This window comes from Liolophura sinensis, chromosome 7 (assembly GCF_032854445.1).
Source record: "Liolophura sinensis isolate JHLJ2023 chromosome 7, CUHK_Ljap_v2, whole genome shotgun sequence".
Classification (NCBI taxonomy): Eukaryota; Metazoa; Mollusca; class Polyplacophora; order Chitonida; family Chitonidae; genus Liolophura; species Liolophura sinensis.
The window spans coordinates 6,748,056-6,820,144 of record NC_088301.1 but is presented as its reverse complement, the minus strand read 5'-3'; the positions used below and the strand labels follow the sequence as shown (position 1 = coordinate 6,820,144).

The 72,089-nt window shown below is 39.5% G+C and overlaps 3 protein-coding genes across 5 annotated transcripts in view; 2 read left to right on the top strand and 1 right to left on the bottom strand.

The window, feature by feature from the left end:
* Positions 1–17,324, bottom strand: part of LOC135471408 (regulator of telomere elongation helicase 1-like) — a 63,916-nt gene extending 46,592 nt beyond the window's left edge. Inside the window, 5 exon segments of the mRNA XM_064750638.1 lie at positions 13,716–13,797; positions 14,104–14,188; positions 14,775–15,003; positions 15,525–15,672; positions 17,257–17,324. Coding sequence (XP_064606708.1) covers positions 13,716–13,797; positions 14,104–14,188; positions 14,775–15,003; positions 15,525–15,626 — 498 coding nt within the window. The 5' untranslated portion in view covers positions 15,627–15,672; positions 17,257–17,324.
* Positions 17,325–17,570: 246 nt separating this feature from the next.
* LOC135470362 (capping protein inhibiting regulator of actin dynamics-like) lies at positions 17,571–37,820 on the top strand. 3 transcript variants are annotated; one of them, XM_064749249.1, is made up of 8 exons: positions 17,571–17,699; positions 27,545–27,676; positions 28,829–28,939; positions 32,012–32,172; positions 32,762–32,953; positions 33,719–33,859; positions 35,248–35,388; positions 35,781–37,820. In XM_064749249.1, exons 2-8 carry the CDS (start codon positions 27,667–27,669, stop codon positions 35,859–35,861), a joined length of 837 nt encoding a protein of 278 aa, XP_064605319.1. In that variant the 5' UTR covers positions 17,571–17,699; positions 27,545–27,666; the 3' UTR covers positions 35,862–37,820. The 3 variants fall into 3 exon arrangements, with proteins under 3 accessions (XP_064605319.1, XP_064605321.1, XP_064605320.1); XM_064749250.1 differs by lacking the exon at positions 17,571–17,699 and adding an exon at positions 27,245–27,347; XM_064749251.1 differs by lacking the exon at positions 28,829–28,939.
* A 6,532-nt stretch (positions 37,821–44,352) lies between these two features.
* Positions 44,353–51,625, top strand: LOC135471289 (adenosine 5'-monophosphoramidase HINT3-like). Its single transcript, XM_064750457.1, has 5 exons — positions 44,353–44,622; positions 45,051–45,168; positions 47,554–47,620; positions 49,979–50,105; positions 50,325–51,625. The coding sequence occupies exons 1-5, from the start codon at positions 44,551–44,553 to the stop codon at positions 50,367–50,369; spliced, it is 429 nt and encodes a 142-aa protein (XP_064606527.1). The 5' UTR covers positions 44,353–44,550; the 3' UTR covers positions 50,370–51,625.
* The last annotated feature ends 20,464 nt before the right edge of the window (positions 51,626–72,089 follow it).

Genomic DNA, 72,089 nt, shown 5'->3' with positions numbered 1-72,089 from the left:
TAAAGTCCTGATGATGAGCCAGAAAAGGAACGTTTGAAATCAATACAATACATCCTGTCAGGCATTTGATAGTTCTCACATTAATTATGCTTATTTTTTACTTACATGGCGTGACCAGCATTGTGGTGCGAGAAAACCAAGTGTCTGGGAGAAACCCTTGACCATCTGCAACTTGCTGGCTAGCCATTAATTATATCTTCTACCAAATAATAGGACATGATTCAATTTTAAAAAAATTAAGTGAATGCAATCTCATGACAGCAGTCTGTTGAGTCATGGATGACTACCCTCAGGATTGAACCCATGCTCATTGTGGTCTGAATAACACAATGCTAGCCAGCATGAGTCAGCTAGAGATAATACACACATCACCGATTCCAAATGATTACAATCAGTGAACCAAACACCTTTCCTTATACCATTCCAATAGCCAACAACCTATAAGCAGGGAGCTGATAAACAGCTATAGTATGAGTCATCGCTTGTTTGCTGAAGTCTCCACATTATTACAGCAACCAACCTACATCAATAATGTAACCCCAGGTATGTTCCCTCTACCCGGCCAAGGCTATCATTTCTAAACCCAGCCTTCCTGACGCCGACTTTAGGCAGAATAAATGCTGTGTCTACTTAACATACCCTTCCTCTTTAACGCAAGATCCCCATATTCTTTGAGGCCAAAGACTTACGCATCTTTAATTATGTATTATAGGCAAGATAAATTGAGATTGATCTTCTATTATTAAGAAAGATTAAAGCCTATGACTATTTACATAGCAAAAGATGTAGAACCTACATTTCTGATTTCAGCCTGCTAAGTCTAAATTGATCAAAATGTCCATGGTGATCGACACTCAATATTGTCAGACAAATCCTATCATAGTTAAACACTTTACATCACGCTAGCACACAGAATAAACACGAAGCTAGTTTTGGCTGAACTGCTGAATTAAAACTACTTGGTTATTATGGTCGTAGGTGTCAATTTCCTCTTCCAAGGTAATTGACCCAGAAGCCTCTCACCAATGCGGTCGTTGTGAGTTCAAGTCCTGTTCATGCTGGCTTCGTCTGTACGTGGGAAGGTCTGGCAGCAACCTGCGGATGGTCCTGGGTTTCCCCTAGGCTCTGCACGGTTTCCTCCCACCATAATGCTGGCCGCCGTAGTATAAGTGAATATTCTTCAGTACGGCACAAAATAAAAAAAAATAAAAAAATCTTCCAAGGTATATTTGCTTATCTATTTATTTCATTGCAATACTCAAGAACATTCACTTTCATGACAGTGGCCAGCCTGTGATGGGAGGGAACTGGGCTCTGAGAAACCCACGACCATCCGCAGGTTGCTGCAGACCTTTCCACGTACAACCGGTGAGGAAGCCAGCATGATCTGGACATAAAATCTGCATTGGTGAAACACAGTGCCAACATGTAACCACCAGACCATGGAGGCCCCTTCTGCCAAGATATTATTGGATACAATGCAAAAGGGAAAATGAGTTTCACACAATGTATATCCATACACATACATGTATGTATATGACATATTAGTTGTAATCATCAATAATGAACTTAAATAATAATGAATTTAATAGGGCAAGTGAACTTTTTTCATATTCCATTTTCACTTGGATGTCTGCAGCACCTTGTTCTAAAATTTCAACTCTTCCAGGTTTTTAAAGGTTTTAACATATTGACTAGAGAGAGAGAGTCATAATTTCTATTCTATTATACTTACTTTAAACTTTTGCATATTTACTAGACATTAAAAGGAAGATAACGAAGCACAAATTAAACAACCTTTTTCCCCTCCACCGCTACATTCATCATCACCAAATCAGGGTGACCTCCTGAGAGCTCTAAGCAGGGGTGTGAAGCATGTTTGCAACAAATCAGTTTTGCTTACTGATTTCCCAAATTTCTTATTAGTTTTTGCATAAACTTCTCTGTGTATGCGACCATTATTTGCGTGACTTTATTGCCACCTGTTAATGAATTTGTGGGATGAACTTGTGAGAATGCCACGAGTTTGAAATGGCATCGGCCAAGGTCGAATGTTGTGGCAAGGCCGGGTCATGGAGCTAGTATGTTCTGAAGGATACATCTTTGATTTTAGGCCCACTGGCGTTCAACATTGCATGTATTAGGAAAATTAAAAGCATATTATAGAATTATGAGTTTAACTTTTGTTTCAGGCTATTAGCCTTAAATTTCTTGTGATATGGGTCTCTGGCCATGATGTGCTCTGAAAATACTGTTATTTCACCTAAAATTTCTCATTTTTCAAAATATTGTGACTGATTCATATACCCTTAAATATGGTCACTTAGGAGCTTTTTGTGAAGTCTGAACAACATATTTCACCTGAAGTTTGGTACATAAAAACACATTTTCAAAAGCACATAAAGGTCTTAACAGTATATTTTTGATGCCAAGACTTAAATTTTTCTGATAAGAAATTGATCAAACTTCCCACACACACACAAAAAAACAACTCTCAAGTGGCCCAATAATGTTGATGAATCAAGTGAAAGATGTCACTTGGAACTGAATGCCAACCTTTAGGTGAAATACAGTCACTTATGTAAATCTTGTGTAAAAACAAAACTCAACCAAATGTACATGCATGTACTTGTTTGCATTGATAAAAGTATCCCGCAGGAAGTTCAGAAAGTATAACTTTTTACTTTTGTGATGTTATACAACTGAGATATTGCAGTTCAAAGTAAGCAAAATCACACACAATGAGGAAACGGAATTTCTGAATAATTGATCCACAGTTTCCAAGCAAATGTCTGAGGCCCCTAGGTCTGTATTCTCTCCTCTTAGCTATTAAATATTATTTGTTGTCTTTTCTTTAATGCGTCTGCACCACTTTAAGTGCTTCTGAAGGTACATTTTCATACCCTCCAAATTTTAGTTGAAATACAGTAGTTATGTACAGGTAGCTTAAAAAGGCAAGACACAAGTTCATTGGACAGCTACAATAGTGTACATGTATGACTGATAATGACAAAGACAGGCAAATGCTGCTGGTGCTTAACTCTGACATGTATGTGAGTAGGCATGTTCTAAGCTAGGGCAATGTGACACGTGTAACAATTATATCTGCCTGGCTAGCGCATGCAGTGTACAAATGTGCATTCACCCTAGAGGGCAATGTTAGTGCTATATTTGTGTTTATAGGGGCTACGTGTTTAAGAACGTCCTGGTACACTTAGACAACACAACATTGTTCATGGACAGCTTCTTCTGACACTCTGGATGAGGTCCATCTAGGCTCAAATCAAAAACATTTTAACATTTAAGAAGAGGGGAGGGGGTGGGGAGAGGATTCAATAAATACGGTGGAAAACAGGTCATTCCACTAAAATACCAAAGTGAGACCATGTTTTGAAACTGCAGTAAAAGGATGAGAAAATTTACTGCCAATGACTCCAGGAACAAAGTGAAGAAAACAAATTGTGTGTTCTTATCGGAAGCCTCGATTTTTCAAATGAATACCAACAATGCGTTACGATCCACCATTATTTGGACTTTTACTTCGACGTAAAACGACCTTTGAAGAATGAAATGCTTCCAGGTTGTACACTACAAGATAGAATTTAGTTTTTAAGTTTTAACCACAGTTTAGCTTTGTCACCATCATTATGCTGGTTAAAGCAATTAAAAATCCATACCCAAATGTGACCAAAAAAAACCAAACAAAAACAAGCCAAAAATCAAAAAACACAAAAAACATGAACAGACAGACAAAAGCCATACATTTACAGTCTTTTTGGCTATAGAAAAAATAAAACTTAACTTTATACCAGAATTATTTTAATTCTATAGATGAAATTACATATTACTCTTCTGGTACCTGTTCCGAAAATTTTGTAGGTTGTCTGTCATATGTGAAAGCAGACCCAGTATTTTCAAGTCATGTAGCATGATTATAGCCTATAGTAAATAGCAATCAAACAACTAAATAAATGCAGCCAATAGTTACAGTATGCAGAAAATTTAAATGGGAAGACCGCCATTAAATAAATTAGGCAACATCTGAAAAATCAGACGAAGTTTTGAAGATTCTAAATACTGTTTGGACCGAGCTTCATGAATGACTCTGGTCATCCTCTGACTAACACATGACTGAGTCATACTAACAAGTTATAGTCGTATATTAAGTGTGGGAACAATGCCAAAATTGGGTGTTATCGAATGTGTGTGGGTTGTTGGTTGATCGATAGCTAAAGCCAGTTTTGAATCCATAGATTAGAACTTGACAGGTCCTAATAGATACAGATGCTTCTGACAAGCAGGGAGAGCACGTACTTCGACGCTGTCTCTCTGCCCCATCCAGGCCACGGAGAGGTCCTATAGGCCAACAGGGTCCAGATCTGGTGGGGATGGCTCATACAGGGATGCGTCCCTAACAATGCCATGTGGGACCAGCATGGGCTCTGAATTTGGCACCCTGACAAAATCAATGCTCGACCACATTGTCATGTGACGTCGTGGAATGAACCTAGCAACTGCATATATACATTGTATACAGAATAAAAGCCACATATTTCTGCTGATCTTAACACTATCATCTAACCATGACCTAATTTTCAGAATTAACATACATGTTAATGCACATGTACTAGTACGCCAGTACCAAGAGGCTCAGTGATGGAAATTCTATACTTCCATGTTTACACTCTTCGTTTGCTAATAATGATGCCATAAATGGAGGCTTGTAATGTATCCTGATCTATTTATTTGCTTGTCTGTGGGGGGCAGAGTGGGCTAGCACGCCAGCGCGGCATAATGACCCAGGAGCCTCTAACCAATGCGGTGGCTCAGAGTTCAAGTCTAGCTCATGCTGGTTTCCTCTCCGTTCGTATGTGAGAAGGTCTTGCAGCAACCTGCAAATGGTCGTGTGTTTCCCAGTGGTTCTGCCTGGTTCACTCCCAACATAATACTGGTACAAGTGAAATATTCTTGAGTTCGGCGTGAAACAGCAATCCAAAAAATAAATACATAAAACAAAAAATTAAAGTGGTGTACCATTAGTATACATAAAAATGTCTCAGCAGAAAAAAAAGGTACAAAGGCAGAAGCTTTTCAACAACCAGCAGATTTCTGCAGATCAAAAAAAAAAAAAAAAAAAGACATCTGTCTGCTAACAATGGTTGGGTTGGAGCAGCCATGAATTCGTAGACTAGAACATGATGCCGAGGCACTTCCAATATTCCACGCAGTAAGATTTTGTGTAAGCATCTTCTAGCTGCGGTCCCTGTAGGCATACGATGTAGGATTGATGTCTGCCAGGAGCAAGAGTAGTAGTAGCTAATTAGCTCAGACTTGCTGGGGACACAGAGCATCCCCTCCTGCTGTACTACACTGTACCCACACATCTAAGCCATGTTAGTCCTGAATATTCTGTCTATTCACAATGCGCCCAATCATCAATACTTCATGAGCTGATTCCCGCAGCATTAGAACCGCAGAGGCAAGCTGGTTTTATTGCTTTCCTTTTTCAAACATACAGTTTTTAGACGGAACACTTTGTACTGTACTTCCTCTCTAATGTCCACATCTTCACATCTCCTGTTACTCGAACGGGTCTGTACCATTAAGCCTCTGAAAAAAGCACTTAATTCAAGAACAGGTATCCGATACAATGCATCCAGACCCTAAATCAAGCAGAACCAGCAAGCATACAGCCACTACTTGTGTAAAACTATCAGATAGATGAATACACAGAACCAAGCTGAAAGTATTGTATTAAAGCAGGAATTCAATGGTCTTATAGAAAGAAAGGAACACTCTTGCAACAAAATTGACATTAATACTTTTACAAGTAAGTAGACAAAATGTTAAGTTAAAATTTCACTCGACAAGTGAATTAAAATTCTGATGATGTCTTGTTCTCATCTGCCTCATCCTAAAAGTTCTTACATGTAAAAAGGTGTTTTGAGGACTGTTTGGAAAGCATGATAACATTCAACAAGTGAATTAAAATTCAGATGATGTCTTGTTACATACAAAATGTGGACATAGGATCATAAATACTGTATCTGATCTAAACCATGAATAAGTTTCTCATCTGCCTCATCCTAAAAGTTCTTACATGTAAAAAGGTGTTTGGAAAGCATGATAAAATTTTCAGCACCAAAGTAAGATTTTGTTAACTTAATCTGCCTCTAAAACTCCTGTTTTTTGTCACCTGGATTTCCATGACTGTACACCATGCCCAGTACTCACACACTTATTTTAGCCTAATTTACTACATGCTTGTTTCATACTTCGTTCATGATTTCATGATTTACACTACCTTACAAAATGTCATTTCTCAACTTACTGTAAACTTACTTTCTGACCACTATCATGAAAATTACCAAAAATGATTTCTTTTTGTCACTAAAGATGCAAGCTTCATAAAACCGCGCAGACTATTTCTCTACACCGCATAGTTCTCTCAGAATGTGGCTGAAGAATTAGAGTTGAAGTCAGTTTAAAGGCTGAAGAATTAGAGTGAAAGTCAGTTTAAAGGCTAAAGAATTAGAGTGAAAGTCAGTTTAAAGGCTGAAGAATTAGAGTTGAAGTCAGTTTAAAGGCTGAAGAATTAGAGTGAAAGTCAGTTTAAAGGCTGAAGAATTAGAGTGAAAGTCAGTTTAAAGGCTGAAGAATTAGAGTGAAAGTCAGTTTAAAGGCTGAAGAATTAGAGTGAAAGTCAGTTTAAAGGCTGAAGAATTAGCCTTGAAGTCACTTTAAAGGCTGAATAATTAGAGTGAAAGTCAGTTTAAAGGCTGAAGAATTAGACTTGAAGTCAGTTTAAAGGCTGAAGAATTAGAGTTGAAGTCAGTTTAAAGGCTGAAGAATTAGCCTTGAAGTCACTTTAAAGGCTGAAGAATTAGAGTTGAAGTCAGTTTAAAGGCTGAACAAATCTGGATTCAGAACACCTTGCTTGGAATCTAATAATGATCACACTTCCAACAAACAGGTGTAGCTGCAGTCAAAACCATTAAAGGTAGCACCTGCATGTCTTAATCCAACTAGATCAAAAAGTCCTATAAAAAGAAAACTTTAATATCCCTTTGGCTCTCAACTATTAAAACAGGTGTAAATTGCTATTGGTGATATTGATGATATCTGCTCAGGTCGTTTAAATTATAAACATAAAGTGTTGCTTTTTTTTCTCTTTGGTCAAGGGTTTATTTCCCACCACATCTAAATTGTAACTGGGGAATCTGTTTCTGTTGTGTATGACTCCAGATAAAAAAAAGACAACGTTAATAGTTGGCCTGATTTGGAAAGAAATTGCTCCTGATCAAAAACAAGAGGGTGATCCTAAGGGAGCGGAATGTAAACCTAAACGTATCAAGATCATAAAAACCTGGACCAGTGTGAGTTGAAAAGTTCAGCAATTGTCAGACAGGCTCTTACTGGAGAGGCAAGTCTGGAATACATGTAGTACTCAGGCCACAGATTTCTTACTGGCTAACTAAAAAAGACATACCAGATAATTACAGGAGACATGCAATACTGGTGAGTCAAGCAAAGAGGATTTAATGGCCTGCCTGCTGGCTTGATGTGTGCTAAGTACTACAATATTGAGAAGCTGTCTGGCTACAGCACAGAATGCCACAATACTTGAAAGTTGTCAGGCTGCGGCACAGAATGCCACAATACTGGGAAGCTGTCTGGCTACAGCACAGAATGCCACAATACTGGGGAGTTGTCAGGCTGCGGCACAGAATGCCACAATACTGGGGAGTTGTCTGGCTACAGCACAGAATGCCACAATACTTGAAAGTTGTCAGGCTGCAGCACAGAATGACACAATACTGGGAAGCTGTCTGGTTGCGGCACAGAATGCCACAATACCTGGAAGCTGTCTGGCTACAGCACAGAATGCCACATTACTTGAAAGTTGTCAGGCTGCAGCACAGAATGACACAATACTGGGAAGCTGTCTGGTTGCGGCACAGAATGCCACAATACCTGGAAGCTGTCTGGCTACAGCACAGAATGCCACATTACTTGAAAGTTGTCAGGCTGCGGCACAGAATGACACAATACTGGGGAGTTGTCAACCTGCGGCACAGAATGACACAATACTGGGGAGTTGTCAACCTGTGGCACAGAATGACACAATACTGGGGAGTTGTCAGGCTGCGGCAAAGAATGCCACAATACTGGGGAGTTGTCAGGCTGCGGCAAAGAATGCCACAATACTGGGGAGTTGTCAGGCTGCGGCAAAGAATGCCACAATACTGGCGAGTTGTCTGGCTGGGGCACAGAATAACACAATACTGGGAAGCTGTCTGGTTGCGGCAAAGAATGCCACAATACTGGGGAGTTGTCAGGCTGCGGCACAGAATGACACAACACTGGGAAGCTGTCTGGGGCTCAGTATGTCACAATACTGGGAAGATGGCTGGGGCTCAGTATGCCACAATACTGGGAAGCTGTCTGGGACTCAGTATACCACAATCCTGGGAAGCTGTCTGGGGCTCAGTATGCCACAATACTGGGAAGCTGTCTGAGGCTCAGTATGTCACAATCCTGGGAAGCTGTCTGGGGCTCAGTATGCCACAATACTGGGAAGCTGTCTGGGGATCAGTATGCCACAATACTGGGAAGATGGCTGGGGCTCAGTATGTCACAATACTGGGAAGCTGTCTGGGGCTCAGTATGTCACAATACTGGGAAGCTGTCTGGGGCTCAGTATGCCACAATACTGGGAAGCTGTCTGGGGCTCAGTATGCCACAATACTGGGAAGCTGTCTGGGGCTCAGTATGCCACAATACCGGGAAGCTGTCTGGGGCTCAGTATGCCACAATCCTGGGAAGCTGTCTGGGGCTCAGTATGTCACAATACTGGGAAGCTGTGTGGGGCTCAGTATGCCACAATCCTGGCAAGCTGTCTGGGGCTCAGTATGCCACAATACTGGGAAGCTGTCTGGGGCTCAGTATGCCACAATACTGGGAAGCTGTCTGGGGCTCAGTATGTCACAATACTGGGAAGCTGTCTGGGCCTCAGTATGTTACAATACTGGGAAGATGGCTGGGGCTCACTATATCACAATCCTGGGAAGCTGTCTGGGGCTCAGTATGTCACAATCCTGGGAAGCTGTCTGGGCCTCAGTATGTCACAATACTGGGAAGCTGTCTGGGGCTCAGTATGCCACAATACTGGGAAGCTGTCTGGGGCTCAGTATGTCACAATACTGGGAAGCTGTCTGGGCCTCAGTATGTCACAATACTGGGAAGCTGTCTGGGGCTCAGTATGTCACAATACTGGGAAGCTGTCTGGGGCTCAGTATGCCACAATAATGGGAAGCTGTCTGGGGCTCAGTATGCCACAATACTGGGAAGCTGTCTGGGGCTCAGTATGTCACAATACTGGGAAGCTGTCTGGGCCTCAGTATGTTACAATACTGGGAAGATGGCTGGGGCTCACTATATCACAATCCTGGGAAGCTGTCTGGGGCTCAGTATGTCACAATCCTGGGAAGCTGTCTGGGCCTCAGTATGTCACAATACTGGGAAGCTGTCTGGGGCTCAGTATGCCACAATACTGGGAAGCTGTCTGGGGCTCAGTATGTCACAATCCTGGGAAGCTGTCTGGGCCTCAGTATGTCACAATACTGGGAAGCTGTCTGGGGCTCAGTATGTCACAATACTGGGAAGCTGTCTGGTGCTTAGCATGCCACAATACTGGAATGCTGGCTTGGGCCCAGTGCAATAATAATGGGGTCCAGCATGCCATGGTACTCAGAAGCTGATTTCTGAGGCGCATTTGACAAAGCTGTGGCAATGTTGCATCGACCACATTTGCCATGGTGACATTCAGGGGTGAAAATGTCATTCAGTCATTTTTAATAGCTCAAGATAAAATTGATGACCTCAAATTGATCCCAGGTCATCAAACAGATGACTTTGTGCCATGTAAACAGTCATAATTTCAGACACAAAAATAATTGCTGTGTTTTACCCACTTCCATGTTAACCACATTGTTAAAAATGGAACGTAACACATTGCACATATTTAAATTGTATTGGATAAGTGGGGGGGGGGGGGGGGGGGGGGGGGAGAGATCCGTGGCCGAGTGTGGCTCAATTGGCCCAGGAGCCTCTCACCAATGCAGTCAATGTGAGTTCAAGTCGAGGACATGATGGCTTCCTCTCATGCTGAACGTGGAAGGCCTGTCCCGCAACCTGCGGATGGTTGTGGGTTTCCCGCGGGCTCTGCCTGGTTTTCTACAACCATAATGTTGGCTGCCGTCGTGTAAGTGAAAAATTCTTAAGTACGGCATAAAACATCATTCAAATAAATAATTCTGGCATGTCTGTGAAATATGTGCTACACAGAGAATAGAGAAAACGACTGCGTATGTTTGGACCTTATATGCTGTGAATTTTTTCATGCAACCCAACACTGTTGTTGAAGAGTAACATCATAGCAGGGTTGTTCCACGCGCAGGAAAAATAGGCTGATACAGCACACAGTTTAAACGTATGAAAACAAATTATATCAACGTCATCAACATGAAGACGTGCAATATATATGCATGTTAACAAGTGGAGGGCAGATTACTTACACCCATTGACAGACCTATGTACATTTAGCAACTAAGAAGTATAAACAATGAAAAGCAAAAGCAATTCAATGTACACATGTTAATTTATTTATTTTAAATTTCTATTGAAATTCTGACCATCAAGTCCAGTCAAAAACGTCTTTTTATAAAGTCCATAATTTTATGATGCAAATAAAAGTCTTTTCCAGCACCCACACAAACACCCTACTGCTTTTTCCAACGTTTGTATGGTACGCTGGGTTCGCGAATATCTGGTGACACTGGCAAGTATATGTCGGAAATATCCAAGCCTGCAGGTCTTCATCTGCGGGTTTCATGTTGTGACTGCACAAAGCTGTTGAGCTGGCCGTGAGTCTGCAGCTGGTAACATCCGGCGTATGTCTAGACAGCTTATCGAGTGCATTAACTGTTACTGACTGCCATAGCTTCATGTGTAGTACTTGTCACCTTGTTAGATAAATATCCCATCCAGGACTACCATCTGTCAATCTCTTCTTGGTTTTATTTCCACATCTCAAGGCTCCGCCTAAAATCTTTGCGCGAAGAATTATCCAACAACCAGTGCGGACATACCACGTGCGAAATGCGGTATTCTTATTGCTTGTCTACCCTGGGGCTGTTTGAAGTGGACTCTTCCATGGAGCGGTCCATGCAAGAGAAGTGTAATCAGAATACAGAGGTGAATACGTATCAGTTTGAAAATCGAAAGGGAGTAAAAATTGAAAACTAGTGTAAGTACATGTGCCGCCTCATCAAAATGCAATGGACACTTCCTTTTTTTACGGCAGCTGTCACAGCGTATACGCAGTGAATTAAGCCATTATTTCACAAATAAATCATATTGAATACCTGTTGATGTCATCAATATGAAGAGCTCAAAATACTGAACATTTTGAAGTTTTACCATAGACAAGAAGCCAATCTGAATTTCGTACTGCTTTGTAATGTACATGTACAGTGGTGTAACTTAATTTTTTTTGGTGCCTGCCATCAGGGCAGTCTGCACCTCAAGTCAGCCTGCCATCAGGGCAGGTAACAGCCTTAATCTAGCTGCCCACAGCCAATGTTCGACAGAATCAAATATTACCAACTAAAATGCCTTTGACGAAATGTACGACACAATGAAGCACAAGCATAACGTATATTATATAAATTGATCATTCTCCTCTCATACTAGTTCAATTAAATCAAACGCTGAGGTCTATAGGTTTCGACAGTTTCTAATATTTAGCTGCCTCAAGATTTAATCATTGAATTAAAAAGCCTAGTAGGTCCATTCCGCAAGGCACTTTGCGAAACAAAGTGGGTACTTAAATCCACTTTGAAACGGCTACACACGCCAATTGCTGGTGTGCATTAAAGACAATAGGACCTTTATTACCACCCCTGCGAGAATAAATCCAAATGTCGAAATGTTGCTGAAATTCACAGAAATATTTTCTTCTCCCTCGTCAAATAACTTTGTGCTGGCATGGCAAGTCGTGGGGTACTTAAATCTCAGAACCGCATGCCAAAAACTACGGAAATCCACCTAACAAAACAAGACCACAAAAACAGTCTTAAATAACAACTAGAGATGATTTCATCAGTCATCATGAACTCAGAATAGACAGAACGTCCCTTTGTGACATATCGTCGTCGCTTTACGGCACAGTAGGGCCAGTCTGGTAATTTTAACATGAGGTGGTATATAGAATATAGAGTACTAATTAAAAAAGGTTTGGACTGATCTTCTGAATCATGTTCTTGGATGGATTTGGGTTCTCAATATTGCAAAACTAATGATGTTATCCCGATGCTTTGATCTAAACACAATCAGTGCCATGTTATAAGATAGGCTGTTAGCCCTACCGTGCCGTAAAGTGGCGACGTCATTTTGCAATAGGACGTCACTCTGTTGTCGTAATGACGTAACTCAAAAACTGCGTTTTTGAGGAACTCTTGTGTGGCAGAGGCATGTTGTGCCAAGTCAAAGGAAGAGAAAATTTAAATATCCATCAAATACCACTGAAAAGAGTATGCATTTCCTCGCAGGTGCAAGCCATAAACAAAATTCCAATATGTACCTCATGTTGATAAATTACAAATAAAGTCAGCGCCAAAATCTGCTGTGGGCAACTCCATTTTGCCTAAGAGCTTGTCCTGAAGTCTTCTGTGTTATGAGGAGAATTGCCGTTGGAAACCACCGAAGTGCTGTTCGTACATTCCCGTTAGAACTCTTCTTCCTAGAAGGTAGTGAACAGTACAGTTCGTTTTCCTCTTGACGATCGGGAAACCAGAATACTGGAAGTTGGTTCCGAGTTTACACGAACAAGCCGGCAGTTTTAACGACTCTCATTGGCTGAGAAGCACCAAACCCCCAGCATAAATTACTGGGTGTTAAAGATGGAGGACGCGACGGATTCAGCGATTTATGCCAGCTGTGCTGTTTTCAGGCTTTATGTGTATGGCAAGGAAAAATTGTACAATTATGCAGCAGACACCACCAAATAGAAAAAAATGTGCTCTTTTCATCCTATAGTGTCATTTTTTTTAAGGTTTTCTTCTCCTTTAACAACAATAACAGGAGAGTAAAACAGTAACGCGTGACATCCATCGGACATTAAGAGTTGAATTTATTTGTAAAGGGGAAAATGGGTATCGAGAAATAGTGGCTGCCTGATCGGGCAGGCTACACGAGCCAATAACATGCCAGCAGCGATTTCTGCCCGCATGTCAGGCGTTAAGTTACACGAGTGATGTATTTAAACGAACCCCTGCTCACTCAGTGTGCCATAATGCCCGAAAGCTTGCTGGGGCTCAGGTTAAATCTATCAATGTGTCTGTACTGTGGCTGTGAATGCATAATATATATACATGTATCAGCTTTTTGCAACATGAATATCTTTAAAGTACTGTATTTCATCTAAAGTTTGGTATGTTAAACTGCACTGTCAGAAGCGTATAATGGCCTGGAAATGATACTTTTGAGGGCAACAGTTCAGTTTTCCTGAAGAGAAATCAAATTTCACATATAACTCTTAAATGTCCTCATCTGAATGAATCAGTCAGAATCAAGCAAACTGTGACACTTAAAAAATGCTAAACTTTATGTGACCGACAACATGCCAATTGCCATAAACTAGAAAATGAACCTACCTTTGTGGCATTACTCTGTTCCTTCCTCACTTGCTCGTGAATACACATTTGTTCTCTAGAACCAATGACAGATACCTTCATGCTGCAAAAGAAGCAGAGTCAGGTAATCCAGGTATTCAATTCTTAGGAAGAACAGCCAGTGTATTTATTTGACTGCACAACCCTCAGTAATAAAAGAAGTCATTATTGTTATAAATGTACAGGTATGAAATTGTCAAAGGAATCTTCTGATAAACAAGAGCATGAAAATCCTTAAAAGACTGTCTTGCACAAATAAAACATCTCAAATACATACATCTCCAGACTTCATACTTAATGTTAAAATTTTTAATGTTTAGGTTTTTAAAAGGAGAAGGACCCTATGAAAAAATGTAGTGTGCACATTTACTTATTGTACGCTGTTCGCTTCAACTCTTGTATGGCCTGAGACAACTGGGAGTGAGTTCTGGTTGCATAGATCACCTTCGGAACAGCTGTGGGATAGGAAATGTTGAATTAGCGAACTCATACACTGATTACCTAATCTGACCTGGCTTTTGTGAAGGGTTGCCTATCCTAGGTCAGCTTACAACACTGATGTTGCAATCATGAGGAAACATCAGTGTTGTAGAATGTGGAAACGTTAGTGTTGTAAGAATGTGGAAACATCAGTATTGTAAGAATGTGGAAACGTCATTGTAGTAACCATGTGGAAACATCTGTGTTGTAACAATGTGGGAAACGTCATTGTAGTAACCATCTGGAAATGCCAATGATGTAACCATATGGTCATGTCCAGTGTTGTAACCTTATGGAAACACTGGTGTTGGAATCATGTAGAATCTATGATGTTGGAACTCAGGAGTCAAGAGCAGAAAAGACCTGGTTTTACTGTGTTTCAAACAAACTGAAACACTGGCCAACAAGCGTTCACAGCTCCCAGCATCCTGCCTCAATTGTGATGTCATATGGCAAACACCACCGATAGAATTTGTTTTACTGATAATTCAGAAATGTACATTTGATTTGTTGTGGTAGTGGCTCTTAATTCATGCACTAAAATTACATGTAGTTACTTACCGAATTCACTTCCACCCCAGGTACTTGCTGAGTTTGACTTCAGGCTCTGAGATACATTAGAGAAAGCTTTATCACTTAACGCACACTCATCCGACATCAAGTTTGCAACCTCCATATGCTGATTAAAGCTGACTTGCGACTTTTTGTCCTCTAACCACGCCAACGTTGAACACAACAGACACAGTGTCTTTCCTGTGCCTGTTGGGCTCTCCAGTATGCCATTCACATCCTGAAACAGAACCAAACCACATATTTACTTATTTCATTGGAGTTTTACGTTGTACTCAAGAATATTTCACTCATACAATGGTGGCTTGCTTATGGTGGAAGGAAACTCATGACCAGGTTGCTGGAGAAATCCAGCATGACCTGGACTTGAACTGACACAATTGGTGAGACGTGTCTGGGTCATTGTGCTGCACAAGCACCTGAATTGCTGGGCCCCCAACAAAATACAATACATGATTTTGCATGTTCACAAACACCAACTGACATGAACAAAATAGGATTTAAGATCCAAGTTACCACCGCTAAATATTGCCTGAGAACCAAGTGACTGTACTGTAAACACCAATAGTTCTACATGTATACTTGCATTTAATCTTAATTGTAATAATATTTACAAATGTTAAAATGTTAATATGATCAAAATCCAAGTTGACCACATTTGTAGCTGGAAAGGCCAAATTCTAGTGCAAATGTATATACTGAGCATGTGATAGCAGCTACATGTACACATGATATACCCACCTTTTGCAAACATTCTACTACTTTTTGCATGTATGTTTCCTGACATGGATATGGTTGGAATGGGAACTTGATGTTGACACCTCTGGCAGTAAAATATGTCATCACTGCAGCAGTTCAAACCACTGGTCCAAGTCACTCAAGACAAATTCTGAAGCAATGACAACAAACCAGGGAAGTAGGTAAACTTAGTTTGTATATGAAAGTCGGAGACTACTATTGTCACAATGAATTTTATTTTAGTTTATTTTTTTCTCTGGAGTTTTACACCGTAATATTGCACGATATGACGATAGTCAGCATTATGAAGGTAGAAAACTTCCCTTCGTAGGTTGCTGGCAGTTGTTTCTGTGTACTGCGACCAGGGTGGATGCCACCATGAGCTGGACTTGAACTCAGAATAACTGCACTGGTAAGAGAATCATTGTACTGTTTCTTGCATTGCTATTAACACTCGGTCAAGGAGTTTGAAGAAAGACTGTGGAAGATATACATTACAAACTGTGAGTCACCTCAACACTAATAACTAATTTAAAGGTATGCATATGTGAAATTAGCTGACACAAAATTTATAATGACTTTTATCTTTGTCCACTATTGTACACAGTGCAACAAAAAATTTAATTGTACAAATAACCCTCTGAATACATAAAATATACACTATATCAAGAATATACTCCTTTCTAATCAATCCTTTCTAATTCTGTCTTATCTTGTATTTATCTAATTGGTGTTTTACACCAAATATTTCACCTATACGATTACGGCCAGCATTTTTTTTGGGAGGAAACAGGGCAGAGCTCGGGAAAACCACGACCATCTTGTGTCATGCATAGCCATGTATAGCCGAAGAGGAAGCAAGAATGAGCTGGACCAGCATAAGCTCAAAGCGACCACATATTTCACTTATATATGACGGCGGCCAAGATTATGGTGGGAGTAAACTGGTTAGAACCCGGAGGAACCCCACTACAGGTTTGCATTGGTGAGAAGATCCTGGGTCATTGCACCGTGCTGGCATGCTAACTACAAGAAGACAGGGACTAGAACATGCCGAACGTTTTAAATTGTTTGCGAACCAAAACCACCAGTGGTTAACCACCCAAACTTTGGCACAAAACAAGCCTTTCACATCCCTCTGTTGGGCACCCTTCCTACATTTTAGAGAATAAATACTGAAGAGCAGATTGAATTAAACCAATCATTTAAAGTTCACTGCTTATGTCAGTTAAGGGCCTGTAGCCCTTTTGTGGTGCAGACTATATTTTCAAAAAACACTGATGGTCTGTCAATGATCAACATCAGCATTACTGTACATGTTGATTTACACATGTATGTGTACATGATTAAAAACTTGAAAAATAGATATGCATGCATGTTTTAGTATGCATATATATGTCATTATCTTTGCATATGATCAGGTCAGTCTTATAATTGCTGATAATTTTATACATATTGTGAATATCCATTGTTTAATAAGGGTTATTTTGAGTCTTTCGCTGTTGTGCTATGTTTAGCATAAACAGAGATATGGTCTAATATAAATTTGCAGATATCTGCCATGAGCCTCATCAGGAGACCCGAGTGAAGCGGGGCTGGCCACCACGGTATGAGATTTTTCAATAGTGTCACCCTCTATCAGATCTTAATTACTAGGTTTTTATACGAATGTTGCCGAAAACTGTCAGAAATGTTAATACCACAATACACGCGAACGTAATTGTTTTCGCCATACTTTCTACATGTATGAGGTTCTGTATCTCACTTGCTTCCACACATCTCTGTCAGTTGTAACCATCGCCATTTCCCGCGTTTGAACTTAACCTTTGCTTTGACTTCCGGGGTCAATGTAAATTTTGCTTATTCATCGCATTAAAGTATATTTTTAGAACATTTGAACAGTTTCCTGCACTATTTGGTGCTGAAAATGTTTTCGTTGGTGACCCATTTGTGCAAATTATGTTTATATCGATGTAAATTCAAGTTTTGAAACGAAAGAAGTAGGTCATAAACACCCAATGAAATTTCGATTATTCAAGAGCCAACCAAATGAACGCATCTGACGTCACGAAATTTGGATCAGTGAGCGCGCTGAATATCTGAAACCAGCCGAGCTGAAAAGGACACACCGTTGACTTTTTCATCCGTGTAAAATCCAATTTTATACGATTCGTTTAGGTAAGTATACTTTAAGTGGTTGCTGTATCGTCTGATTATTGTCACAGTGCACAGTATTAACTGTTATGTGCATGATTCTGCGTGAATTTACACCATCTTCCACTCAGGCCGGCTCGAACGTGGCTGCTGATGAAGAAAATCACAATGAGTCTGAGAAACAGAATGAGGCTGAGGTTGCTACTGTTGAATTCATTGTGGTGAAATTTCATCTGAAAAAACTCTGGCACACTGTTTAAGCAGGGGTGAAAATGTTTGATATTTCGAGCTCCTCGGAGTAATGACAAAAATTGAGGTTATCCTATATGATTTAAAGGGATGACACCATGTAGAGTGACTTAATTTAGAGACCCTGGAAACCGTATGAAAGTTGATGAAGTATTCTCAACAAATAATCATATATGTGGCATTATGTGTCTGAAATTATTAATGTTTCCATTATTCAGATTCATTGGAAGTTGTAAAGACGTCACTACTTACATCAGTTTATTCATGCGTCTCAGAATGAAGCTGGCCAAATGTGGAGGAGACCCTTTTCAGATGTAGTCCATCTAACAAAAGCATGTGACGCGCACATGCATATTCATCCCTTACCATGTTCATCTGTCTTAAAAACGTCCAAAAAACACATTCTAGCATATCAACTTGAGTGCTGTAGTGGTATCAGCACCTTTCTACAGACTCGGTAACTGTCTGATGGAAGTTTGAAACCAGAGTATTTCACAATGAAGTAAATCCTTTCAAAAATGTAGGAACCTTGAATAATACAGCACAGAAATCTCATATATGACAGTGACACGTGACAGAAACTAGAGTGATAAACATCTTCTTTACACTGTTTGTCTTTGTATGCAAATTGAACATCTTCCCGTTGAGTTTTAACCAATGAAAAATAAGTAAATGCATGTGACTTTGTGGAAAGAAATGACACCAGAATTCATGTGGAAATCAACACGTAGATATCAGCCATTACAGTGACTCGCGTGACATATAAACTATCTTAATTGATATATGCCTCAATTGAATATTGAAAGTTATGCAAATTAAGGTACACATTATAGGTACATGCTGTGTGCAGAACAGACAAACTTCAAACATCTGTGTAAAAAAAGTAGAAATTACATCACTGAAGCACTGTGAATTGTGTGACAGGCACAAAATTAATTTTTTGACTCTTGTTGGCAGAATGTCATATTTGTAGCCCGTTTTCACAAATATTTACATTTTTTTATATTGGACAGGATTTTTTAATAAATTCACATCACAATATTACTCCTGATGACAACATTTTAATGAATCAACTGGACTTACATCACTTTACAGATTGTGACTCGCGTGACAGGCAACATGTGACTCGTGTGACATGTCCTAATAAAATGTACTTCCTTCAAGAAATTCCAATACAAACATTAACAGTTTCACACACAGTCACAACAATAATTTTAAGATTTTTAAGTGGCCTTAAAATAGTGAAAGCAGATAACCACAATGGGAGATGTCAGAACACATCTGTGACAGTTTAAATCTAAATCTTTCAATTTATTTGAAGTAAAAAGTTTTGAGTCCTGGCAAACTAGCACTAAAGATTCCACTTTATCTAACAGTTTCTGTGGAAATGTTAGTTGGCCTCTGTTGTTTCTTCTCCGGCCGTAAGTGGGAAGGTCTGCCAACAACCTGCGGATGGTCTTAGGTTCTGCCCAGTTTCCTCCCACCATAATGCCGTCATTGTCATCGTATAAGTGAAATATTCTTGAGTACGGCATAAAACACCAATCAGTTAAAGAAATAAATAAATCTGATGGTTGCTAAGTCTGGAGATGCCATTTCACAGCTAATGTTTCGAAGAGGTGGCAGTGTATCATCAAGGTCAGAGAGCCAGTGATAAAGCCAGCCAGTGACCACCTCTGGCGAGATACCTCAGCTTAACATCATTGCCTTGTAGTTGCAAAATTTGAAAGAAAATATATTGTGTTTGATTCGTGCACTTGTCTGTTTGATACAATATTCAAATACATAATATAAACAGGTTTAAAAGATTTTTTCTGCCTGCAGTCATGGTAGTCGGTTGAAAGCCACGAACACCCAGGGTTTAATAACCAGTGTTTTACCAATATGCTATGTGCTGCAGTAATGGGCCAATCATTACATTTAATAATCATGTAATATGGGCCAGAATTTAAGCAGAAAGTCTAACTGGCCACAAGTATTCTCAGAGTTTTACTGGCCTGACCGTAAGTTTACTGGTCCTGACAAAATGAAAAGGACACGCTTGATAGCGCCATAACAAGCACTGTAATAAAACGGCTCATTTCTTTGGGAACAAATCATTGGGTGTTACAAGTGTACAGTCGGTCTTGCTTGAAACAAAACAATTTCTAATTTTGCATTTACAAATGACATCAGCTCAAAAGTACTGTATTTCAGCCTAAGTTTCATCTTTGGTATGTAAAATGCACTTGCAGCAGCACAAACCTTAAAGTGACACTTTACATGCCAACACATGACTTTTACTGATAAGAAATTAATCAAACTTTACACAAAAACTCTTTATGTGTCCATATAAGGTGTGTAAATCAATCACCAGGCGAAATGTGTCACCAGAAAAATTCTTGAAAAATCCAGTAATACATGCAGTTGATTTTCCCTGATCAGCACAGTAATTGTTTTGCTATGATCAATCAAAATAGTGAGAAGTCCATAACAAGCGCTAATGTATTAGCAGTAACTGTAACCACAATACTTCAAATTTAATAACAGCAGACAGTGAGCTGCTGGTCATTCAGGTTTAATTGGATAACCCTACGGTGACTGGTCAGTCACTAAGTGTCACTTATTGGATGCCTTTATTTTCACACTAAATATGTCACAGTCACTACACACATTTGTCCCACATTAGTCTACTTAATTGATTGTCAGTTAATCTTGCTTTCTTTTCATGAGGCTTTGCTCCGTCTAAGTATCGCCACATTGCAACATTGTTGTTGATTAATTGCCACGCTTACATACATACAAATCGATAACTTGTGCGGGGCATTTGTACGTGATACAATGTACATACGATGGAGAGGCTGTTCTTTTATCGACTATACTTGTCTTCCAGTCAGATCATCTTTCCGATGCGTCAGATACATCGCTTGGGGGTTTCCGCACTTCAAACTTCCTTTTCATAATGATATGGTCCGGAACTCTTTGTACACCGCTCGGGTCTTTCCGTGTACCAAACTGTGGCCAGTGTGGAACAGAACCCCACCATCGTGTGAGGAGGGTGACTGCTGTTTTTCAGCAAGCCGCACTCCATGTATGAGTGACATTTATGCGGCCGATGTACGAAAAAAAAAAAAAATAAGACACTGAAAATCACTGAAAATGTTTGTATTTTTCTTCTGTCCCATCGGACCAGTGCTTTGCAAACTCAACTGGTCTGACAGAAAATCCACTGGCCTTGGAACACCGGACCAGAGCTAATTTCAAGTCCTGTGTAATGCTTAAAAGGCTTGCCTAACAGCTTACCTATGCCGTATAAATGTAGGCAATATCTGCCATCTTTCCACTGATTTTCACTTGTACAAAATGGTCAACCTTTGGTGTAAAATGGCTTTCACCTCACAGATCCTCATCACTGATGTTCTCTTCAGTGTATGGCTCCACTGACAAAGTGTCTTTATCCGTATATGGTTTAGTTATGTAGCCATTGTTGGTAGGTTCACTGAAGTCAAAACATTCCTTTTATTGCCATTGCTCCATCAAAGATGAATTCCATGTTCAGTGACTTTGCACGTTCTTCAACAGATGCTGCTGTGACCAGAGATGTTTGAATGGAGGATTGTTGAACAGCATTATATCTGTCTTCTGCACAATTGATTGTACACTGGCAGGTTTTCACTGCATTAGCAGCAAGTCTTTTGATGGTTTCCCCAACACCATCTACTGGACCCTTCCCATGGCTAGTGGCACTAAAATTCCAGAATATTTGTACTGAGATAGTAGCTGGATTATAGACATCACAAACTTGTTTTTGAACTGGCTAGCTGGTCCATTAGTCCATACTTTGACTTCAGTAATACCTATCAAGAATTTCAGATAGGATTTCATCCAATAAAAACAATTGCTTAGGTTTTTTCATGTCGCATGTAGACATTTACAATTACATGGGAAGAAATATTTCCCTTAAACCATGCTCCAGATGTGAAAAGTGTGACCTGAGCTTGATTCCAGTGTCCTGACTGGACTTTTTCCTCGGCATAATCCATTTGTAGAACAGCAGTAGTGGAGTAGTGATTCAGCCTTGTCATGTTCATACCTCTCTGCCTGCCATCTTCTCACAGAGCAATGCCTCATGTATTTTGGAACCATTAAATTGATGTAGTTGAAGAGCTGATCAATTGTTCCAGTTTTTTTCGCACTTGACCAGTGTACTGCCCACATTCTCCCATTTCCACCACTTCACCTGTGTTACATGTATATCTACGGAATCATCATTTACGGAATGGGTTTTCACATACATGTATTTACGGTATTGTTGAAGCCACAATTTTCATGAGCACATTCAGAAAACCAGCAACTTGTGTCATCACTGAAAACTAAACAATGATAAGAAGCCCTTTTTATAGGTGGGGATTTCTGGAATGAAGAGATGGATAGCATCCAGAGCCAAGATGAAATTCTGATGATAAACATAGAGGCAAACATTTGATGCAGTAGATGCACTTAACAGCACATTTGAAGGGCGCAATTCTGCAAACTTACTGACACCTATTTTTAATTCAGGGTTTTCTTCTTTAAGTTCTCTTAACATTCTCTGATACTCATAAAAAGGTGCCGTTTCTGCAGCTTTGTTTAAACTCCCTTCTCTCTGAAGGTGATGACATGGCTCGTTCCAGGAGCCATTCTATCGATGTCATCACGACATTAGAAATTCTGGACTTTTGCAATAGTTTTTTGCCCAAGTGACGTGACTCCACTTCCTTTAAAGCTGGTTTTCTCTTTTTCACCAAACTCAAGGACAAGATTTGACAAGATAGCTTTCCTCTTTCTGGGACTTTTTGGCAGAGCTTCTTTCAAATGATTGGTGTCATATGACTGAAAAATTGTCAAGTACGATGTTAAAGCCCAAGCACTCGCTCACTCATCCAAACGAATGGTGGCCCTATTTAAGGAACCAGATGCTCAGTGGGCTCTGTGACTAGTTCCTGATGTGCTGGCTGCTCGTTCTACTTTATCTTGTCTCTTATTTTGTCTACACTTTCTCTGTTTTTCCCTATCTGCCTTTCTCTTCTCATCGAAAATCCTAATCCTACTTTCTTTTGTCATTTTATTGACATTTGCTTTCTTTCTTTCTTGCCTGTTATTTATTACTGTAAGCGCTTTGTCTAGCTTTATACTCCTCATAAACTTCTTGTTCCCTCAATTTTTCACTTTGTTTACTCCTTTCTGGTGCAGTGAATTACGTCTCACTAATTCTGCAAGAAGTGTGAGATTTATTGAATTATTTAATGTTGGACAAATTTCACAAAAGTTGATTTGTTACATGGAATTCATGTAAATACATGTTATGTGGTTTGCGTGACGGAGTTTGAGGGAGATTTTTAAATTGATTAAAACAATCCCTACTTTTCTAGTTGCCATTGCATCATACCTTTAAAGCAAAGTACCATCATACATGGTCTTAGTTTTTCTTGTAACATTTATTTAATGGGAAAAGAAAAAAATACTTACTTGCATGACTGGCGTGACGCGTGTAATTGGGGTAGAATATTTTCGCCCTGTGACTTGAGGTGTGAAAGTTTTATGCAGACTGTCCTGGCTGCTGCAACACTACCAATATTTGTCTGAACAGTGATGCTGAAAAAACTTTTCCTTGATTTGGAGTTTCCACTGAAAATTCCTATGACCCAATTATTGGACCTGTTGGAACATGGATGTGACCTCTGTGACGCCATACTTTGCACTGGTCAGTCAGTGCTAGCAGGCGTTAAAGCTGATGTTTGAGTATGTTTTCATAAACTATGGAAAATATTTCTTCAAAAAATGTAAACTTTTCAGATATTCTCTTAAGTTGAAAAAAAAATTGAAAAAAAAAGATTGCAGTGCAGTTTACATGGAATGGCTGATATGACACAAGACTTTGCAACTCCTGAGTCAATCTTGGTGATGACCTGGGCTTAATTTGAGATCATTGTTATTATTTTGATGTGAATGCCCAAACATTTTGACCCTGTAAAGATGTGAATACTGAAGTGCTGAACACATTTGTCACTTTTGCAACATGTTACTGGATTCCATACCTCTCAACTCTTTTGAAGTGAAAAAAACTCATGCTTTTACAGCCAGTGTATTAAATCTCAAATTTTTTGTACAAATTGTTTCATGATATTATTTTTTGAGTAATGTTTTCATCTTGTCTAGCGATGAAATATGTTTAAAACTTGCCAAGCTTGCCAAGGGTAGGTTGCATGGTTTGCTGACCCATGAAACTGACTGCAGCTGTGATATTTTGTTTTGCATTGAAATGTTAACTAAATTGGTGTTTGGAACAGTGGTTATTTGGATAAACCTGCTGAATCTGTGGACCTAAGTCTAAGTAATCTGGTTTATACTGACACTCCTAGGGAAGTAGCCTGATTGTGAAATTCTCTGGAGGACATTGGACGAAGTGTTCACATCATCAAACCCTGCTGAGTCTGTGTCAAGATGCCAGCTAAACTGATGGTGTACGATTTGAGGCAGGATGGCGTGACTCCAGCTGCCAGACTGCAAAAATCAATACTGTAGTCTATAGGGTAATCAGTGGTTTGTTTCCAACATTTGATCAGCCACACTGAGTGACTGTAATATACTGCATAGTTCTTTCGACAGGAAAGTAGTCATTGGTTGTGTGCATTAAGTACTCATGCATGTGCCCCTATTGTTGGTAAAGGTCGTAACCTGTATTTTCCCTTGCACTATTATTATTAATAATTCAGATCAAACCTTAGATGGTAAAATGGTGAGCCATGATTGTTGACCCTTCTTGCATACAAGTAGACTAGTACAGTAGAAGTTACATCCATTTTTTGTTTACCGTTTAGTGTTAAGATTTGTTTTTCTCATAGCTAACTGACATTGTACTGACTTCAGAGTATAAGATTGTGTACAATTACATGTAGAGGTCACCAAACCAACAAGTAGCTGTAAAATTTATCCCACTCAATGCAAAGGTAAAGTAAATTGAATTTGGTTAATGATATTTCACTGAGTATCCATCAGTAGCCATATACTTAGTAAATCTAGTTCTGTTAAGTGCCATGATTCTGATTTGTAGTTCTAAGACAGGACAGCATACATTGAGATTAAGCTGAATCTTTGGTACCTTACAATGTGAATACAGTGTGCAATACAGGCCTTAATACCATGGACATCATGCAAAATCACGAATGGTACATGTTCTGTATCTCCATGTGAGAGATGGTCACAAAAAATGTAAACTGAATAATGTAAAATTATGTAACGATCTGCTTGTGAATGGGGAACTCGTAAAACTCCTGCCTGTCTATAACTAAACAGTGCAACAAAAGTAAGTTCCCCACAAAACGCTGTTTGATATATCCCGTGATATGTACCAGATCGCAGTGAAATTTTGCACACACTATTCCAGTAATCAGGCAGAAGCGGTATATCAAGGATTAACGTGCAGGTGCAGTTGTGCGCTAATGGGTATGTGCAAACTGAAAATCAGTCGAAAATTTCACAAAAGGAGTCAACCAGATTTTTCACTGCCAAATTTTGATTTCATCACAGAATTCGTGTTACCAGTCCAGAAATATTCGTGCGGGCATTGAGGACATGACACACACCGCAAGAAATTTAAACATCACCTGCATCGAGATGGTCAATAAAAGGTTCTCGGACCTGAATTGCCCACATTACTGTCCACAAGTCTTGGACGTTCAATGTTGCACGTTCTGTGACTATGGTATACCATGCCTCGATTATGCAATATGGACAGAGCGATTGCAGTTGGCCTTTTGGAGGCTAACAACCCTGTAAATCAGGTTGCACGTCGAATGGGAGACACCAAACACCATTCGGAAATTGTGGGAGATGTGTCTCACATCAGGAGATGTTAAGGACCTGCCAAGAAGTGGAAGGCCCAGGGCAACCACACAAAGACAAGATCGGCGAATCGTCAGCGTTGTACTAAGGAACAGAACCACATCAGGTTTGAGTGCACCACAAAAATTCACAAGAAATTCTGAATTTCAGCACCGAAGGTTTGAGATCATCTCAGAGCAGATGCTAGTGTCAGGGCGAGACGGTTGAGTGCCCAAACAATCATGAGACACCTATTATACTGCGTCCGCCTGATTACTGGGACAGTGCATGCGATTTCATTGCGATCTGGTACATATCCTGGGATATATCAAACAATGTTTTGGGGGAACTAACTTTCGTTGCACTGTTTAAATGGTCCCATGTTATGAACTATTTTTCTTTTCTTTATTACATCACAAATATCAGTTTAAGTGTGCTCAGAAAACACAAGTACATGGCATGTACACAAGCACTGCAATGTCACAGAAGAAAATGATGTGTTCTACTGTGATTGAACCTTTTATGTAGCTTAAAGTGTTTCAAAAGGTTTAAAACTGATGGGGCGGTCAATTATTAAGTACATACAGGTAATGCAGGCAATGTTTCATATACTTAACCAGAGCCCAAATAGAAGCCAAAGGCCAAAAAAGGCCAAAGAAACAGGATTAATGTTAGAATATTGGAAATTTGATTCTCATTCCACATGGACTGTGCATGTTTGCCACACTTAAGAATTGACATTTTGGAGTTTGCACCTTTGTCCTATCGTTCTATGTGTCTGTGAGTCCAAGCTTTCGTACGCGACTTGACCAATGAACCTCTACTAGCTCCCAAACTATTTCCTTCAATATTGGACTTGATTATCCTTAAATTATGTGTACATACAGATGATATGAAGGTGGGGATTACATCCTAAAAGGGTTAGAATAGAAAATTGTCCTGTAAGTAAAGTGTCTCCTGGCTGCACCATATAGACCATGAGCAAGAATCTGTAAGACTAAAAGTGTATACCTAGTGTCTTGCACAACTAAACACCAGTATTGTGGCGTGAATATGTGTAACATTATTTTACTGGATTGGCGTCTGATGTTCAAGAATATTGCATATAATAATACCTTGTAGGGGATGCAGTGTGGAGGAAAACCAGGATATATGTTATCTTGTGTCGACATAGGTGTAGATGTATACACATGTTTGTGTAAATCGTACAATATTCTAAAGGGATGACGTCAGACTGTGTTGATCATTCACATGGCTCTGAGTACTGATGTACCATTTATCCAAGTGTTGGTTCGCATTTTATATCTGGATATTTTCCTTACACATTTATGCTTATAGGTAAGAGGTGAGTACGGGTGTTGGCTTTAGATTGGATCATGAAGATGACCTCATCAGGTCGCTCCTGTAACATAATGAATTATGCTGGCATCATCTATTGGCTGGTTCTGAGGCCTGAGTCTGCTATCGTCTGTGCTGCAGTGAGCCTTGGCGGTGCTAGCAGCAGTCTGACTCATCTACTTTTATATCTACCCTGTAGTACTAGGCTGGCCAGGCTATCTGTCAAGCACTGGGGGCAGAATGGTTGGATTTATCCTATCTTTGATCCACAGACAACAAATTTTGTAGATTTTGACAATGGCAGTGAATCAACAATATGGTCTTGGATTTAAGCTGGTTTTACATATATAAGAACAGTTCACATGCTATGTCTGGTGTTAATAGCTTTTATATTACATGTATCTCATTGTGGCTGTCATGTCTGTTTTTACGGATTTCAGGTCCTGTGGGAAGGCTGCTGTAGATTGTGATCTGGATCGTGTGTTGGAGAGCCCAGACGTTGTAGCTAGTGCCTTTATCTTAGCATCAATTTGGAGTAGTTAGCCCATCCATTAAAACAACTATGTCTCAAGGTATGTACATGTACTTTGTATTTCTCTGACAATTGCTGATTATAAAAACTTGCTTGCTGCCCAGCTGTGTTTGCAGACTTGAAGAGACTTTCATTTCCTTGTAATGAACTGCTTTTTAATGCTAAGCAGTGTTGCTTAAAGAAAGAAGCCTCCATAATCTGATATTGTATATATCTGATTACATTGTTTGCCTTCTTTCTAGCACGGTGGAAGGATGTTAGAGCTTGATTTATTAACCGATCCATGTTCAGTGGTGTTTAGCAAATGAACTGTGAAGTCAATATGTATTCCGATTACACTGTGCCTTCTTGTGTGGCAGGAAAGTATTTGTCTCTATGGAAACGAGACAGACACCAACTGTTGGGATTAGTCACCAAATTGAAAGTACTCGAGTATGGAAGTATAAAGAACGGCATTGCACACAGGCTGAGAAATGCAAATAAAAGATGCTGTAATTGGCTGGTATGGCTGCAGTGCGTGGATTTACAGTGGTCAGGGACAAGTTTCATCCAGTGTGTTTTATGCCATCTGGAGCAGTAATAACAGCTGCCGTCGGAAGACCAGTCAATTTACATAGAGCTGCTCTCTGGAACTGGCCCAGACAACTTGGATAATGCTTGAATGGATCAATGTTTCTGCACTGTTGCAGTGCTGCCCATCGGTGTGCATCATGGTTTTAACGGTGTCCCGATGTAATGCAGGAGTAACCATTTATAACCATTACAACAGTGGAGTACCATGTCATTGAACCTAGTTTCTGCTGGGTCAGTTGTTCTGATCAGTTACAGTGTGTGATGCAGTTGGTAATACTGCTCTCGATGGCAGGACACTTTGACCTTAAAGAGCTTAGCAGATTCCTACAAAAGTTACTCCCCTTGATTTTAAGCTGCTGAGAAATTATTTTTCTTCTGATGTCAGGAAAAAAAAAAATTGAATGGAAAAATTGTTATGGACAGCTTCCTAAGGTTTTAGTGACCTTACTTTAAGGTCACTTAAAGTAATAAGCGATCCGAACTTTTATAATTGTTTAAAAATTGTAGACTATTCTGTTACTTATGCTGCCTTCTTTTCTCAGTCTTGTGATACATTGTATGAAATGTTGGATTATTCTTATGGGTAGTTGTCAACTTTGCATTCTTGTTTTATCTTCAGTCTGTAAATGGCTGGGTGTGCTCCTCTGTTTGAGGGAGTCTCCCAAAAAGCCGATCCACCATCAAATCCATCCAGACAGCGAGCTTTTTGATGCCATCATTGTCTGGAAAGGTAGTCTGGTTGATGTGTGGGCACATTTGTCAGTCAGCTGGTAGACCACCAAGTCTTACAGAGAAGAAAACCACCTCCTTTAAATACCTGTAGAATTGAAGAAGACCAAAGAATAAAGGAAGAAAACTAATTGGTCATTTAGAGTCATGTTGAGTATGCATTTACAATCAGGGCTAGTCAACTCTCTGCTTTGAACACATTTAAAGACTTCAAATGAAAAGGTGTGAAAAGTTGTTAGTAAATATGGTTTTAAGTATTCTTTTAGGTTTTTCTTAAAGGGTAAAGACATATGAAAAAAAAAAAATGTATACTAGGTATATTGGGCCACCTCTAGGTATTATTTGTTCCAAATGAATATGTGATACGGGCATAACAAATTTATTTGAATGTAATTTTTATATATATATATATTAAATTGAATAGAATTATGAATATATTTAGGAATCTATTATAAATATAAACACAATTAAAATTGTGGTTTAACACATGTGGAAGGAGAAAATAGCAGATTTGAACATAGATACATGTAAATCTATTAGACAAGTATCACATCCTCATTTAGGAACTTATTATGTAAATACCACGTATTCGAAGAGGTGGTACCAAATACCCACCAGACAAAAATTATTTCCTTATATCCTTTTTGTTCCTTAAAATAAAATTGAAGTCCTGGCCCTGGAATAACGAAGTGGTCTTAAGTTAAAATTGAAATCAGTTGAAAATTGTTATTTCTGATGTGAGGACAAAATACTGCTTGACGACGTAAATTCTGGGTAGATTATTGTTCAAAAAATTCCAGTTAAAATAATAAAAGGGAACATACAAATTTTAATAATTAAACTTTTGACTAAATTTAAGATGGCTTTTTATCCAGGGGGCACAAATTAGAAACAAAATAGCCTCATAAATGACTGGTCACCAACTTCACATTTCTGCATAATGCCAATGTACATATACCTCTTACTATGTACACACACTACTATGAAAGAAAAATATGACTTCAAGAAACTGCCATTTAACATAAAATTTTGCACATGACTAAGATGTCCATTTTTCCTACTTTTTAAGAGTTCTATTGATCCGTATGTTTCCGTATCAAGGTAATATTTTGTGGCAGGGACCTTTTTAATCGAGCAGTCGTTACCTCCGCGTGGAATGATGTCCGTAGTATAGTAACAAACTCACTATAGTGCACTTGGTGCATTGTTGGGACTGTCTCATAAAACTGAACTCAGATGTTTGGGTATGTTTGGCAGGTTCTTACTTACACACACACTGTACATGATTTCTATGTACAAACCTTTCTATCGGATGAGGGGCCTATCAGCTGACAAACATGTGCCCTGTATTGATTGGTGTTGTTGTGAGTCACTCAGCCTGCTTTAGCTTATCAGCACCAAGTCTTTTGAGTTGGGCTGTCATCTAAAAGTGTTGCATTGCCTTGTACATGTATGCCATAATTTGGATAATGAGAAGACCTTTGTTTTATTTATATATTCTTTTTTATTATTATTATTATTATTATTATTTTTCCTGTTTATTCTTTTTTTCCTGTAATCTTTTTATAACCTTGTAGTTGTTCTGAGCTTTAGATTTATAGAAGTGCACAATGTGTACGTTTAGCCCTGGTCTTGGTTTTGCCGTGTACTTGTCGAAATTGTTCATTTTCCTTCAGCATGATTTATGCTTTTACAATACATATAAGATTGTTGGTAATAAACCAACCAGTGTCCTGTCTTCTCATATCTTATGAGAGAAGGATTTTGTGTGTGTGTGTGGTTTTATTTTCAAATTCTTTTCCTCATCGCAGACTGCAGGATAGATGGTGCAGAAGAAATGGGAGATTCCTTACTTCCTTGTACATTCACAGGGCCAAATGCAGGCAAAACTTGGTTTCCAGCCATTTTTTAATATAGATGCTAAAATTCAGCAAAAGGCCAAATTAAGAAAAAGACATTTTTAAAAAGTTTTTACTTTTGAAACTGGTGAATGTAAGAGGCAGCTTATATTTGAGTCATGTTAAGCAGGACCTTGTCAAAAAGTCATTTTATCACAATGTCTGCAATGTTACAGTGTTTCAGTTTCTGCTGTAATGTCTTTCTGTCTCATGTGTCGTTCCATTGGCCACCAGAAATCGGAGGTGCCACTGCCGCCACCAAGTTTGACTTGACCCAAGGATCTGGGAAAGAAAGTTTATATATCAGGCATTTAAAAATATACCATGCCTCATTTCCTTGAATCAAGAGCACCTGGATTAAAGATGTATTTGGCTCTGATCTATGTACTTGTAACTTTAAGTTTAAAGTTGATGTATTGTTTTCAAGTTGTTTAAGTTATTTATTGATTTATTTATTTTTTTTGGCATTTAGATGTGCTTGTTTTTGTTTTTCAGCACTATCTTTAATAGTTTTGTTATCAACACCAAGTTTTAAGCAAGCAGGATGCAAAATTTTGTATAATTACGTCATACAAATAGACATACATGTAGTCCTGGAATCTACAATGTACATGTCACTTCAAGAGACATCAGATCATCCAAGACAGCCTTTGGCAGGTCATCCTTTGAGATATCTGTAAATTGTGATAGTTTACCGTCCACTAAACATGGGCAGAGCAGTTGTGTGCCAAACCCTGGAAAAAACAAATCACTCCTTCATTTGGACAGGTTGGCACTTAAATCAACAAATTTATATCAAAGTGAAATAGATTGAAATGCTGTGATTTTCTGTCCCATGGGTCATTTTCACCAGCTTTTACTTGGTTTACCAAATTGCCTTTATCTCCAGGAATGACTTGTAGTCAGTTGACAACATTGTATTTGCCCTGATACCACTAATATATATTGTCACATCCAGAAATCTAGATAGTACATGTAGACCATTACATTTAAAAGATTTAAAGTGCATAAAAAATGTACATTAAATAAAAATCTGTAAATGAATATTTCTGCCTTTTGCTTGCAAACATGTATATTACAAGGCCAACGTATGTATTTAGTAGCAATTGTGTAGAGGCTGGATGTTTGATCAGTTTGAGTGCACCTGCATGATGTATACATGTGTTTTGATTCAGAGGCCAAACGAGAGAGCACTGGAGGTATCTCCTATGAGGTGATCCTCAAGCCTGCCTCAACTGACGCCCCTTTACAGGGATCCCCACCAAAGGCCAAGGCTGTTGACCTGTCAAAGGAGACCATTGAACAGAAACTACAGAGAGCTGAGGAAAAGAGAAAGGTTGGTTCCTTAGGAAGCAAAACGGCCTGCTACATTTTTGAAAACAAAAAAAAAATATTGCTTTTAGGTAGCAGCCTAAAAAAAAAAAGTGTCATCTGGCAGGGAATTTATAGATTCACTCGTTCTCACTGCTTTTGAGACTTAAATAAAAATGAGTCGGCGACACTCATCTAACTGCTGGCACCGTCTAATGTTTATGGAAGACCTCTTGTCTTCCAACATGCAATGGATTGGATATCAGTAACTTGCCAAAGGTTGGTTGGTTCCCCCGGGCACTCCGGTTTCCTCCACCCATAATTCTGGCTGCCATTTTGTATGTGGAAAATTATTGATCATGGCATTATCAAACAACAATCAACTAAATAAATAAACAAAAACTAAGTAAATAAATCCTTTTGAAAATATTTTGTATGGGTACAAATCGAGCATGGTAATTTGAGGGATTTAGCTCTCTGCCTGTGCAGCTGGTTACTGCCGTGGTACCAGGTTTAGGCCCAACTGGTTTAAAAGTATTAAACCAAGAGAGGGCAGGCTGGGAATCGCTAACTGACTCGTAATTTATTAAACATTTTTTTTTTTTCTTCACCAGTCTTTAGAGGCACAGAAACTGGAGAGTCTGGCCAAGCAGGCTGACAAGATTCAGGTTGGTGTGAGTAAAGCTCGGGAAGAGGAAGAGAAGTTTGCCAAGGCCACGGAGGAGAGACTGAGGAAGCGATTGGAAGAGAAGAAAGAGAACCGTGAGGCCCAAATCAAAGCTCTGCAGGAGCGGCTGCGTGAGCATGTGAGTTCACACAACAAATTGAAACGTTTTAGCTGTTAAACCTGAAAAACATACTTTAGTACTCAAAACATAATTGTTATAGAGCCTCCGTGGCTCATTTGGTTAGTGCGCTGGTGCAGCGTAATGACACAGGAGCCTCTTACCGCTGCAGTCGCCATGAGTTCAAGTCCAGCTCATGCTGTCTTCCTCTCCGGCCGTACGTGGGAAGGTCTGCCAGCAACGTGTGGATGGTCTTGGGTTTGCCCATGGCTCTGCCTGGTTTCCTCCCACCATAATGCTGGCTGCCGAGGTATAAGTGGAATATTCTTGGGTATGGCTTAAAATAAATAAATAAATCAACAATTGTAATACACAGGGTTTAAAATTAACTTTCTGGCTCACTTGCCTCAGGGGCAGACAGTGAAAAGAGAAAAAAAAAAAGAGTGGATAGGCATCCATGACTGCTAAAACCATTTGCCTGTCAAAAAGTTAACATGCCTCAGGTGTGGGGAGACATTTTGTGTGCTAATTTTCACCCCTTGTTATATCAGATTTGAGAAGAATTTCAATGAAACCGTTTTTTTCTTGTTGTTGTTGAACACAAACAGCTATTTCCTTTTTTGTAGAGGGTGGGGAGAAGAAAACCTTTGGCCGAAAATCTTGCAGAGTTTTGAGCTAATATATATGTTCATTGAGTCTAATCCACAGGCGAGAGTTTTGTAGAATAAGTATTAGAGATAAATTATGCTGTTGACAAAGTTGTGACATGATATTGTTGATGTTCAGCTGAAGCATGTCCATGAGACATGCAGTAGCAGCGACAGCCTGAGCAAAGAGCTGGAAAAGAGACTGCAGCAAAAGTATGAGGCCCACGAGGAAAACAGGAACGCCCAGCTACAGTCTGTGATTGATCGCTTGCGTGAGCATGTGAGTGTTGTGCTCTCTCTTGTCATGTTCCACTCTCTTCCTGCAATGTCTATGGAGACTTTCTGTAATAGTAGAACTCCTTCTCTGATGAGCCATGACACGATTGAACTAGTTTTTCCTGATAAACGATACATTGCCTTACTCTATTATAGAACTCTGGACTTACTTTTGAGTGTGGCATTGCAAAGTAAATTACATACATGTATATAGCAAAATATCTGACTTGTTCTCTAACGTGTGTAATTGTGGGTGCAAGCAGTTTGAGGCAAGAAGAAAATTACCTGCATGCAGGACCTCAAATTATTGTTGCCCTACAATGGAAACGTCACGAAATGTTTTCCTGGAAACAATTATGGACCTTATCTAAATTGCATTGCTCAGTTTTGTCATTCTAGCCACACAGATGTGAAAGTAAGATAATACATTTTAATTATATCGCACCATGTCTTAACACTACAAAGCCTTTCACATTGACCAGGTGTCCTGTATGTCCATACAACATGGAGCAGTCCACCAACTCTGTTCTGCTTTGGATACATACCTTGGTACAGCACTACATGTACAGTATTTTGCACTTGTCCTTTCTCTTCAAGCTGTCAAATGCTTCACCCTCAGGGACTGATCAGCTTTCTTTGAAACAAATGTTTTATCCGTATATAGATTAGCATATTCACTCAAGAAGATGGTTCTGCATCTGGTGTACACAGTTTACCTTGCTTGTAAGAACTTACTGTTGGGTGATAAGTGTTATTTAGGCAGCAAATGCACGCTGTTTATTTTAGGAATTTGAAGTATTACATGAGCATCCAGTGCGAGAAGTTTGTATCCTGCCCTACATGCACATACATGTGGCACTAACATTACAGACTTCTGCTTCTATCAATACCTATTCATTTATTTTTGTTGATACTTTTATACTCTTACTACAAACTACATGTACACTGTGCCTAGATTTATACTTGTACTTTCATAAAGCTTCGTAAGTTGTTTTTTTTTTTTCACTTTTTTCATAAAAAATGTTGTCAAGGTCATAGCTCCATAAGGCAGCGTTGTTTATGAGAAAAGTTCAGAGAAATCAGTTTAAGAAGCTTTGTGAAGTTCTGCAGTTCTCATGACAATAACATCTTCATGGGTACTTTTATTCCTGACCTTGCCATCTCTGCTGCTCACTGTGTGGTCAAACTATTCAGGCCTGGAATTGTGGAAACTTGTACATGTAGAGTACGCTGTATTTCCCTTCGAGTTTGTGCTTCCCCCCAAAGCTTTTGGTCATCGCAGTGTTTTCTTATCCTATTGTATTAGTCTCCTGAGAATGTTTTTTGTGTTGATTAGACTGTGCTTTGGTTGTTTTTATTTGCCTTTTTTCCTGTGATCCTGTTTTCCTCCAGGCCAAGCACATTGAAGAGGTGTGCAAAGCCAGCGAAAATGTTAACAAGGTTGACGAGGAAAAAATGGTGCAGCGCATGACAACTGCTTTGAAAAACCGTGAAGAGTTCCTGAATGGAATACAGAAAAGACTGAAAGAGCATGTAAGGGAGGCCCTTAGGGTCAAGGAACCACTGTTTCCCTCTGATAAGATATAAATTTTGAACATGTTTGCCTTAATGTGGCAGTCCACTTTATAGTTCAGTTTATTTTAGCCATTTTGTGTTGCTGTTAGATTGTTTACCAGGTATTAATTATTGTTTTGTCACAAAAAAAACTCTTCCCATTGCCATTTTTACTTTAATAAACTTATGAAATTTCATTTGAAGGGCTGTATTTCCTCTAAATGTCATCCTATGTTTCAAACAAACCCAAAACCCCATTCTAAGATGAACAAAACAGATTCAGGCCAAATGTGCAAACGAATCATGAGTAATTCACTGATATTTTATTTTTAAAAAAAAAAAACTCACAGTACATGTGCATTTTGTTTCAGGAGCGCCGAATCGAAGAAGTGCGCCAGAACAAGAACAGCATTCAGCCTGTTGAAGGAGAGGCCACTGAAGCTTCGAGTTGAACAAGTCACCCACTTTGCATGGGTCACCAACCAGCTGCCAAGGGGACCAACATGTGGTGTACATAGAGCTGAGATTGTGCAGAAAGAAAGAAGCTTAGCCATACCTGCCTGGGGAACAGCTCTATTTCTTAGACTTTCACTTTCATTTTGACACTGCCATTGTTGATTGTCCATTGAATAAGCTTGACTTAAGTATCCTAAAGGTATTTCCTGTTTTTTCTTGACCAGTATAACTTCTGTTGCTATTGTCACGGATGTATTGGCGATGAACCCTTCCCTCAAATGCCTGGACGATGCCATGTGGTACATACCAGTTCATTGGAGGGGGGGGGAAGGAAGTGAGTTTTTGTGCATCTAGCCATCATAACTGATAGTGTGCTTTCTTGAAGAGCCATGATACATGTCTGTAAGTGTGATGATGTGGCACCACTGATCTTAACCCAAAAGATGTTCATGTATAAATGAATTGTGTGACTGCACAAAATAACTGTTAACACTAAGTCATTTCTGTTGTGTTTTTTGTACAGTTTTGTGACTATTTTACTGGCTCTTCTCTGGATTAAACTGTTGCTATGCATGGATGTTCAAATACACATCTCCCTTGATCCTTCTGCTGTGAAGCTCTCCAGTGACATAAACCAAGCTTGATAATGCATGTCACAACTCGCACTAGCCCGGAATGTGGGACTGAGAGCCCATTCTACAAAGGGCTGGATAATAATCAACCACTGAACATACATGTCAAGGTTATAGCTCAACTAGAGTTATCTATGTAGAATGGGATCTCATCTTTGTTTCGTTGATTTTTATTATTAGTACTACATAACATACTAGAGCAAAGCAAAGATGTCGTTTGAAAGTCTGGAGGAATTTTGAATTATCTATGCATATTTTTATTTAGGCTTCATAGTATTATGCACTAGGCATCACCTTAATATTAAAGGTAAGGACTAGTTAGGTTTAGAGTTCAAGCGAGAGTGACCTCTTCCTGAATGTCTTTTAGAGATAGCAGAACCTATTGTAGGTGTATACTCATGTAGTTTATTGGATAATGATTAGTACTTATATTCCTGATATAGAGCAACAGTTGTGGGGTAGAACATCTGACATGTCTGTCAATTTATAGGAGACTGTAGCTGTGTATAAAGATGCTACATAATAGTGCTGAATCAGCTGCTGTATATGGTAGTCTTGTATGTAGGATGCATTATTATACACACCCTGAAGCAGAAGATCTACGAAAACTAGACTATTAAATAACGCCTTGGCCAACGTGCACGATAAATTGTTATTTTGTACCATCCTTATATCCACATTTTTAAGCAGTATAGTTTGCCATCGTTCTTAAAAAGAAGAGATTCTTAAACTGCATGTTTGTGCTCTCCTACCAGCTGCCAAATGTCCCACCAGTGCTTTCATGTCATCTTTATTACAGCACTAGCTTTGATCCTGCATAAGGAAGCCCTATTGCTGTGTTGATGTAGAAATCAAGCAAACCTTTTTTGTTCCTTTGGTTTAAGTGGTGTGAAGTCATAATCACTTGGTTTGCTTTATTTATAGACATTATCATATCATTTAGTATAGGTTGTGATTACATTTGCCGTTTCTTTTTTCTCCCCCCCCCCCCTATATATACATGTACCGTCTAGTCTTTGATCTCCGATACTTACACACATATATATCCTTTATCCACTACAGTCTTGTGAAAACTGTCTAGTCTATCTACAACCATCCCATCTGTGTGATGTTGGACCATGTCCTGTCCATCTAGCTATAAAATCTGTATGTACTTTGAGGTGAAAATGCTGGTGATGCTGTGAACTGCGCATTGTGAATGGTTGAGGTATCTTTTCTTTTTTCTCCGCACTACTGGAATTGCTCATTTCTGTAATTGCTACTGTTGTATCTGCCACTTTCACTCAGTATCATCTGAATAAACGGTTTCATTATTTTGCCCAACGTATTGCAGTTCTGGTTTATGATCTCATTAAATCTCTGAAGATATAGAGGAAAAGCCTTTTTACTGCCTAAAAATGAGATGTTTATAATGACATACTCCTTACAGCGCATGTGTCGCATTCTGCGTTCGCTTTATATCACTGCCACACTAACAACATTTGTACAGAAATCTTGAAGAACGCCTTGGTCCCTCAGGTCATGGTGAGGAGGGAGGTGATTTCAGAAAACAATAACTTTTGTTAGTTCTAATAATACTTTATCCATATGTACTCTCTTTATCCAAAGTGTGTATAGCACGTCTCTAACCATGGAGGTAGAAGAGTCAGTTTTATTGATGAATGCTGATTAAATAGTTGTACGCAAGGACATTAGTGATGAGGCTTGGTCGAAACAAGCCTACGTGCGTCTCGCAGGCTCCAAAGTTCAAGCTTTTGGGCGGCACCTGTGCTGTAAGGATTATCATTATGCTGCATAATGGCTTGTTTTCTGATGACAAGTAGTGCTGCAAATCCACATCTTTTGGTATAAAGCATTTATTGTCATGAGGCCTGATGATCTGTCACAAACCTGAAGTTTAGGCATTTCTAAGTCAGTATGATGCGCGTTTCACAGCCATACTGGAACAACCCTCCTGTACTATGAACCAGTGTTACTATTGCTCGGTATGTCAGCTTTGTCAGTAACTTGCCAAAGGTCAGTGGATTATGATGGACACTTCCTCCACCCATAAAACTGACCACTATAATATGGGTGAAAAAAAATTGAGTATGGCACTATGCAACTCTCAAATGAATTAGTACCTTACATTTGGGTTTAAATCCATACAACTGATATAAAGTTGGCCCATAGATCGAACATGTGTAGGAGTATGTTCATTTATTTAAAAGTTTAAAATCAATGCGAGCAAATCCATTCGATTTCTTGTTATTTCATTATTGCCCAAATGATATCCTTTCACAAATCATCCGCCTTGTCTGTGCATGTGTTACTGTTCAAAATCGACTTAAGATCTTAAAATTTATGAAGCAGGTCTTCTAGCATTTTCAAACTTCAGAATGATTTTAACGCTATAAACAATACCGGTACGAGTCTGCTATTTACTGCTGTGGTTGGTAAATACAGACAATTTTATTTGATTAGCGAGTATGGAAGTTTTGGCCAAAATCTCCAGTAAAGATTATTGTCACCAGGGCCCCGTTGTTCAAAACTGGTTGTTGTTCAAGGCTTAATACCAGATTTAACTGTAAACGAGTCTTCAGTTTTGTACTCAGTCAAAAAGAAATTGTGTACAAGTACATTAAATATGAACTGAAACTGCTACTGTTAGTCTGCGCACAAAAAGAGAGCTTGCTCGCGATAAAAACAAGCGCGATAAAGCAAGCACGTGTAATGAAAGCGCTTGCTTGTTGTTGAGGTTGACATATGGACAGATTGCAAATCGCGCTTGCGACTGGTAGAATTTTGTCATTTGGCCCCATGGCGGATTCAAGTGAAGACGAACTATTGTTGCTAGACAGTGTTTTGCCGAAAATTATCCTAGGAAAACGCAAAAGAATGGGCGTTCATGAGATAAATAAAAGGAGGCGAATGGAAGGTGAATATCATCACTTGTTTCCTTTGCTTAAAAGGAGCCCTTCTCGTTTCCAGTCATACTTGAGAATCAGCCAAGAGACATTCAAGTATATCTTAGAAAAAATTGAACCAAAGATAAAGAACTGGTGCAACTGGCACTAACAACCAATTCTGCCAGAGGAGCGTCTAGTTGTTACGCTCAGGTGAGTCACCCTTAGTTGAAACGTATGTGTATATACAGTTATATATATAAGTATGAAGTAATAACTGTAAATATATATTCATGCATACACAATGAACTAAGACTGTGTAAACGTGTATCATAAAGTTTATTGATCTCCATTATGAACTACAACAGGTAAATCTCTTGTTTGTTTTAAACTTATGGTGAGGACATTTTAGGAGAGAAGAGTAGGATTAAAAAGTTTGTTACTCACAAAAGACAAAAAACAAACAGAGAAAACAGCCAACAAACTCAGAAACTATCTAAGTTATAGAATGATTATATAAAATCAACAACATAGATGTTTAAAAAAGATCACTGTTCGTAAAGAATAAGAATTATTTTCCACTTGCGAGAGAAAACAAAATCATTTACGCCTAACTGGCTTATTAAGTATCTTGTGTAAAATACAGAGTGAGTACAACAAAATTAAGGATCATTTGATGACTCTTTGTCTTCAGCACTCTAAATGAATGTACCTGGTGTAGAAATGATAACAGCTGAAAAAATAAACCAACATAAAGATTACAACATATTAACAAAAACGCTGATTAAGATCTTTTGTTCAGGCGTTGACAGATGTCTTAACGATCATAATGAAAACAATTAGTACTGGAAATGATGAGAGTCTGGCTGAGTGGTGTAGGAATCAATGCTATTAGGTGTTGAACCTGTGCTATAGCTTTTGTAAGACAATGCGGGCGATGTGTTATCTCGCAATTGTACATCCAGATCTTGAGGTTGGCTTGTGTACGGTTGTGAACGTTGATGTACTGTTGGTGGGTATACAAACTCTTGCAGAACTGACTGTATTCGATTGCGAACGCAGAGTTTCAGGTGCTCAGGGACCATTTTCATGTATGGGTATAATGATTTGAGGAATTGGAAGTCTGCATCATTTGTTTGCTCGGCATTTTCTCTTTTTTGACTTAAGTATTGAAGTTTTCTTTCTTCTATATCTATCAGTTCCCTGTAACTGTTCGAGCTGTCTCGACTGCGTTTTTGGAGGGTCCTGCTCGTGTGTTTGTACGTTTACTCGACGGAGGCCCTGGAGAAAACTCCTGGAACGGCCCAGGCTCTGGTGCTTCAAAGACTGTAGGATTGTCAAATGTGTCCGGTCCTTGACTTTCCACATTGCTGCCCTGGGTGTTTACTTCTGTTGCAGACTCATCCGCAATCCCCGGGCTTGGTTGATTACCTTCAAAGTTATTCAGATCTAGGGTGTCGAATGAAGTTCTCGGCGCACCAATATCTTTCAAAAAGAGAAGCTGATTGAAAAACTGCCACTTTGATTGTGGGCGATTGCTTACAGCGTCTCCTGACCTTGGCACAGACCTTTTATTGTATTCTGTCGCAAATTAGTCTCGCAGGGACTTCCATTTTGTTCTTCAGTGCAGTTTCTGAAAACAAAAAAATTAACAGCACATTATTATTTATGATATAGTGCTTGCATACAATATTATTGTCAATGATGAAAGTTCACATAAACTGAGTCATAATGATTGCCCCATTCCAGCAAGTCAAATATATATATATCACAATTCAAAAGTCGCTTTCAGAGACACAACTAATATGATGAACGTCTTTTTTTCAGATTTCTTGCAACCGGTTCATCTTTTAAGACCCTTGCCTTCAACTTCCGGGTGGGTGCCTCCACTGTAGCACACGTTGTGTCTGAAACTGTTACTGCTTTATGGGATGAGCTGAAACCAGTGCATATGCCCTCTCCAACCAGGGAACATTCCTATCGGCTTCTGGTGACTTTTACAATCTTTGCAATTTCCCAAACTGCTTAGGAACGATAGACGGAAAGCATGTTGGAATCCGTTGTCCCAGCAAATCAGGATCCATGTTTTATAACTACAAAAGATATTTCTCAATAGTGTTGCAGGCTGTTGTTGATGCTCATTACAAATTTCTGACAATCAACGTTGGCGGACATGGGAAACAAAGCGATGGAGGTACTTTTCAAGCCTCGGGCCTTTATCGTGCTCTTGTACAAGAAAAACTGCATATACCAGAGCCTACAGCCCTGCCAAACTCCAATGTCGTGGCCCCATTTGTGTTCATTGCTGACGAGGCATACCCACTAATGACTCATGTTTTGAAACCCTACAGTGGAACAAATCTCCCTCTTGATGAAGACTGCTTCAACAAGAGATTGTCAAGATGTAGAAAAACCGTGGAATGTGCGTTTGGAATTTTGGTAGCAAAATGGCGTTTGCTAAACAAAGAAATTGAGACAGACGTGCTGCTTGCCGATCGCATTGTAAAATGTGTTTGTGTCCTGCATAACACTATAATAGACAAAGAAGGCATGGTGCAAAACCTCACCGAAGTTTCGGTTGAAAACCAAGCATAGTTTGGGACCGTGTTGGGAGGCCATGTAATGATTCAAAAACTGTTATGGATGTTTTTAAAGCATACTTCAGTAGATATCCTCTGCAATATATTCGATAGCCTATCAACAAGAAAAGGTAACCTTCAAAGAACAATCTGGGCCAAAGTCCATTAAAAGCTTATGTAAACTGACCAGACGCTGCCTCTTGTAAATATAAAAGTAGATCTGTCTTCGATTTTCTTTTGTTAGTAAATTACAATAAGCTTACAGTAGAGTTGGCTAGAGCGAGAGGGTCCAAGGAAATAATGAGAAAGATATTGGGCATGAAAGGAAAAAACGGAGAGGAGAGAGAGAGAGGAGAGAGAGAGAGGGGGGGGAGAGAGGGGGGGGCTTGTACTACAGAATAGAAGGCAATGGAGCACAAATAAATGAAAGCAGCCATGAATAAATACATACAATAAAGTTATTCTTACCATCATGTTTCAGCTCTTCGCTAATTTCTTTCCAAGCACGATTCACAACGTTGCGGTTTGCGTGGTCTTCCTTCTTTTGTCCCAAATTGCAGGTTTTCGAAACACGGCTGATATCAAAGACTCCACATCCATTTTGGTCGGACTGTCAGAGGAGAAAACACTCACTGCACTTGCCAGATCGTGACTAGACAACACACGTGGGGGGCACCAAAAACACGCTTGCTCGCGATATAGAATTAACTTTTGATTCTTTACGCTTTCCAAGCGTCGCTTGACATCGCAGGCGCGATATGGTGAGCGTGTTTTTGTGTGGTATAAGCAAATTCTGAACAACATTACAAGTGCTTGCTTTATCGCGCTCGCTTTTATCGCGAGCAAGCGTTCTTTTTGTGCGCAGACAAATACTTTGTCTTTGGAGAACTGCATTGACTGTTGAGTTTGGATAAAATTTTAAAATTTTAATATGACTTAATACCACTATTATCTAATACACTTTCCAACAACTGGGCCCAAAAGTTCTGGTCCTCAAACTATTGGTGACATCAAAGAAGGACTGGACGCTTGTCTTGAAAGCTGTAGGCCTACTTCTGTTTATTAAGTGTACATTTTGCACTTTAGTGTGCTGGAAAAAGGTTTATATATTAGTCCACGTGTGGGTTGCTTGGCAGAGTTTCATTAGCTAATCGCAACATGGACTGAACATGTTTGAGCTTGGTGAACAACAGGTAACAATGACTAGTTAAACTACAATGATCCGTGCAGGAAAACTTAGCAAACCAGGACCAGTGTAGGTCATCTGGTCAAACTGTTAGGATGGGTAAAGAGATAACATTGCATACAAACATTTTCTTTCCCAAGATTTGATATGCATAATAAGTTGTGACATGAAATACACACAGTGACAGGGTAGACTATTACCAGTTTTGAGAAATGGCCATATCATGGTCTGCATTTTTAAAGAAAAAGATCTCTAAAATCAAAATCGACATCACTAAATAGACCACTTAAAACTATGCATAAATATATTTTAATTTTTTTTTTTTTTAGATTTTTGTGAAGAGAGTGAATGGCGTTCAAACATTTAAATTCTAAGGTGGGCTTTATGAACATCAGGAAAACAAGGTGACGTGACGTCAGAGTTCCTAGATACCGGCAAAAGCCCACCTTAGTGTTCAGATATTTAGATGCCTTTCAACACTCTTAAGGAAATAAAATAAATTTTTATATTTTATATTTATGGTGTTATACACTGTTTGTTTATTTATTTATTGATTGGTGTTTGAGTACTCAAGAATATTCCTTTTATAGGCTACTACGGCGGCCAACATTACGTTGGGAAGAAACCAGGAAGAGCCCAGGGGAATCTCACAACCATTCCCAAGTTAATGGCAGACCTTCCCAAGTACGGCCTCAGAGGAAGTCAGCATAAGCTGGATTTGAACTCACAGCGACAGCGTTGGTGCGAGGCTCCTGGGTCATTGCCTCCCGCGTTATACATTAGGAGGCGGTTGTTCAAAAGTATTCCCAGTAACTGTTTAGTCAGACAGCCTAGTAGTGAGAAATGAATTCAAACTTCCATCCTCATTTGTAAATTTCTGCAAAAGTTTCTTTTATTAACATTAAGTAATCAGTTATTATGATTACTAGAATATTTCAGGCACTACTGTAATCCTTTATGTTAGTCCCAGCTGGAGAAGATCAAAATGAATTGTACACAGGCTACTGTATCCCAACTCTAATTGGGCCTACATCAGTGGGGCGACCGAACGTTCAAAGGTAAGGCTTACACCAGCATAGTGGTCCATCAGAAAACTGTGATTAAAGGGCAACAACTGGTTACGGCACATTTATCCGGTTACGTCCCTTAGGCAGGCGCAACGCTGGCACGCGGTTGTCCCTCGCTTTAACCTGCTCAAGATCTGTCAGATGCGTAATAATATGCTTGAACTAGCCGTCTCAGGGCATGACATTAGCGTGTATGCAGAAATGTAATAAAATCAAACAAACTGGCTGGAGTCCATGTCAATTTGATGACGGTCACGTTGTGAAAGACTGGATTTACATTACGTCATCCTTTCTAAAAGCGAACTGTAACAACAACAACATATTAATAGCCCTGTCATGTCGGAACAGAATTGTGTTTTCTGCAAAATTTGTCGAGGTGAAAGCCCTGAAACCAAGATATACTACCAGGTACCATCCTCTTCTATCTTCGTTTAATAGTGTCAAGACATCAGCAACACCATAGGCGTGAACATGAACCTGTTATCGCTTTTGTCAGATTCTGTTTCACTTTCGATTTTACCTTTGTCGTTTACAGTGCTTTATTGTTGAAGTCAGGTCCTTCAGTCCTCTGATTTGTTCTTGTAACTCTGTACAAGTACCGGGTATGGCATAAAATAAACAAGTTGAAGAATTAGAATACAATTTAGGAATCATGGTGATATGAGTGTTACAGTCTTATCTAGGTTTTAGAAATGTTTTACAAAATCAGATAGCACTTGTCAATTTTGAACCTGTGATAGCCTGGGAAAATCATGGAAATTTTGAAATGATCAGAGTATATGAACTTTATACAGATTATACAAAGCCCTTGTTGTTCCATGCTACTATGTTCACAGGATGAGGAGTTGACAGTATTCATGGATCACAAGCCAGCAACTACCCACCATTATTTGGTTTGTACGAAACAACACATCCCTGACCCCAAGGTGCTAAGAAAGTCAGACATGGGGCTGGGTGAGTAGGCAATGATGGGAGGGTTGAGGTCTTGGGGAAGAAAGCGAGGGGTATGGTGTGGGGCTATTAACCCAATTGACCCTTCAAATAAGGCCCTTCTCTTTTAGCCTAAGTACAGTGGTTTACACCATGTACTCAGTGCTTGGTAAACGTACAAATGGGTAGTGAACGTGTAAGTAGTTAGGAAATAAGTAATATATAACTGAACAAACAGAAGTGAATAGACAGGCAGTTGAGTGCAATCATAAATAAGTGATTGTACAAAGGATATGATAATGTGCAAGTGGATGTACAAGTGAGTAGTGAATGTGTTAATGGTTTATTAGTAGCAAATGTATAAATAATATATGAACGTACAAAGTGAATATTCATGTGGTTAACACATTTTAGTGTAGAATGTGATTGATAAAGGCATAAATGAAAAATACATATACACATACTTTTGAATTCACCAGTTGACATGTACCAGTGTTGAATGAATTAAAAAATAAGTGAATGTACAAATGGTATGTGAATGTGCAAATGGCATGTGGATGTGCAAATGGTACCTTATGCAAATGTGCAAATGGCATGTGAATGTACAAATGACATGTGAATGTACAACTAGCCTGTGAATGTACAAATGACATGCAAATGTGCAAATTGTATGGAGATGTACAAATCTTAAAGGTATGTAAATGTACAAATGATTAGTGAATGGGCAAGTGTTTAACAAATGTACACATTGTGAGAGCCTGCACAAATGGCAAGCGAATGCACAGATAGTGTAATAATAACTGTACCTTTATGTGCATATGTATGTTATAAATGTATAAAAGCTTTCTGAATGTTCAGTGAATGTATGGTATAACATATCTCTCAATGGTTAGTGAATATCCAAATGCTTGTTGAATATACTAGTGTTCACTGAATGAATATGTGACTGAATGTATAAACCATGCGTCAGTGTGAGATAGTATGGGTATGTACAAATGATAGATGAATGTGCCAGGCCTTTGTGAATGTACATATATGTGTACCCATTGCTTGCTTTAGTGATTGTACATATGGTTAGTGAATGTATAATGTACTGATCGATTTAAGAGTGATTTGCACTGGATGTATACATTATATTAAATGAATGCCCAAAAGGGAAGTGAATTTACAAGTGTGAATGCACAAAGGAGAAGTGAAATAGAAGTGTGAATGCACAAAGGAGACATGAATAGACAAGTGTGAATGCACAAAGGAGAAGTGAATGTACAAGTGTGAATGCACAAAGGAGAAGTGAATAGACAAGTGTGAATGCACAAAGGAGAAGTGAATGTACAAGTGTGAATGCACTAAGAAGTGAATATTTAAATGTGAATGCACAAAGGAGAAGTGAATATACAAGTATGAATGCACACATGGAAGTGAATATACAAGTGTGAATGCAGAAATGGGTTAGACAGTGTACAAATTGTTAGTGAATGTAAGGGCTTTATATGAAGGTAGAAAGGATAGATGTAGTCTTAGTCATGCAGCAGTCTTAGACTTAAGTGATACTTAGTCTTAACTTGTGGTATAAATGGTTTTGAAGAATGCTTCACCATCCTCGGGCCATGAAGGCACAGATAATATATAGTGAGGGTACAAATGATAAGTGGAGGTATAACTGAAAAAGGAGATACAAAGGAGATACAAGGTGATGACACTTGTATAGATGTTAAGTGAAGGTACAAATGATAAGTGAAGGTACAAATGATAAGTGGAGGTACAAATAAAGGTACAAATGATAAGTGAAGGTACAAATGATAAGTGGAGGTACAAATGAAGGTACAAATGATAAGTGAAGGTACCAATGGTAAATGATGGTACAAATGATAAGTGAAGGTACATTGGCAAGTGAATGTTTATACAGTTTGTATGTACAGATAGTCAGTGGATGCACAGTTGATATATAACTGCAGGCCTACAGTGGTATAAAAGCATGTACAAATGGGTAAGGATATGTACATTTGGTTAGCATATTTACAAATAATTGGTAACTTCATGCATAAATTGGGTGAGAAGGTGTAATAAATTATTAGTGCACTAGCAGGTATAGGTGACTCTCTGCCCTCAACTCCTAGGCAAACACCCAATCACTAATCAAATAAAGAAATCTGTATATTGTCAAATTAAAAATAAATCAAAAAGTGGATGAACATTTGTTAAGTAAATGTACAAATGCATACTTAATTTGTAAATTACAAAGGGTGACTATACAAGTGATAAGTGACGATTTTGGTATGCATTCATGATTACTGTACACATTCCTTGACCATTTTTGTGTGTTCAGGTGTAAACCACTGTAGGAGCATAAGCTCTGTAAATGGATATCATAAGTGAGTTTGATTAAACGCACTAACTTTCCCTTAACAGTGGAGAGGATGATGAACGTTGGAATGCAGGTTTTGCAGGAAAATGATGGAGACACAGGTGATGTCAGGTATGGTCGCTTGACATATCCCCACCTTTTCATGTATGGCCACATTTAGTTTGAAATTATTATAGCAAATAGATTAAAGTTATTTAATCAACATTAAGAATTCCTTAGTTATGAAGTCAGTCAGGATTCTTGTAATGTTCACTCAACCATGGGACATAAATCCCGGGGACAATCTATCCCCTGTCGCACAATATCCCCTGTCGGACAATATTCCTGGTTGAACAAGACTCTCCGTCGGACAGTATCCCTCGTTGAACAATATCGCCCGTCGCACAGTATCCCTCGTTGCACAATATCCCTCGTTGAACAATATCTCCAGGGGCACAACATCCCTCGTTGAACAAGATTCCCCGTTGGACAAAAACTCGTAATCAATATTTTTTATGTTTATGATGAATGATATCCAGCCTCTTTGTTTGGGAAAACTTAAAACTTCTCCCTGAGGTAATGTTTGAGAATTTAATAAAAAGAAACAAAAAATCACTGACTGTGGTCTACATTATGTGTTCACCGTTGTGCCGGCGGATGCTTACTTCTACATAAAAGAAACTGTGCATGATGCTTGGTAAGGGTCCCAGCCGGAAGTCTAGGAGCCATTCTTTTACAAGATGCACACGTGTTCCCACGAATTTCATAAATATGCCATAGCTAGAGATGCATTTTACAACTGGACGTAAAATGCATCGTTATAATACAGAACATTTCATAAAGAAATGGACTTTTATGCGTACTGAAGGCTGAACACGCGATCTGAACGAGCTATATATCGTCCAGCGATGTCTCCATTTCCGGCATGAAAGCAAATGCCAAATATGGTAAACAAAAATACACCAATTTTGGTTGCTTAATTTCATATGTCCTTAATGTAAGAACACAGAAGTCCACTCAGTTAGTTGTATTCCTGAAGCGGTACAGTTTTCATGATACATGTACATGCATGTGTATAAAATAAGTCAAACTTATATGTATACAATACACAATTATTAAATATGAGTTTTATAGATCGTGTCTAGCATTGATAGGTTTGTTGGCTAAATGTGTCCGGTGTAATGTGGAGTCCACCGGAACTTTTGTCCGCAGTGGTTTCACCGGCGGGGTTTTCATTCGCAAGGATTTTGTCCACGAGGTTTTCACTATCGCCACTTTTTTCTGCGGGGTTTACATGATATTGCTTTTGTGTGAAGCATGTAGGAACCAATAAGTTACAAAAACTCCTGTACAACTCACGTCAATTAGAGTTAGGATTTTTGTGTCGCTTAACTAGAGGCCTATATGTTGAACACAACAGGGAATGTAGAGATTCTTAATTGTATAGATTGGTAAGTGAGGGGCCAGTGTATGGCGATTGGTTTTCCAAACTGGCAAGATTAACGTGCGGGAACCTAACCGTTTTGTGCGCATGGGCAGGTCCTGCGATCAGTGGTTACGAATCGTACTTCTTACATCACTGCCACCACTAACATTTTGTGCAGAGGTCTACATAGGGTCACGGTGACGAGGCTGGAAGTGATGGCAGAAAGCCCCTAAACTATGTGTCAACCTTTATTTCTAGTACATGTAGTGCTTTATACGCATGCTCCACGTGACTCTAACCAACACATGAAACAATTTTATTGATAAATGCTGATTAAATAGCTCCGCGCAAGGACACAGATTATGAGGCTAAAGTCTAAACAAGACTACGTGCCTTGCACAGGCATCAAAAGTCAAGCTTGTCTGGTAGTGGCAGTGATGTACAGCGCAGGTAGAGAGCGGCGCATGCGCTGTAAGGAGTATGATTATGAAATCTGTTGTATCCCCATTGCTTTGAAATAAAAGTGTTATATAGTGGAAACCCATTTTCTGTGGCGTTTTTTTTTTTTTTGTTATGGTACATTTCACAGGTGTATCCCATGCTCCGCACACAACAGTGTTTCACAGGAATCGGCGATGCCAGAACCAGTATAAGTGGCAATTTGTGCCGCTTGAGGAAAATCATCGGCCACCAGAACTGACTCCCATAAAATATCACGTGTCCACGTGTACACATTGTCAACTGTTCGTCAGACCTTGTATGGTGACAATGAGCAACCTGTGTGTCTGCACACGTGTAGTCCTTTGCGCACTCCAAGGTTCCCTGACGACTAATTGTCGTGTATTCAGGCCTAAGTCATACATTGGAAAGATGGCCAGAAACAAAACAGTTCAGAGTCAGAGGTATAACCCGGGCAGTCCGATTCTCTCCACCCATGAAACTTGCCTCTTTCGTTTAGAAGTGAAAAATTCTTGAGTGTGACATTTATCAGCAAATAAATAAATCAGTGCATCTTTCAGGTTTAACGTATACATGAACTGTGATCCTATTTTCTATAATTTCAGGATGGGCTTCCATTGGCCTCCATTCAACGCCATTTGTCATCTACACCTTCATGTTATTTCTCCCCAGAGACAGATGACGCTTATTTCCAAGGCCATTTTCATGCTGAACTCCTTGTGGTTTGTCTCGGTAAATCACTGATATATATATATATTCCATATTTAGGAAATGAAGCGTGCTGTTACATCGGGCGTTCAGATTTTTGCTGAAGACACAAATAAAGCGTCCCCGAAGGTGTAAACACAACTACAAGAAATGTAAAGAAAGAAATATTTTACTCTATAGTTTGGAAGACCATGAATAGTTTGTCAATGATGTTTTGTTTGAAAATTTGCTGTCCTGTTGCAGGTAAAGTGGCTGATGGACCATTTGAGTGCAATGGAAGATGAGTGACTGTGCGTCTTGAATGGAATGCGTTTAGTGTTAAGTTTTGTTACACTCTTAAAAGAGTTTTGTTTGAATGTACATTGATTAAAGATTAGCCTGAACATATCTTTATTATGTGATGAATTCGTGACTTCTTGTTCACATGAATGTGTATGAGAAACTGTAAATATTTTGTTTTTATATAGGTCTACCTGTAGGAGTTAAATGTCCATAGTTATGTTATAATTGTGTTAGAGTAAAACAAAACTAAAATATGAAGTTAGGTTCATCATATTGACAACTGAAAACTTTGCGTAAAAATACTTTTATTTATTTTTTCAGATTTTTTTAAGTGTGTTGAAAGGCATTCAAATATTTGAATACTATGATGGACTTATTCTAGAATTCACTTGTTTGAACACCTTTAACTCTCTTCACCAAAAATCTAAAAATATTAAATGGAAGTGTATTTATTCATAGTTTTAAGTGGTCTATTTAGTGAAGCCTACTTAGATTTGTAGAGGTCTTTACCTTTAAATTCTTACAATCTCTGTGTTTATGTTGATTGGATAGTTATACTAAAATGAGTATCGTGTTAAAGCCTTTGGTCACTTGTTTTGTTAATGGTTAAAGAAGAAGACTTTTAAGTTGTGATTTAGTATTAAGATTTAAGAATTGATTTAATCTGCTAGCTGGTACATGTATGTAACTGGAGACTTGGGCTAAGTGCCACAGTTGTCAAGGTCCTCATTAAATGGAATTTTTGAGGAAATGATTCTTCGGTATATCTCATGAGTAAATCTAACGAATAGTCTAAATGTTTCTGTAGTCAGATAATAGTATTTCACTGATGTTAGGTTTGCCCAGCTGGCCCTAAACCATCCATACTTGCCATACTTAACGCCAGGAAACTTGGTACCTCTTACATGTGTTTTACTCCGGCAGCTGTAGAAGAACATATTGCTTACAGCGCATGTGCCGCTCTCCACGCTCGCTTTACATGGCCACAGACCCCCATTAATTTTCCATAAGCGACAATGTTAGCGTTTAGCGTTATAGCTCAGTCCCAAACATTCTGTGGCCAATAAGCTGTGGCGCACACCTGATGCAGCCTGTGAGAAAGAAGCCATAAAAATCTTGACATAGGTTGACCGTCGAAATCTAGACCTTTCCATGCCGGCAGCTGGGAGGCATGCCTAGCAACGCCAAGGGGACGTCACTCGCAGCCTCATCACTACTTCACACCTTGTGTCCTCTCGCCCAGAATTTCAAAATTTCATCAATAAAGCTCATATCTCCTCAAAGTTTAGACAATTTCCAGCATTTTAATACAAAGCATGCACCTGTACACCAAAATGGCCGCCTGGGAGCAAAAAAAAAACAAAAAAAACAACAACAACAAAAAACAAAACTTTATACCCTAAAATACACAGAATTACATTCGTTCTACCGAAACACGGAAGTTGTAATGGGAGTCCACATCACTGCCACTGCTAGACAAGCTTGACCTTTGGAGCTTGTGCTACGCACGCGGGGCCCTTTAGGCTTAGCTCCATCAATGGTGTCCTTGCGCGGAACTATAATCAGCATTCATCAATAAAAATGTGTCAGGTGATCGTTACACTCATGTTGAACATACTCTAGATAAAGAGTATGCGTGTGCATGAAGTATTAATAGAAACAAAAAGTTGAGACATAGGTTTTGTATTTTCTGGCATAACTTCCTACCTCATCACCGACCTCAGTGATGTGGGCATTGTTCAAGATATCTGCAGAAAATTTGTTAGAGGGGGGCAGTGATATAAAGCGAATGTAGATAGTGACACACGCGCTGTAAGGAGTAGTGTAAAAGAAAACAAATTACGTAGTAATTTACGTGGTAATGTGTAATTATCAGCCAAGATAGTAATGTACTGTGGTGAACCTGGACGTCAAGGGAGAATGACGCAAAGTTTGGTAGTTACACCTCCGCCCTGTTTCTATTTCTGGTAGCTGTGCTGAGAACATTATCAGATTCTGAAATTTTTCTGTTAACAACTTTGAGGTGTTAACTTTTAGTAAAGAGGCAATGAACTGAATTTACAGTTATAGATTATAGTGTAAATTGAAAGTACTCCCCCGCCCTCTCACCGCTTGTCAGGCCTTGGTGACACTAAGCCATCGGCGATGTTCAGTAGCCGTTCGTGCGGTCTAACTTTGGTTGAAGACTGCATGTCTTCCACCAATATATGTATGTAGGAAAGTGTGCTTTTAACTTACCCAAGGACAGTTGTTTATCCCGTACATTCCGGTTTACTCCACCCATGTTATACTGACAGCCGTCGTATTTGAAAATTCTCGTTAAACAACAATAAAATAAGCAATTTTAAAGTATAAATCCTGTCAAACACATTTCAGGATATTCCAAAAACGTAATCGATCCTTTCCTTAGGTTTAACGATTTATTTGATTGGTGTTTTATTCCCTACTCATGTTGGCGACGAGCATTATGGTGGTATGGAAGCGAGCAGAACCTGGGGAAAAGCACGGCTTTTAGCACTGTTGTTGCTGCCCGCTAGTTGCTTGCAAACCTTCCCATGTACGACCAGAGAGGCAGCTAGTATGAGCTTGACTTGAACTCACACCGACAACAAGGCGTGGGAGGCGCCTTGGTCATTGCGTCTCGCTTTCAGGCTAACCTCGGTTTTCCGATGTAATATTGCACTTTGGACATATATATCAAGTGATCTTGGACAGATTCCACAAATCCGGTTTTTATTTTAGAAAGTTTAAAAACAATTTTTGAACTTAGTTTTGGGCCCCCGCGTGAATTTTGTTTGAGACTTATTTGATAAATGTCAGCTTCTAGTACCAAAACACGAAGCACTGTGACGAGGTTTTACATCTTGCACCAAGGCAGAAATGGATCCCATGTTATCAGTCCTTAATGTTAAGCGTGCGTTGTTGTCAGTATTTGATTCTAGGCCAATGGCAAGAGTAATGCTTGATTCAAAATCTGTGTGAAAGTTTGCTTACGAGTGTAATTCCTGTGTCATGTTTGCAGGAATCTTCATTGTCAGTTCCCATAAGAGCGCCTACAATCAGATTTAGTATTGTCTTATTTGCTCAACCAAGGATCATGTTAATACATTTTTGTTGTCAACCCTTGATCCTAGCCCTGGCCTTTTTTTGGAGGTCTTTTTTCAGTGCTTGACACTATAGGTCTGTTTTGAGAGGTCTTGATGTCATTGATGGACTCTGTATGCCTGTTTTGAGAGGTTTTGGTGTCATTGCTTGACCCAAAACCCGTGTAAAGAAGTCTTTTGGCAGTGTTAGACCCTAGGCCTGTATTGAGGGGTCTTATTGTCAATGTTTGACCATAGGCCTGTGTTTAGAGGTCTTATTATTGCCAGTGTTTGATCCTAGACGAATATGGAGAGGTCTAAGAAGGAATGAAGTGTCAGTGATATGAACTCCACCACTGACGAGAATCCATTGATATGAACTCTCCCAATGACGAGAATCCAGTGATACGAACTCCGCCACTGACGAGAATCCAAAGACCTGAACTCCGCCACTGACGAGAATCCAGTGATCTGAACTCAGCCACTGACGAGAATCCAGTGATCTGAACTCCGTCACTGATGAGAATCCATTGGTATGAACGCCCCCAACGACGAGAATCAAATGATCTGAACTCCACTAATGAGAATCCAGTGATCTGAACTCCTCCACCGATGAGAATCCATTGGTATGAACGCCCCCCAATGACGAGAATCAAATGACCTGAACACCGCCACTGACGAGAATCAAATGATCTGAACTCCACTGATGAGAATCAAATGATCTGAACTCCTCCACTAATGACAATCCAATGATCTGAACTCCTCCACTGATGAGAATCAATTGATACGAACTCCTCCACTCATGAGAATCCATTGATATGAGCTCCCCTAATGACGAGAATCCAATGACCTGAACTCCTCCACTCATGAGAATCTAGTGATCTGAACTCCGCCACTCATGAGAATCCAGTGATCTGAACTCCGTCACTGACGAGAATCCAGTGATCTGAACTCCTCCACTGACGAGAATCCAAAGACCTGAACTCCGCCACTGACGAGAATCCAGTGATCTGAACTCCGCCGCTGACGAAAATCCAAAGACCTGAACTCCGTCACTCATGAGAATCCAGTGATCTGAACTCCTCCACTGAAGGTAATTTAGTGATATGAACTCCTCCACCGAAGATAATTTGGTGATCTGAACTCCTCCAGTGAAGATAATCCACTGATCTGGACTGCATTGACAATAATTTAGTAATTTTAACCCTCCCAGGAACGAGAATCCGGTGATCTGAGTCCTTCACTGAGGAGGCTCGTGCGATCTCAACTCCGCCACTGAGGAGAATCCATCATCAGAACTCCTACAACGAGGAGAACCCAACGATAAGAACTCCGTTACTGACGAGAATCTAGTGATTTAAACTTCACTGACTAGAATCCAGAGATCTGAACTCCTCCACTGACGAGAATCCAGTGATCTGGTCTATTATGACGATAATTTGGTGATCTAAACTACTCCAGATAAAAGATTTCTTGCATTTGTGAAGACATAGTGAAGTGAACAATACGATTTTACCAGCTAAAGACACGAATATACAGTCTTATAGCAAATTGGAGGCTTTTCATACCAATGGGTGTCGCATTGTGTGAAGTCGTCGACCCGCCCGTCCGTCCGTCCGTCCGTCCGTCCGGGCTGTATATATTCTACACCTTATATGCTATAGATCTTATTTCTTGAAGGTTAGGTGAAATGGGAAAAACAAAGTGTCGCATAATATTGTTACCGTGGTGTGAGCTTATTAGTTTTCCTCTATTCAGTGTGTAATTATCTGCTGGGCTACAACTTGATTTATTTGGCATTTTCAGTTTGGAATTTTCGTGAATACGTAGAATCTTATTTGGCAGTGTGCCCTGTTGCATTGGTAACCAGATTCCGATTTTCTGTGTATCGTAGTATCCGGGCTATATATCCTGCGACACTAATTACTAAGCTTGTGCAGTTCTGATTTTTATGGAGTCCTATTTACAGAGGTGACGATGGACATATTCCCATTTCTTCGTTTGCCATGCGAACGAGATAAAACGATAAAAGTTACTCAAATATTAGTTACTATACCGCAGTCATCAACACACGAGAAGCACGGTTGAAACTAAACGCCTTCATAAAGGCGCATACAAGAAGACACACTTTATGTACACACACCTAATGACTCTTCGTCGTCATGTGACGGAAACATTGTTATGTACGACGTACAAGCTAAACATACATACATATTTCGACACCATGCAGCAACTGGACAACACCATAAAAAATAAATCTTATCTCGCGTGTCTATGAAGGGCTTTTTATTGAATTTAACTGAAAAAGATAGGCTGGTTGTGAATTTTACGTTCTGTGTAGAGTTATACCCGTACCAAGACTATAGGCCATTGTCATATAATTGTGCCAATGCGGACGTATTGCATGCATTAAAGGCATAGGCCTATATACTACTGACCGATGGTCTCGCGATACATAAGCTATGGTATTAAAATTATTAACATTGCATAGTTGAAATAAATTTAAAATAAGTATGAAATGCTATACTGTATTTTTGGTTCTCAAGGTGCGTTCAGCATATATATAACAACAGCATGCTTTGGCATTTCCAAAGGCCAATATTTCGAGCAGCTCCGGTGGTACGAGGTAAGGTCCGTGGTTCGTCATGGTTTTCTCTCACCATAATGCTGGGCGCCGTCTTACAAGTGAAATATTCTTGAGTACGGCGTAAAACGCCAATTAAAAAATATATATATAAAAATGTTTTGAGCAAATTTTGTGCAGTTCGCTGCCACTTTCTCATCTTATGGTCAGGTATTTATGGAGTGGTTTTGCTGCTACCCTCATGGACAAACTGCACTGGTGGAGTCAGTACAATCGTACATATACATGCACGACCAATAGATCTCACCACAAAAGTGATGAAAGAAATGTTAACAAAGAAATAGCGATGTCAGAAAAATCTGTTCGTAGTCAACTGTGTTTTCTGTCATTCAAATATTGCACCCGTTTTTCAGTTGGAAGGTTCTGAATGTTCCATGCATCTGTAGTCATTTCCCAACGGATGTGACACCTTGTAAAATCTGTATGATACGATGTAATCCTTTGATGTGTTGCCATTTGTAATTTGTAAGTGTGAAGTTTCAAATTCTCACCATTAATGATTGTGAGAGTACTAAATGTGACGAGCACAGCAGGAATCTTAAGTGCTTTCACCTGACGTATAAAATATAGCGATTAGCTGTCTGTCTGTCTTTCTGTCCGCTTTATCTTATCAATTCAATTGCTAGTTTTTATCGATTTTTTATGAATCTTGAGACGTCTGTCAGACACAGAACGTAGATGTCCATGATGTATTTTTATCCATCCCATGAAATATATCTGATTCCGCCATTTGAAGATAGAATTCGGACTGAAAGGAAAGAAGACCTTATCAACTAAACCTGGAGTTGAAAATGCCATCTATAATGGCCCCTGTACTTGACTGTCTTGTAAATATATATATAGTTAGCCAGAAGAAGAGGCTATAATAATACAAGTACAAGCAACTTCGAAAACCACGGACAATATGATGTGGTAACTGGTGGATATGAAAGATTTTACATACTGCATGTGTTGACCGGAATTTGAAATGGTAATTATGATAATAATAAAAGCATATACAATAATATCGTGTTCTATCGATTGGTTTAAAAAAATACAAACTGATGGTTTCATAGTATTTAGTCTGCATTTTGTGGCTTTGTCTCCATACCTACTATATAGATCTATACGCATCTGTAATTTCCCCGTGACACTCAGTTCTCCTGTTATCTGCCAAATAGTTGAAGAAGTTACTTTATAAGCTCGTGCATTAAAACATACAGTTTTATTAATCAGTTAATTAATTAATTAATTCTGTTTGAGTTACATTTAGATACATGTACATATAATCACTAATATGTGCTACGGCTTTTACCCTGGAACGTTACTCGATTGTCCTGTTCATGATGGACTAAGTTCGTATTCTTATTTAGTATTGCCTTTCGCTAGACCACACTCTCTATGGACAGAGATGTCAGCGCATGTTGCATGAGTGACAGCTTTTCTGTACAAGAATGCACTTCTCTATACTGGTGACGGTTCGTTCACCGGCAATGTTCAACTGGGGTCCACTTTAATGGTAAGGCAGCCGCTGGTTTGTGTGAACCGAGATAGGGTGTGTTCGAGGTCGGTAAAACTGCCTAACTCTATTGGGAATTCTTGCAGCACAGCTCTACCACCAGCTGGTTTAAACTTTAGACATTCCACGAGGCAAAAATAACTCTTTTCCAAATCACGACTGCCGTCACTTTACGTAAGCTTCGTCAATTTTGCTGATTGAGTTTTAGGAGGCGGGGGTGGCTTTAAACCCGTTGTCGATGGTCGCGTGTGGCTGACGATTAGAGTCCCAGTGAGTTTGATCATTCAATCCCTACCTAAAAACCGCCGCTGGCGTTCTGATGGTATCCGGTGATTCAGCTTACGAGACAGTTCTAACAGAGGGCATATCAACCTTTGGAAGAGGAAAATCAATCAACGATTACAACGTGTAAAATTGAAGTCTCGCCGCCGTCACTGCTATAAAAAGCAACTTTCTTCATGTAGCAGACGAGAGGACACAAAAACGTCGCGTGACCCGCGATGTCAGCTGACCGGATGCTGCTGACCAATCAGATGTCGGCGCTAATTTGCTGCTGATTTGTCAGGGGCTCTTGTGTTAAGGACTTAGTCAATACACTCTTGTATCTGTGTGATGCCATTCAGTCACATTCGAATCTCCATCAATCTCTGCTTTCTCCACACGTATGACCCTGGACTTTACACTTAATAGATGCTCGACGTCGCCTGCGAATTGCGTATATATACTTATACATGTCAACCCCAAGTAGGCTTTGTTAAATTCATGTTCAGAGTTAACCGATAGGAGTTAAAGTGTTTAATTCAGAGAATATAGTTTTGTCAAGGGTTCTCTATCATACGCCATCATTTCAACTTTTTTAAAAACTGGCATACACTACACTAACAACATTTTAATTTGTAGTTATTTACAGAGCATTATTAGGATGTCTGCTGATTATAACATAGCCAATCCACAAGTACGGAATGGCCATCTGCGATGACTAGTTAGGTTCTACTATTAAAATCCGATCCAGTGGCATGCCCCGTGGGAGAAAGATTATGGCAGTGTTGCTGCAATATCGAGGTGAAACTTTCTCTTATGAACTACAGATGATACTTTTTTGAAGTTTGCTTAATTTATTTAATTATTTACTTATTTATTTATTGTTAATTGCCACGCTTAATAATTTTTCACATACAATGGCGGCCAGTTTCATTGGTGAAGGAATCCGGAGGACCCGGCGTAATCGACCGACCTTTGGCAAGTTGCTGAGGAATGTTCTCACATGTGACTTACAGGTATAAACGGGTGGTCTTAAACGAACGTTTGACGGCTCAAACTGCCTTATTACCACCGAAGCCACACCAGCAGTAAGAGCAGAGGAATCTACAAGTTCACTGTCCGATTTAGGCCAACAGATTTTGCTGAGCATCCTTGCTTTTACAATGCAGTATGTGGGATTGTATGGAATATGAAGTCTGCAAGAACGTTTGTTCATGCCTGGCAATTCGTCAGTTACATGATATCGAGTTACTGCCCTTGCCAGTTTCAAGTATTGTAATTCTTTGTATGTTTGCGAGGTGTTTATTCACGCATATTCTGAAGGCATTAGCCTTTGGATGCTCTTTCACTTGGCATGATCATGCGCTTACCATTAGAAGCGCATACAAAATCAACAAACAACGCAAAATGCGATATGAAATTCATAACATAGCAGAACTTAGTGAAATACTAGTCAAATGCTATACCTGAGTGTCAGGCTTGGACATATTAACCAGTTTATCTGGTGAATTTTTGTTCTGTACTATATTGCATGCGTGCAAGATCCTTCAATGCTTTTTGAGGATCCATCCAACAGCAGTCATAAATAAATGGATTTTTCCATACAATTTCTCTTTCGTGATGCGAGGGTGTTCTTCATGTTATGTTGAATGGATGAATGAATGAATGAATGAATGAATGAATGATTGTGGCTTTACTCCACTTCGGCAATATTTCAGCTATATTCTGGCGATTATGTTGAATGGGAAAGACCTGACGTCATGCCAGGTGTAAGGAAGTTTAGCTGGAATGATGACAAAAGCACTATCTAGTACAGTGTCATTTGTGGCTATACCGCGATGGCCACTCTCACACAACTTAGTAAATCAGTTTTTGGTAACTTTTCGTCTCCTAAAACATGTCTTATCAAGACAGTGTCATTTAGGGGAAAAAGTTACAATAAATTTGATTTACAGAGTTTTGTAAAAGTCACCCGTGATGTGTTTTTGCCTGACGCAAAACTTTTGAGATCAAAGTTTTCTCCCACTATGATACCCACGACCATCCGCAGCTGGCTGATAGACCTTCCCACATACGGCCGGAGATCACTTATACAACGGCGGCCAGCATTATGGTGGGATTAAACCGGGCAGAGCTCGGGAGAAGCTCACGACCATCCGCAGATTGCTGGTAGACCTTCCCACGGGATTATATTCTAAGTGTTGATGCAGATGTTTAAACAGCAGCGAATTACACCTCCCGGAATGTCATGGCTTAAGCAGAATTATGTAAAACAACTATGCAGTGATGTTAATTACAATATATCAGACCCCACTGGTCCAGAATTAGTCAAACGCTGTACAATTACAGATTGATCGTCAGCAATAAATCCATCCCGCATCAGAAATATTCAAGATCGTCTGGAAAACCGAATTTTCAAAGCTTAGAACTACTCTGAGATTGGCTCTTCCTCTAATCTGCTGTCGAGAAGTCATTGCCTAGCCTTTTTTGAGTCTAAATGTCATGAAATGACTGCTTTTAGGCCGTTAATGGCTTCACCCGCCTGTCAGATGAAAGAAGTAAATCGCGTTGACCACGTGGTCCAAAGAAATGAACATCACCTTGTTTACACTTTAGACGGCTATCTTCGGAAGATTAATCTATAGACTGACACTAATCCCCTTGCTCGGATTCCTAGTGACCTTTGACATTTTGCTGTGCAGAGAGGAAATTTTGGCGGACATCTTTCTTGACACGGTATGGAATGCTCATAGGGAACAGGGATAATGTGTTGGTACTGAATTTGGTTTATAAAAACCTGTGGGAGAAAACTTAAATATTTAAAACCTAGCAACTATTTCGGGAGTCTTTATTTCTGACTTTTTCTGTTTGTTGTCCGAAATAGCATCTATTTGACAGATGGCATTTTTTAAAAACGTTTTCCCGGATACGCTTCATTAGGGAGAATTCTGTATTTTACAGGAGAATGTAACAGTTCTTGCTGGAACTGGAAACAAGAGATTATAAATTGATGAAAACATATTTGTCTACGGAATTCTTCGTATTTGCAACATGCTTTCACCGGAAAAGTCAGAAACCTCAGATTTCAAGTTCACTTACCTTAGGGGCCACGGTCACTATGAAACACTTGGTATATCAATTCCTCTAAGGTATAGTAACAATAAATACTATGACTGTTGTAAAATTCGAACCTTGATTTCACCGCTCAGGAAACTATATTTCATAGCTGCGGCGAGACTAACCCTCCCTGCCATTAATGGAAGTAACATGCCATTTCTCGTTAATATATTAGGTATGTGTGATTAAGAATTTTTGGATGGGTTTTATGTAATCTAAAACGTAGCCTTCTGTGCCCTTTATCTCGTTAGTGGGATCTGTCGGTCTTTGCGCCTGTGCGTACCGGCCTATAGCTATTCACTTAGATTTCTTAAAGCATGATTCATACTATATTTGAGTATAGACCGGAAAGTAATTTTTGTTCATTTACTGCATGTTTAGTTTCTGGATATGAATAGGCCAAGATTACACTTGATTAAATACTTTAAACAACTTCGAGCATTTGCTGTATATTTCGTACTGGATCTTCGATGGTAAACTTCACTTTGATTTCGTCAACGGTGCTTTGATGCTAGACTTGAATTGGCCAAGATTGCATCAGAAAGTCTCCACTCAAATTGGGGTGTGAACCAATCCTGAAAGTCGAAACTTGATATCGTTTGTAGATAAGAAAAAACGGGTAAAAATAAAAATATGTCTGATATCATAGCAATCTGCCCTGTCCCAGCGCACCTTATTATTCCCATGTCTCGGCATATGACCATCAACTCTCTTGAAGAAATCCTGCCTTATGCTCTGATCACATAATGACGCTCTGAGAAAGAGCCATAATGCTTACCACCGCGGTGTTCGACAGTACACCAAAGTCACTCAGAGAAACGACTGAGTTTTGGTTTATTTAAATTCTTCAGCTTTTATTTGTAAATTTTTGGCTTAACTGACTGTGCCGTTCTTTGGGTATAGGGCAAGCTAATGGGGAACACTCGCTGTGCCTTTCCAAATTTTACTGCAATTTCACAGAAGTCACCAAGTTTACTTTTGTAATTTCTACATGACTTGTCCAGATTCACTCCCAACATATCAAGGTAGTTTCCTCCTGTAGTGGAGACGTCATGCGTAGTCGAGTGAGAGCACCTCGCCTGTTACTAATGACCACAGCATCATCTAGACTTAATCTGGCCTTGGGAAAAGCACACGTTTCGCCACCGGGCAGGAAACGTTTACCTTATGGTAATAAGCATAAGTGTAAGCTATCATCGCTGACGGCGTCACAAATGACTACTTAATTTCGGAACCGAGCGCTGGGGCCCTAGGAAAACCATTTTTAAATCCATTTTTTCGCCCCAAGAAAAATCTAAGAAGCTTTTTTGTACTTCTACATGTTACGCGGTTTCATGTACTCCATGTCAAGAAAAAAAACACAAGTGTTTTGAATGTCGGACTTGACGCTTATATTTATGTATCCTTTAACAGCAAAATTTAAGCAGCTCCGGAAAACCGAGTATATTGTACAAACCAGATAACAAACAAACCGCGTAAGAAGTGACTTAATTATGGGTTAGGGCTATTAAACTTGTTCATGAGTGAGCGTTGAATGCGTGATGATTATATCGGTGGAAGATGGATGTTCCCTAAGAAAAGTGAGGCGGCAGAAACGGCCTTATTCAAATAAGAAACGGCAGAAGGCGGCAGAAACGGCCTTGTTGCCAAATGGAAGAGAGTGTAAATAAATGTGGCTTATTTCGCGAAAATGTCCTTTTTCCCATCGGGCACACCCCGGAAAACCTGGTACAGTGCATGCTTCATGTGGACAACGGGCTCTGAACTGCAAGAAATAAGAATTGGTGCTCAGCGATACTACCTTAAGACTCCAGTACAATGTTACACGTCATGTTCGCCAAAACGTAGCTGGTGTTGGTGTGAAATATAAAGTTGATTGTTGTGTTGCAATCTTGTGCCACCTTAACCGAGGTGTAAGAGGCAAAGCCTGAACGGAGGGAAGCAGAAGATAACATGTAATTAAGGCCACATTGAAGACCAACCGTTCCCATCCACTGTCAAGGTGTGCCCAACTGTCCCCATCCAGGTTCAAAGTGTGCCCTACTGCTACCATCCAAGGTCAAAGTGTGCCCAACTGCATCCACCCAAGGTGAAGGTGTGACCAACTGCTCCAAGATCCAAGATCAAGGTCTACATCACTGTCCCCATCTTAGGTCAGGGTTTGCCCCACTGCTCCATTCAAACTCACTCACGTCCACTGTTCCCTTACAAGGTCAAGGTCTGCCTCATTGTCCCCATCCAAGGTCATTGTCCGCCTTATCGTTCCCACCCAAGGCCAAGGCCTGTCCCACCTTCCCATCCAACGCCCGCCCAAACAAGGTCAAGGCCAGTCTCGTTGTCTCACCCAAGGTCAAGGTCGGAACCACTTCCCCCATGCATGTCAGTAAAGAATCAGCCGTTAAAATGAAACATTTTAACATAAAACTGAACCATTACATATGATATGACAGTTAGATATGAACTACTTATGACTTAAACATTTAAAGGGTACTCGCTTTACCAAAATGCTCCTCAGAATTCTTATATACGGTTACAGCAAAACCAGATGGCTTTGTCCAGGTATGTTAAGTACAAATGAAACTAACAGACTTTCTACATCATTTTTATGTTTGAAAATCTGCTTTTTCATTAGCATGACGATTTGAGAGCAGAATCGTGCATGTGGTAACGGGATGATGAACATGAGGCAATATGATCATGAACAGAAGGATGAACATGTAGCACCAGGATGATGAACATGTGGTACCAAGATGATGAACATGTGGTATCAGGATGATGAACATGTGGTAACGGGATGATGAACATGAGGCAATAGGATCATGAACGGAAGGATGAACATGTAGCACCAGGATCATGAACATGTGGTACCAGGATGATGAACATGTGGTACCAGGATGATGAACATGTGGTAACGGGATGATGAACATGTGGCACTAGGATTATGAACAGAAGGATGAACATGTAGCACCAGGATGATGAACATGTAGCACCAGGATCATGAACATGTGGTACCAGGATGATGAACATGTGGTACCAGGATGATGAACATGTGGTATCAGGATGATGAACATGTGGTATCAGGATGATGAACATGTGGTATCAGGATGATGAACATGTGGTATCAGGATGATGAACATGTGGTAACGGGATGATGAACATGAGGCAATAGGATCATGAACAGAAGGATGAACATGTAGCACCAGGATGATGAACATGTAGCACCAGGATCATGAACATGTGGTACCAGGATCATGAACATGTGGTACCAGGATGATGAACATGTGGTACCAGGATGATGAACATGTGGTATCAGGATGATGAACATGTGGTATCAGGATGATGAACATGTGGTATCAGGATGATGAACACGTGGTAACGGGATGATGAACATGAGGCAGTAGGATCATGAACAGAAAGATGAACATGTAGCACCAGGATGATGAACATGTAGCACCAGGATCATGAACATGTGGTACCAGGATCATGAACATGTGGTACCAGGATGATGAACATGTGGCACTAGGATTATGAACATGAGGTAACAGAAGGATGAACATGTGGTACCAGGATGATGAACATGTGGCACTAGGATTATGAACATGAGGTAACAGAAGGATGAACATGTGGTACCAGGATGATGAACATGTGGCACTAGGATTATGAACATGAGGTAACAGAAGGATGAACATGGGGTACCAAGATGATGAACATGTGGTATCAGGATGATGAACATGTTATAATAGGATCATGAACATGTATTAATATGATCATGAACAACACAAGCCTAGCAATACCTCGATCTGGTATGGAAGCCGACCGCGGCCAAGGGCATTTTCTTATATATCGTCCCATATATTATAAGGTCGAAAACGCGTAAACACACAAGTGTGAATGTCGAAAATCAGATTTGGAAAGGTTAGGAAGGAGCTGGAGATCAGGTTTCCGGCATAATTGTTAAAGAGGACATATTGGAGATTTGGGCAAAAATAGATCAGTATAAATCCAATCAATTTTTTTTTCTGTTATTTTAGCAGGCGCAAATAATTCACAAAATATTAAGCCCTCCTCGATGTACGTGGTACTGTTCAAAACCACATAAATTGCGGGTAGCACTGTACCTTTTTCATACTTTACAATACGTTTAATACTGTAAATAGTAAATTCTCGAAATCTGATATTTTCTGAAACACTTTGATTTGAGTTGTTATTGGTAAATATAGAAAATTTGATTTCATTAGCGAATATGTTTTTTTTTTGGTCAAAACTCTCCTGTCTATTTAAGTAATTTGTAGCTTAGTAAATAAGTCCAAGGCCATTTGGTCATAACAATTAGGCAATTAAGCTGTGGATAAGGCTGTATTAATGTGATAAGGGATTACCAGTTTGACAACGTCATACTCAAGTTAGCCCACCTAAATGTTTTGAAGTGTTTTATTACGCCTTGAATAACCCGTCTGGCTTATGGTGGCTAGAGGCTCTTGCCTTTCAATCACTAGAACACACGGGTTCAAACCCTACCTAGGGCAGGAAATTTATAGATTCCTCCGCTCTCACTGCTTGATGTACCTTGCATGATGACAATAAGCGGTCAGCTATGCTCGTGTGGCCCTTTGAGTCGTGTGATGTTCTTTGAAGCAAACTTCGACCAATATGGTCTTCATTTCCATACGTTTACTGCTCCGGTTTCCTGACCCATAAAACCGACCGCCATCATTTAAGGGAAAAGTTTCTGAGTATGGAGTTAAGCAACAATCAAATAAACAAATAAATAAATAAAGAAATAATTTGCTGTGTATATAGTTCAAGATATTTAAGCCTTTGCCCGCTGTTTGGCCTGTAACGTGATGTGTGGTGAACTTAAAAAACCTGTAAACGAATAATTCGAACCACACAAGAAATTCTTCATTCGTATTTCTTTATATTTTGTCAAGCTATATATTAGATAAGTTTAAATATATTAAAGTAAATAATATATATTATAGATGGTATTCTTCAAATGAAAACTTAGTGCGGGCCGAAATACGTGGTGATCACACTGTCGGTTCGAAGTCTACGTGTCACGTGCTAGGATTCTAGTACAGTTCTGTGAGGATATCGTGTGGTTTACACTGTAAAACTGTCTTTACGGCTGGTATGTCCTGTAGGCAGTCGGCATACACACTTATCCCGTGTAGTGTGATGGAGTTGTCGGTGGCATACAACTGAGTGAAATGTGAACTGTGTGAAAAGCACACGAAGTTAGGCCAAAGAAGAAAAATTTCTTGCACAATTTGATTTATTTGTTTATTTATTTGATTGGTGTTTTACGTTGTACTCAAGAATATGTCACTTATACGACGGTGGCCAGCATAATGGTGGGAAGAAACCGGGCACAGCCCGGGGGAAACCCACAACCCATCCGCAGGTTGCTGCAAGACCTTCCCACGTACGGCCGGAGAGGAAGCCAGCATGAACTACACTTGAGCTCACATCGACTGTATTGGTGAGAGGTTCCTGGGTCATTACGCTGCGCTAGCGCAGCCAGTTGAGTTACGGAGGCCCCCCTACATAATTTGGCTGTTTACAACAAAATGGCCATGATTCGGTTCGAAAAGATGGTCGATTATGCTCAAAATGCAGGACTCAGATCTATGGCAGCCTTGAGAGCTCTGCTCCATCTACTCGCGATGGAAAGTTCTATCGCAAGTTTAGAAAGTTCGCAAGCCAGGTCTACTCGCTACATTCAATTGCCATTTGTTTGCCTCTCAGCAAGGGGGTCGCAAGTTGAAATTCGATTTTCGCCAGGGGTTTGTCTAGAGTACAAATAATGAGTACAGAGCGAACAATTCTAAATGAATTTGGTTTCAAATGGAAAGGCATGGATAAATACATAAAGCTAACAAGTAATACATGATTTATTCTGAACATAATTAGCATCTTATATAATACATGCAGCTCCTGCAATAACGAATATTATTTATTTGTTTTCGCTAATTTTACGATACAGTCATTGCATTTGGGATCTTTTTATCACCCTTAGGAGTATCTGGACACTCTGCTGCATTCCTGATAAATATAAGGTGTCAAGAATCATCAAATCGGCACGGAAGCCACTGATAGAGGGATTTGTTCCTCTGGATCTGGGTTTTGATCATTAATCGGAGGGATGCCATTGACAATCATACGACTGCCTGTGCGACACAAATATTTAGTTGCGGTCGCTGTGAGTTCAAGTCCAGCTCATGCTGGCCTCCTCTCCGGCCGTAAGTGGGAAGGTCTGGCAACAACCTGGGGATGGTCGTGGGTTTCCCCTGGGCCTTTTCTTCCACCACAATGCAACCATAATCAAATTAATAAATCAAGTATTTAGTTCGTTGACTTCAAACGTTGTGATACTTATTCTTGATGGTACCTACGTATATATATACAGAAAAGTTCAAACTACAGTTTCCAATGTCGATGCGTCAGAATCCTTCATCATACACGAACACAGTCCACTCGTGAAACCAGTCATGACGACAACAACAGACGGGTACATTATTATCATCACTGGCCCATACCTTGAGACGGTAAAAACAATGGAGCCTCATTAGTAAAGCATATGATGAAGAGCAACAAAGAAAACATGATGGAATGGCGTCAATAAGAAGACGTTCTCGTCGTTAACGGTGGCTTTCGTGATGCAATGGAATTTTTACATGATCTTAGGCTAAGAACTGAGTCTCTCCTTTCTCTAGGAAACAATTGTAAACACTTCACCACGAGAGAAGCCAACTCATCCAGGCTTATCGCAAAAACACGATGGGCTGTCGATAGCGCCAGTGGTCGTATTAAAACGTTGAAATACTTTAACAATGTTGTACCTAATTCAGACAAACCAAATCTAAAGGATGCTGAATTTAGCCCGGACATGTAACAAGTTCCAAATGCGTGTAACAACACACCATTGCTTAAAGCATAGATCACGTGCTTGATTGTCTGACAGAGAGCGGGGCCAAGCTGGCCTATTTTACCTGAACTGGGCTTCCGCTCTCTGGCAGTTCGTGTATGTTAAGTGAAACAGGCCACGAACAATATCTCCATGGAAACAAATCAGAAATATTCCTAAGTGAGGCAGCAGAAGATCTCGTCCATGCGATTGTTGAGGCTTAGCCTCACTAGTATTGTCCTCGTGCGTACCTATAATCAACACTCATCAGCAAATTTGCTTTGTCTGTTGGAACCACGTTGCGCACACCTTAGATAAAAACAATGAATATGTATCAAGTATTAGCGGATGTACATGTTGAAACAGACTTTTTTAAATCACTTCTTGCTTCATCTCCGTAATCCTAGTGACTTTGGTGTGGTGACTTTGGTAGTGATGTAAGGCGAGCCGCGAGAGTGGCACATGCGCTGTAAAGAGTTAGAACAAACCTCACTCTTGTAATTCAAAACAGCTTTTTCTGAGCCGAAATGACTTGTTATGTATTAGAATGAATTCGGGAGGAATCAACAGTTAAGAAGATAAAATTTAAATAAAAAATCGTGGCTTACGAAAGGGTTGCTTGCCAGATCCATATAGGTATACTATAGTTTCAGTGGCATGTACACTTCCAAGATTTCACAAGAAAATGGAATACAACTATTCCTCTGGAGTCTCCCCATAGATATATAGTTTAAACATTTTTTTTAGTGGTTAGGAGTAGAGAGATATGTCAAAAGACAAAAGGCCTTCTCAATTTATGTATCGCTGTATTCCTATGCCCGTTGTGCACATTCGTTATCATCAGGGGCATTTGGTGTTGACGGTGTGAAATTATGGTTGTGCACAGTATTGTTTGGGGGGGAGGGCCCTTCGTGTCCAAGTTGTTAGCGTGCTGAGGAACCTCTTATTGATGCGATTGCTGTGAGTTCAAGTCGAGTTCATGTGGCTTCCTCTCCGGTCGTACCTAGAAAGGTCTGTCGGGAACCTGCGGATGGTAGTGGGTTTCCCCCTGGCTCTGCCCAATTCCTCCCACCATAATGCTGGCCGCCGTCGTGCAAGTGAAATATTCCTGAGTACATGGTAAAATTCCGGGGTATGGGGAAAGTTTCTTAAAGACCAAATGTATGACACAGAACAAGCCTTGTGTATACCTCTAAGGCACCCTACTCACAGATTTGTAAAATTCGACTATTTCCGACATTAGCAGTGTTAATGTTAAAGTTAGTGTTTACGTCGGATACATTTCTTTTGACATTTAGTAGTATATAACATGATATATTCAAAAGGACATATGCATAAAAAAGATATGCATGTTTGAGCCATGCCGCTGTCCTTGAACATAATTAGATTAATCTTAATTACTGGTTTTATATAGGTTGTATATATACACTGTTTGATAAGGATTATGACGCTTTTAACCGGATATGTAAACTCATATCCTTTAGTATGTGACGAGTTTTAAAGTAAGGTCCAGCTTTATTCCATAAAAAGTGTCAAACGTATCCAGCCGTCAACCAAAATACACGATGTTGCTCAACAATCGCAATATTTAACGTCAGAAATAAATCATCTGCGCACGTGATTATTTTTGTAGGGCCATTTATACCTCCTCACTTTATGACAAGAGTGGAGAAGTCGCGGAAATGGGGGAAATTCACGACTTCCGCTCCCAGATGTTCCAAGGTAACGCTCGTTGTTGATGTTTGTCAACAATCATCACCGATTGCACCCACCAGTTACACATCGCCGTACAGGCTGTACATCTATCACCGAATGCGAAGTTAATACAGATGAGACTTATACTAGTCTTGTACAGAGTTCATTTCTATGCCACTCCTTACCAGGAAAAAGGCAGAATCTGTCCGCTGTATTTGAATGGACAGTATGTGAGATGTCCTTAATTGTCAGATGGACGCGTGATCTACCCGCACCAGATATAACAGACCGATATATATCATAAACCAAATCGAGCGTGATCGGCCAGAGAGTAATTTCAGCCGTAAAAAACAGCCGTACCTGCTTTCGCCTATCTGCTCTCCAGCTGAAAGCTGCGACAGCAATACAGCTGAACTTCCACAACGGCGCCTGAACACAGTACTTATAAAATACCATTAACTGAACTGAAAACTAGTAAACAGTAAATCTCTGTACACTCTTACATCACTCTGTTCGGAATGCCGACAATAACACGTACCGGTAGTTGTAATCCCATATAGGTATGAATTTAGAATCCCTCTGGGAATAGAATGAAACTAATAAATCTGTACACTAATCCTTTAAATCCATCGATGGATCTGCTGGAAAAAATCTTGTTAAATTGGTTAAAGCGAACATAAACGTCAGTAATAAGTAAACGTATGTGGTAAACATACGTAATTTATCTCACAGCATCGGTGTAATGGATAATATATTAACAGCTTCATATAAGACATCAATACCGCGAATGGACATAGTTGATTAGTCATAGACATGGTTCAACGGCTTCATGGAAATACAGAGAGATACATTTACGGTGTCAATGCATTATTACACTGCTCTCTGAACCTCATTCGGCATCTTATAGTTAGTAAAATATATAGTGTTTCAAGGGTATACATAAACGTTACGTATGCATTAATTAAGGTGTATTTTAATATTTAGAAAATTTTGCCAACTTCAATGGCTAAAACGGTAATTTCATGAAACAAATGATTCTTTACCTGTAACTGTTAAGTAATAATTATGGAATAAACTCTGCGGCAATGTATCTCTGAGATGCGGTAAGTCGCAATTGCAAGGCTATTTTTTCTTGAGAACAAGGGGAAAACATAATCTCGGCCATACCGCTACTGCTTAGTATATTTATATTAATATTTTACCGTTATGTCTGATAACCTTTGTTAGCTCCATTCATAACTTCCGATTACACCCTGCATGCATGCTGTAACTCACTATCCATTACAACTTGTTAGTTCTGTTCATTACTTACACTATAACACTGTGACGTTATTACACCACATGTATACACTGTACCTATACATATATACATATATAGCTACTCGGTTATTCCATGAAATTCTTTTAAACGTATTCGCTCAGTGGTATGATGTACATACACAGAGGCCTGTACTTTAATAGAACTAAATTTTCAAGAAACACAAAAGGATAACATTACTAAGCTAAGTCATTGGGTCTTTGCCAGATTTTCCACCCAGATAGTGGTTTCTACCTGTTGCATGTTCATTTGACTGTGACATGTATAAGCTGGCCTTGTATAACATCATGAATGCGTAATAGGGAAGTTTCGAGTTGGAAAGTCGTCTAAGGTGAAAACAGTCCTACTGTGTCATATGCCTGGTGAAAAATGTTAGGCAGCCTTTGTTCAAATTGATTTACTGATCACCTCTCTCACCTTTTTCCATAAATGAGACCTCTTTCCTTTAGAAACATTTCAATATCATAAACGTTCAACTTCTCAATTTTCTTTCATTAGTCCACTAAATTATTTTTGACAGATCACATGACATAGCTGAACTTTTTCTACCTTCAACGACAAAAGAGTTTGAACTCGAAACTCCTCTTGGACAAAACCACAGGCAGCCCAAAATGGTTGGGTTGTTACCTTTTGGTAGCGTTGAAATCGTCGGAATTTACGACAGGGTCGATTTACCTATGAATCGCAGTTATTCTTGGCCTCCTCTGACAAATATTTACAATAGGTTAGGTGCTTTCCGGGTTAAATTTATCTCGACCCGACATTTCGTGGATTCTTCACATAATGCGATGTGCAGCTGGTTTGTTTTATAGCTATAGTTTATTAGCATGTAACTGGGTTCACTTAATCATTGAATTCGGTCAAATGCCTATGAACCTGAAAACCACCTGTTTGCTATAATACCCTTGTTTTTCTGCTCTACAGGAAGACATAGCGAACGATGGGTATGCATTTACATGAGCATTGAGAATAAAATCCTAATAGCAGGGTAAACTCACAGGATGCCGCGTTTTTCACCAATTACGTGTACACGTTTTCTACATACCGCACTCTCTATGCTTTTACTTAACAGACCTTGGACCAAAACCCTCGGTGTATTATGTAACCGCTTTCCAGGTGTATAACCATGATCAACACCTCAAGATCAGGTCATAACCCTTACTTGGTTTCGGTGTTCAAGATAAATGATGATCCATTCTTTGT

Bases quoted from the DNA above. Each gene is read 5' to 3' on its own strand.
- LOC135470362 (XM_064749249.1), top strand. The intron at 32,173-32,761 runs GTTGGTTCCTTA...TTTCTTCACCAG, and splicing joins GAGCTGAGGAAAAGAGAAAG to TCTTTAGAGGCACAGAAACT. The intron at 35,389-35,780 runs GTAAGGGAGGCC...ATTTTGTTTCAG, and splicing joins AGAAAAGACTGAAAGAGCAT to GAGCGCCGAATCGAAGAAGT.
- LOC135471289 (XM_064750457.1), top strand. From the start codon at position 44,551: ATGTCGGAACAGAATTGTGTTTTCTGCAAAATTTGTCGAGGTGAAAGC. The intron at 44,623-45,050 runs GTACCATCCTCT...CTATGTTCACAG, and splicing joins AAACCAAGATATACTACCAG to GATGAGGAGTTGACAGTATT. The intron at 47,621-49,978 runs GTATGGTCGCTT...CTATAATTTCAG, and splicing joins GGAGACACAGGTGATGTCAG to GATGGGCTTCCATTGGCCTC.